A 72,089-nucleotide genomic window follows, 5' to 3' on the forward strand; every position below is an offset into this window, starting at 1 on the left:
AATGCAGATGGGTTATCAAGGCTTCCCATGAGGGGGTGGGGGTTACAGAGCAATCCAAACTATCCAGTGGTATTTGTAGATGTACTTCCCATTTCAGAGCAATCCAAACTATCCAGGGTCATTTGTAGATGTACTTCCCATTTCAGAGCAATCCAAACTATCCAGTGGCATTTGTAGATGAACTTCCCATTTCAGAGCAATCCAAACTATCCAGTGTCATTTGTAGATGTACTTCCCATTTCAGAGCAATCCAAACTATCCAGTGTCATTTGTAGATGTACTTCCCATTTCAGAGCAATCCAAACTATCCAGTGGTATTTGTAGATGTACTTCCCATTTCAGAGCAATCCAAACTATCCAGTGGCATTTGTAGATGTACTTCCCATTTCAGAGCAATCCAAACTATCCAGTGTCATTTGTAGATGTACTTCCCATTTCAGAGCAATCCAAACTATCCAGTGTCATTTGTAGATGTACTTCCCATTTCAGAGCAATCCAAACTATCCAGTGGCATTTGTAGATGTACTTCCCATTTCAGAGCAATCCAAACTATCCAGTGTCATTTGAAGCTCTGGCAAGGAGACACTTTTAGTGGCCCAGGTTAGACTCAGACAGAGAAGACATGGTAAGGAGATGGCCCAGGTTAGACTCAGACAGAGAAGACATGGTAAGGAGATGGCCCAGGTTAGACTCAGACATAGAAGACATGGTAAGGAGATGGCCCAGGTTAGACTCAGACATAGAAGACATGGTAAGGAGATGGCCAAGGATAGACTCAGACATAGAAGACATGGTAAGGAGATGGCCCAGGTTAGACTCAGACATAGAAGACATGGTAAGGAGATGGCCCAGGTTAGACTCAGACATAGAAGACATGGTAAGGAGATGGCCCAGGTTAGACTCAGACATAGAAGACATGGTAAGGAGATGGCCCAGGTTAGACTCAGACATAGAAGACATGGTAAGGAGATGGCCCAGGTTAGACTCAGACATAGAAGACATGGTAAGGAGATGGCCCAGGTTAGACTCAGACATAGAAGACATGGTAAGGAGATGGCCCAGGTTAGACTCAGACATAGAAGACATGGTAAGGAGATGGCCCAGGTTAGACTCAGACATAGAAGACATGGTAAGGAGATGGCCCAGGTTAGACTCAGACATACAAGGTTATTACTGGTTAAACCCAGCTTTTCAGCTGACATGCAGTCTAAGATACAGGACAAGGGGTTGGGCAAGAGGCTTCGTTTTTTACAGTCGGAACAAACACTGCTTGTCCCAGATTACCGGGGAGGAGAGAGAGAGAGAAATGGAGACCCGGGGTTGTGAAAAGGCTACTTGGTCCTATAACCTACTTAGTGCAGACTGAGGGAAAAACTGTGTAAGAAGCATGTGGATCAAATGATGATGCAACCCAATGAAAGAGAAGAGCTGAATGTGTCAGAGTGGAACATCTCTGATTGGGACTTGGACACTACCACTGGGACGGGCACCAATACAGACACACAGATGGTTCCAGGCCGTGAGCCTGAGGGTCCAGAGCATCATGAGAGGCCAAAAAGGGTCAGAAGGCCTCCGGACCGATTGGATCTGGAAACAGGTTGGATATGAGTTGAGAAGTGAAAGACTGTTTTGGAAAACTCATGATGTTCATCGAGGATGTTTTCAGAGGAAGTGAGAATTTCCTGGGGAGGAGTGTGGTGTATTGAGAAATGTATTATGTGTTAACGAGTTTAGATTTAAAATGGTTGCAAATAGCCAATGGGATTTGTATGCAGGAGTTTATTTGAATTAACAAATGACATTGGGTTTTCCATTCTTGCATTGAAGTGATTGGATTACGAGATGCAAGGGCGGTAAAACGTTTAATGATGTATTGGTTGGGCTGAAGACGCTGTAGAGAGTGGTCCACTGGAATGTGTTAAGGAGAACATGAAATAAATCTGTTCAGTTTATTATAAGTACGCTTCGGAGTCTTCATTAAAAGAACCCAGCATCTTAGGATGCAACAATGATCCTTTATCATGTTTACAAAATAACAGATTGAAAGACAACAAATAGACTACTTTTAATTAATAAAAAATATGTTAGAGACATGGGACATGGCCTTGTGTTGCTGCACTGTCTAAATATGTTAGAGGCATGGGACATGGCCTTGTGTTGCTGCACTGTCTAACTACCTTAACAAACAGTGACACATTATATTATTATTCATATTATTATTGACATTTAACATGGAAAAAAGGTGACCCCTTGACTTTTTCCACATTTTGTTACGTTACGGCCTTATTATAAAATGGATTAAATAAAACAATGTCCTCATCAATCTACACACAATACCCCATAATGACAAAGCGAAAAACAGGTTTATAGAAATGTTTGCAAATGTATAAAAATTCAAAATGAAAAAAATGTATGTACATAAGTATTCAGACCCTTTGTTATGACACGAAATTGAGCCCAGGTGCATCCTGTTTCCATTGATCATCCCTGAGATGTTTCTACAACTTCATTGGAGTCCATCTTTGGTAAATTCAACTGATTGGACATGATTTGGAAAGGCACCTGTCTATATAAGGTCCCACAGTTGACACACCCCTCACTATAGTCATTGGTTGCACTAATTGCATTTGTCTACATAACCTGGTTCAATCATTCATGACATCAGTTGATATACAGAGTGTGAGACTCTCTATATATTTTTATATCTTCCAGTTTATTCTCCGTTAGTCAGCACCTCTACACTAAATAATGTTCTCTGGGGGTGCGCCAGCTCATGCTTTTTATTAGAGACTTTAGTCCCCAGAGGTCTTAACCTGGAAAAGGACTATAGTATGTCTTAGAGACTTTAGTCCCCAGAGGTCTTAACCTGGAAAAGGACTATAGTATGTTTTAGAGACTTTAGTCCCCAGAGGTCTTAACCTGGAAAAGGACTATAGTATGTTTTAGAGACTTTAGTCCCCAGAGGTCTTAACCTGGAAAAGGACTATAGTATGTTTTAGAGACTTTAGTCCCCAGAGGTCTTAACCTGGAAAAGGACTATAGTATGTTTTAGAGACTTTAGTCCCCAGAGGTCTTAACCTGGAAAAGGACTATAGTATGTTTTAGAGACTTTAGTCCCCAGAGGTCTTAACCTGGAAAAGGACTATAGTATGTTTTAGAGACTTTAGTCCCCAGAGGTTTTAACCTGGAAAAGGACTATAGTATGTTTTAGAGACTTTAGTCCCCAGAGGTCTTAACCTGGAAAAGGACTATAGTATGTTTTAGAGACTTTAGTCCCCAGAGGTCTTAACCTGGAAAAGGACTATAGTATGTTTTAGAGACTTTAGTCCCCAGAGGTCTTAACCTGGAAAAGGACTATAGTATGTTTTGGTTGACTTCCGGTCGGGCGATGTGAGAAGACGTGTTTGAGAGGTCCCCAATTAAACTTTAATTTTAACATTGTTGTTTTTTTACACGCCGCTGTTAGTTATGTGGATGTATCAGTTGGTTATATTATTTTAATCACTTTTCATGGTACCATGAGCAAGACCAACCTGAAGAGAACTGCTACGACTAACACATCGTCGAAGGCCGAACCAACCAACTACTCGAACACAGAAAGTGGCTGCAGCGGCAAAGCCCTGCTGCAGAGTCGGAGGCCTTGTCTATGACCAGCTTGTAGCTGAACTAGCTAAACAAAGAAGTAGCCTAAAAGAGGATATGGCTTCTCTCATCTGCACTTCACTGGCACCTCTCCAAACTTCCATTGACGCCTTTCGAGAAACAGTCAACACGTTTGGGCGGCGCCTTACTACACTAGAAGGTTTCTGCACTGACAACACCGAGCGGATTGCCGAGCTAGAGGCAGCTGTATCTCATATGAAAACGGCCAACACAGCTCTACTTTCCAAGGTAGATTCGTTGGAGAATTATACCAGGAGGGGAAAACATCCGGATCGTTGGCGTCATGGAGGGAATTGAGACTGGAGTCAACCCTGTGAAATGTGTCTCCGACATGCTGGTGGAAGTGATGGGTGTCTTTGATATGCCGCCGGCGCTCGACCGAGCGCACAGATCCCTCACCCCCAAACCCAACTTAGGGGAGCGGCCTAGGGGCGATCATAGCCCGCTTTCATCATTACCAAGACAGGGAAAGTGCAGTGCGCTGGGTGAGGGAGCATCAACCAAAAATCCATGGCCAAGATTACGATTCCACCTGGACCTGAGTGCCAATCTCAGTGAAGAAAATAGCTGAATTCAAGGACATCAAAACCTGTCTCTATAAGAAGGGGATAACTTTTCAGCTCCTACACCCTACCCGTCTTCGTGTCTTTATGAGGGAGAGAGCCTAATTTTTGACCCACTGGCCGAGGCTAAAGCATTCTATGTCCGGCGCATAGAGTAAAGGAAGCGGCCCAGCTGGCTAGCCATGGCGGGAGGAATATGTGGCTGGCTACTTTGCTAGCTGGCAACGGACTGACTTTCATGACATCCACTTGGATATTACTTTTCACATGAAAGCAGTGTTTGTTTGTTTTTCTCATTCCGGGAGCACCCGATTACATCTTTATTTTATTTAGTTTTATGTGACAGATTAGTGGCAACGTTAGCTAATACATCGCAATCAAATTTGCTGGCTAGCGGGAGCTGGCACACTTGACTGTTAACTATCTGGCTGGCTAGCTAACACCACTTTTTTAAAATGTATTTTCACACGGCAACAAGATGAATGCTTAACTCCACGAGCACCCAGGGATATCTTTATTACGTCTATACTTGGCTGAGAAGTGTTCAGAAAACAGTAACATTGGGCTGACTTGCTAACATGGTTTGCTACGCTGAAGGACTGACTTGGCTATTTGAATGTGGCAGTGAATTTAGCTCTTCTCCAGCATTTCTAGCGTCTAGCTGGCTGAGATATAGCTTGACATATGGACAACTACCTACATACAGAATCAACTGAATGTATCCATGGAAGTAATATTGGCGGGCTGACTAGCTTAGCTGCTACTAGTAACACAAGTTAAATATCCAACGTGAGTTTGTTTTTGTCTGAACTAACTTAAGCTGCCATTAGCTAGTCATTTAACGTTACCTCTCTAAAGACTATTTACTAATGCTACAATCTTAGGGTTTGACTCAGGTTACTTTCTTGTTTGCGTAATGTGACTGTAATGCCTTTGTTTGATTGAGTGGGTGTTTGGATATATTTAGCTTTCGCCTCTACAGAGGTTCATGGACGTTGGAATATTTTGGTGTTTTGTGGGGTGCGTTCCCTGCCGTGGTCTTTGTGGTCGCGCTGCGCCTGAGTATCCTATTTTACTCCTTGTGGTTGTGGACACAGTTGCGCAGTGCGGCTGCAGGAGCGTGGCGTGGAACGTGCCCCTAACACAACCCATGGGCGAAGTCTTGACTAACAGAAACATTTTATTTGGCTATTTGCGTTTGTTAACGCTAATGGAGGATATAACTGATCGACTATTGAGTGACACTGTTAATATTTGAGTTTAAACAATTTAAAACTGGTGTTGTAAATAATGATGTTAATAATTGGGAGCCCTCGTGTGTAGGGTAAGTTAAGTGACAGATGGGTTTATTGTTACTGGGTTTATTTTGTTGTGTTATTTTGAGGGGTTTATGCAGGGGGGTGGGGGGTGTTTGCCTTCATTAACCAGTTGATTGTTACATATTCTACTTCAACAGTGTTCTGTCTAACTTTTCGGTACATGCTTTTTCTTTTGTCACAGGATATGATTGGTGGACTTATACAGGGTTTTCATCTCTATTCCAGCTATAATTCAGATATTGGTTTGGGAGTTGGGGGGTCAGCTATTAGGTTTACAAGCTGTCGTCAAGGCAATGAATGGCCCGGTTAAACGGGCTAGAGTATTCGCTGATCTTAAGAATTTAAAAACTGATATAGCATTCTTACAAAAAACACATCTGTGTACAGCAGATCATGGTAGGCTCCGTAAAGCTTGGGTAGGACAAATATTCCATTGAAAATTAAATGCTGAGGCAAGGGGAACAGCAATACTTATTCATAAGAAAGTACAATTTACCGCTGCTGATATAATATCAGATCCACAGAGGCGTTTTGTTATGGTATCTGGTTCTGTCTTTCACACCTCTGTTTTGCTTGTAAATGTGTTTGCTCCCAATTGGGATTATGTTGAGTTTATTGACAAATGTATGTCTTTGCTGCCCAATCTCAACTCACACTATTTAATCTTTGGAGGCGACTTGAATTGTGTGATCCACCCAGTCTTGGACCGCTCAAACCCTAGATCATTATCTCCCTCAAAAATGTCCAGCAGCACTTTGTCTGCATTTATGAGCCAGGTGGGATGTGTAGATCCATGGAGATTCCTTTTTCCCAGTAACAAAGAATGTTCTTTCTTTTCATGTGCACCACTCCTATTCTAGAATAGACTACTTTTTTCGTAGTTAAAGCCCTTCTCCCCTCTGTTAAGAAAGTACACTACTCTGCCATTGTTATTAGTGACTTCGCTCCTCTGTCGCTCCACCTCTCATTCTCATTGAACTATACAGATCGCCCACCATGGAGACTTAACTCATCTTTACTTTCAAACAAGTCATTCTGCACCATTCTATCGAATGCAATTGATGTCTTTATTGAGACAAATGAAACAGAATCGATCTCTCCATCTACACTTTGGGAAACACTTAAAGTTGTTCTTAGAGGGGAAATAATTTCCTATTCCTCTCTTCTCAATAAACAACAGAAAATTAAACAACAGCTGATCGACGCAATTCTGGAATTAGACCAACAATGCTCCGCCTCTCCATCACCAGAACTCTCCAAAGAAAGGCTGAGTCTTCAATCTCAGTACAATTTACTATCCACGGATCAGGCTGAGCAGCAGCTACTCTGCGCACACAGTTTTGTTCACGAACATGGAGAAAAGGCTGGTCGACTTCTAGCTCATCAACTCAAGTGCAAATCTGCCTCGCAACTGATCCCTCAAATTCACAACACCTCGGGTGTCTTAACAGTTAGTCCCACTGAAATCAATAATACTTTCAAAAAATTTTATTCAGATCTTTACACGTCAGAATCACCTGAAGACAATTCAATTATGAATGATTTTCTTGACAACTTGGAAACTCCTACCATTAGTACAGAGAGAGGAAATTGATCAACCTTTGCAGTTAGGGGAGATTATTAATTCAATTACTGCAATGCAAAGTGGGAAATCCCCTGGCCCAGATGGCTACCCAATTGAATTCTACAATATGTTTTCTGCCAAACTGGCCCCACTCCTGCTTGAAATTTTTGAAAATGCCCTCGACCAGGGTGTTTTACCCCAAACCCACACAGAGGCGTCGATCACACTTTTTTTTTAAACCCGGCCAAGATGCGTCTGAGTGTGGCTCATACAGACCAATCTCACTTTTAAATGCAGATGTTAAAATATTAGTGAAATTGCTTGCCTCTCCAATAGAGTCCACTATGACAGACATCATATCGATCAGACGGTTTATTAAGGCTCTCCACTCCTTTTCTAACGTTAGACGTCTGCTTAATGTCAGGCTGAAGTAGTTACCTCTTTAGATGCGGAGAAGGCATTTGACAGGGTAGAATGGGAATATTTATTCTCTGTGCTGGGAACATGTGGCTTTGGTGCAAACTTAATTTCCTGGGTCCGACTGTTGTATGTTTTACATGTACGTCATTTAGCAGACGCTCTTATCCAGAGCCACTTACAAATTGGTGCATTCACCTTATAGCCAGTGGGACAACCACTTTACAATATGTTTTTTTTTTTTTTTTTTTTATTTGGGGTGGGGTAAAGGGGGGTAGAAGGATTACTTTATCCTATCCCAGGTATTCCTTAAAGAGGTGGGGTTTCAAATGTCTCCGGAAGGTGGTGAGTGACTCCGCTGTCCTGGCGTCGTGAGGGAGCTTGTTCCACCATTGGGATGCCAGAGCAGCGAACAGTTTTGACTGGGCTGAGCGGGAACTGTGCTTCCGCAGAGGTAGGGGGGCCAGCAGGCCAGAGGTGGATGAACGCAATGCCCTCGTTTGGGTGTAGGGACTGATCAGAGCCTGAAGGTACGGAGGTGCCGTTTCCCTCACAGCTCCGTAGGCAAGCACCATGGTCTTGTAGCAGATGCGAGCTTCAACTGGAAGGATGGATATGAGGTTGAAAAGTGGAGAAATTGCCTTTTAACACTAGAATCAGACCCCAAATAAAATGTCCTGCTCCCTGACTTTTCCTCTGTTTGTATTTTACACTGCTCATTTGTCAGAATTTTTTAATCACAAACAGAAAAGTATTCTATGCCTTGTTACCCGTTGTTTTCACACCTATTCCCAACTTAATCTGCCAAGACAATGTGCCACTAATGAGTCTCTCTTTCCTCACTGAATAAATGACAAATGAATGAATGGGCGATAGTTGTGCACCTTACTTCACAACTGATTTTAAATTAGGCCTAACTGAATGATAAGGAGGGTGCAGATGTTGAATTCATTCAGAACAATAGTGTAATGATGAGTTTGTGTTATGCCTGTTTATCAGCAGCAAATCATTTGACCACACGCCTTGTGGGTTGATACATTTCTCTTTTATGTTTAACTTTGTAAAAATAAACTGTTACAGGTCTGTTTTATTTACTATAACTCTATTACTAATGAAATGTATTGTGGGAAATGAAAACATGCTACATGTTGCAGTAGGCCTTTAGAATAATGCAAAACATATCCTTGAATCTATCCAAGTTGATGAGCGGGAAACAAACTGATGCCAGTCAGCCTCACAGCCGGCCCATCAAAACTACACCTGAACTATACCTCAACTCATTTCACACATGATAAGAGTTAGCCTATAGACCAGATTACATTGACAATAATCTGATGAGTGACAATATTATCAGTTGTCAAATTGTACATGAAGAGATGGACGCATCTTGTAATTGACAGATGCAGGGAAAGGAGCATCTCTTTATCAAATCCTCCTTCAGAGTCACATGCAGGTAAAACATTGTGTTTCTATATAGTGCTGTATCTGAAAGAGCATATTCTGCAGTTTCTATGACACTTACCTTTATCAAATAACTCTCCAAATTCAAGAGGTGAAGCTCTATTTCCAAATATCACTTTTTTCACCAACATCCCTGCTGTTCATTCATTTAGCACATGACCACTCTAGTGCCAGCATTGCTCTGGTTACTAAGCAACAACGAGTAACATAATATTCTGTCGTCAATGGATGAATGGCCAATAGAAACCAGATAGAAACTGATAATGATGCATGTGACTTCTGTTTTGGTTAGCAGCGGATGTTGAAACCAACTTACTCAGTGTCTTTCCATATCTGGGGAAAGATTAAACCAGACCAGCCGAGTGAGCGACTGTCTGAGACTGTGGTTTTTAGACACGTGGAGCCAAAAAAAAAAGACACAATGTCAAATCAGCAGGTCCTGCTCTCCCTCTTCCCCAAGCACCACAGCTCCCACTGGGGAAAAAGACACAATGTCAAGACAGCAGGTCCTGCTCTCCCTCTTCCCCAAGCACCACAGCTCCCACTGGGGAAAAATACACAATGTCAAGACAGCAGGTCCTGCTCTCCCTCTTCCCCAAGAACCACAGCTCCCACTGGGGAAAAATACACAATGCCAAGACAGCAGGTCCTGTTCTCCCTCTTCCCCAAGAACCACAGCTCCCACTGGGGAAAAATACACAATGTCAAGTCGGCAGGTGCACACCGAACAAGGCCCATGAAAACTGTGTACAGGGCAACCGATTTGATTTGTTTGTGGATCCAAAGCATAAAGAGAAGACGTGATTGATTCATGTGTAAAGGCGCGGTACAGTGTCTGATACAATCAACACATTATTGTTTTTACATCTTGTCATGAATCTATTTCCACAAAAATGTATTTATGCAATTCATCCTTTACAATTGTTCATGCACTGGTGCTTTTGTTTAGGAATACAGCAAATAATTTCACCTGAACACCTGGCTGGGTATATTATTATTATAATACTTTTTTCATTTGTACTTTGTCAAAATAAACTGTAAATCGGCTTTATTAACTCTATTACTAATTGAATCTACAAATAAAGTTGATTAAATGGTTTACACTGTAATGTTTTTATTGTAAGGGAAACAGAAATAGGCTATAGGCCTTTTTTGTAGAATGAACTATTGTTGTTATTTTTTTATTGATATATTTCCACAAATATTTCTTCATGAAATTAATCCTTTACAATATATGATGCACTATTTATCAAGCGTTTATTTAACAAACCATGTTTGCACACCTTGCACCTTGCTGGTTGATATGCATCTGATGCATATGCTAAAGTGGACGCCTGGTAACTTTCTCTAGCGGGTTCTTATATGCTGAAAGAACAGGTGGTTCTAGTGTTAAGGACTGGTAGATGGGTGTTGCTCATGCATTCACTCATGCTGACCGGCTCCAGTACTTGGTTGTTGACTAAAGCCTCCAAGTCAGCCTTGACTTTTGGTCTGATAGCATAATGTACAGGTCCTGCTTTCAGAAACGTTGGTTTGCTGTCTGGCTTAATGCTAAGCTTCCCTGTAATGTTGTTCATACTACCCAGCTGTCCATTAAAGACTTCTCCATGTTTCTTTAAGATGGCAGGTAGGTCTGTGTCTCCATGTGTCATTGTATGCACTGATGGCCAGTCCAGTGTGATTTTCTCCATCTATGAACATCCCAGTAGTGATGCATAGTCTCCTTTCACAACATAGAGTGGCAGCTTTTCAGTTTGTCTGTTTACCTGAACTGTGACATCAGTGATGCCTCTCACAGCGACAGATTCACCTGTGTAAGTCTTTAACACGAGGTGCGCTGGTTGAAGTGGAAGGTGTTTCAGTGTATTTATTCTGACACAAGAGATACAGCTGCCCCTGTGTCAATCTCCATATGCACCAGCTGCCCCTGTGTTAATCTCCATACTAACCAGCTGCCCCTGTGTTAATCTCCATACTAACCAGCTGTCCCTGTATTAATCTCCATATGCACCAGCTGCCCCTGTGTTAACCTCCATACTAACCAGCTGTCCCTGTGTTAACCTCCATACTAACCAGCTGTCCCTGTGTTAACCTCCATACTAACCAGCTGTCCCTGTGTCAATCTCCATACTAACCAGCTGTCCCTGTGTTAATCTCCATACTAACCAGCTGTCCCTGTTTTAACCTCCATACTAACCAGCTGTCCCTGTGTTAATCTCCATACTAACCAGCTGTCCCTGTGTTAATCTCCATACTAACCAGCTGTCCCTGTGTTAACCTCCATACTAACCAGCTGCCCCTGTGTTAACCTCCATACTAACCAGCTGTCCCTGTGTTAATCTCCATACTAACCAGCTGTCCCTGTGTTAACCTCCATACTAACCAGCTGTCCCTGTGTTAACCTCCATACTAACCAGCTGTCCCTGTGTTAACCTCCATACTAACCAGCTGTCCCTGTGTCAATCTCCATACTAACCAGCTGTCCCTGTGTTAATCTCCATACTAACCAGCTGTCCCTGTGTTAACCTCCATACTAACCAGCTGTCCCTGTGTTAATCTCCATACTAACCAGCTGTCCCTGTGTTAATCTCCATACTAACCAGCTGTCCCTGTGTTAACCTCCATACTACCAGCTGTCCCTGTGTTAACCTCCATACTAACCAGCTGTCCCTGTGTTAACCTCCATACTAACCAGCTGTCCCTGTGTTAATCTCCATACTAACCAGCTGTCCCTGTGTTAATCTCCATACTAACCAGCTGTCCCTGTGTTAACCTCCATACTAACCAGCTGTCCCTGTGTTAATCTCCATACTAACCAGCTATCCCTGTGTTAATCTCCATACTAACCAGTTTCCCTGTGTTAATCTCCATACTGACCAGCTGCCCCTGTGTTAATCTCCATACACACCAGCTGCCCCTGTGTTAACCTCCATACTAACCAGCTGTCCCTGTGTTAACCTCCATACTAACCAGCTGTCCCTGTGTCAATCTCCATACTAACCAGCTGTCCCTGTGTTAATCTCCATACTAACCAGCTGTCCCTGTGTTAATCTCCATACTAACCAGCTGTCCCTGTGTTAACCTCCATACTAACCAGCTGGCCCTGTGTTAATCTCCATACTAACCAGCTGTCCCTGTGTTAATCTCCATACTAACCAGCTGTCCCTCTAGCAAGGGGGAGACATAGTAGCCGTGCGGCCCGCCAGGAAAAAGTCAGGATTTTCAGTGTGACTTCCTGGTCCGATGAGTCACTCACCTCAGTGTTCTTTTACTCAACAGTGTGAACATGTCTATTTGTCTTTCGTTGGAATGCCTGTTTCTTGTTTCCCGTTTTTGTGATTTCTCTGTTCTCTTTTTGTTTCTGGAGACTTGTCCGATGTTGCCCTTTTTACCACAGACTGGACAATCCATGTCCTTACACCAGCATGTAGAAACCTGATGTCCCTTTTTACCACAGGCTGGACAATCCATGTCCTTCCACCAGCATGTCGACACCTGATGTCCCACCTTGCCACAGTGGAAATCTGTGACTTGATTTCCCGGTCTCTGATTTTCAGTTGAAACTCTGTGATCAACATTTTATTTATTTGAAAGGAACACAGACAAGAACAAATAGCAGCAGGAATGGTTATACAGCTAGAGACACAATACTGTTGAAATATATATCAGAACAAATAGCAGCAGGAATGGTTATACAGCTAGAAACACAATACTGTTAAAATATATATCAGAACAAATAGCAGCAGGAATGGTTATACAGCTAGAAACACAATACTGTTAAAATATATATCAGAACAAATAGCAGCAGGAATGGTTATACAGCTAGAAACACAATACTGTTAAAATATATATCAGAACAAATAGCAGCAGGAATGGTTATACAGCTAGAAACACAATACTGTTAAAATATATATCAGAACAAATAGCAGCAGGAATGGTTATACAGCTAGAGACACAATACTGTTAAAATATATATCAGAACAAATAGCAGCAGGAATGGTTATACAGCTAGAGACACAATACTGTTAAAATATATATCAGAACAAATAGCAGCAGGAATGGTTATACAGCTAGAGACAGAATACTGTTAAAATATACATCAGTATATTATGGAAACTAGTTACTGCAGATAAATACAATTATAATAAACCACATATACAATCACCCACCTCAGCTGCATCAACCCACCTTCCAACCCCTCCTGGGACCACCCCAACCCACCCTCCAACCCCTCCTGGGACCACCCCAACCCACCCTCCAACCCCTCCTGGGACCACCCCAACCCACCCTCCAACCCCTCCTAGGACCACCCCCAACCCACCCTCCAACCCCTCCTGGGACCACCCCAACCCACCCTCCAACCCTCCTGGGACCACCCCAACCCACCCTCCAACCCCTCCTGGGACCACCCCAACACACCCTCCAACCCCTCCTGGGACCACCCCAACCCACCTTCCAACCCCTCCTGGGACCACCCCAACCCACCCTCCAACCCCTCCTGGGACCACCCCAACCCACCCTCCAACCCTCCTGGGACCACCCCCAACCCACCCTCCAACCCTTCCTGGGACCACCCCAACCCACCCTCCAACCCCTCCTGGGACCACCCCAACCCACCCTCCAACCCCTCCTGGGACCACCCCAACCCACCCTCCAACCCTCCTGGGACCACCCCAACCCACCCTCCAACCCTCCTGGGACCACCCCAACCCACCCTCCAACCCCTCCTGGGACCACCCCAACCCACCCTCCAACCCCTCCTGGGACCACCCCAACCCACCCTCCAACCCCTCCTGGGACCACGCCAACCCACCCTCCAACCCCTCCTGGGACCACCCCAACCCACCTTCCAACCCCTCCTGGGACCACCCCAACCCCTCCTGGGACCACCCCCAACCCACCCTCCAACCCCTCCTGGGACCACCCCAACCCACCCTCCAACCCCTCCTGGGACCACCCCAACACACCCTCCAACCCCTCCTGGGACCACCCCAACCCACCCTCCAACCCCTCCTGGGACCACCCCAACACACCCTCCAACCCCTCCTGGGACCACCCCAACCCACCCTCCAACCCCTCCTGGGACCACCCCCAACCCACGCTCCAACCCCTCCTGGGACCACCCCAACCCACCCTCCAACCCCTCCTGGGACCACCCCAACACACCCTCCAACCCCTCCTGGGACCACCCCAACCCACCCTCCAACCCCTCCTGGGACCACCCCAACACACCCTCCAACCCCTCCTGGGACCACCCCAACACACCCTCCAACCCCTCCTGGGACCACCCCAACCCACCCTCCAACCCCTCCTGGGACCACCCCTACCCACCCTCCAACCCCTCCTGGGACCACCCCAACCCACCCTCCAACCCCTCCTGGGACCACCCCAACCCACCCTCCAACCCCTCCTGGGACCACCCCAACCCACCCTCCAAACCCTCCTGGGACCACCCCAACACACCCTCCAACCCCTCCTGGGACCACCCCAACCCACCCTCCAACCCCTCCTGGGACCACCCCAACACACCCTCCAACCCCTCCTGGGACCACCTCAAAACACCCTCCAACCCCTCCTGGGACCACCCCAACCCACCCTCCAACCCCTCCTGGGACCACCCCTACCCACCCTCCAACCCCTCCTGGGACCACCCCAACCCACCCTCCAACCCCTCCTGGGACCACCCCAACCCACCCTCCAACCCCTCCTGGGACCACCCCAACCCACCCTCCAACCCCTCCTGGGACCACCCCAACCCACCCTCCAACCCCTCCTGGGACCACCCCAACCCACCCTCCAACCCCTCCTGGGACCAAAGGGATTAAAGGAGCCCAAGGCACCTTGATTACATAGATCACACAGAGGAGCAGTTGTGATTTCTATTAAATGATGTTTTCTAGGTGGAAGGTATACCATGATGATTAGGATTGTTAGATGAACCCACTAAGTTCCTGATGAACTCAACTGGTGAGCCTCTTTAGCAGCTAGTTCCATGGACACACTGATTTCAATGTCCTTTGCCAAATTCAGATGACTTTCAGTCAACAGTCTCTTTTGTGTAGCTTCACTCCGTAGCCCACATACTAGTCTGTCTCTAATGATGTCATTTAGAACAGCATTAAACTCAGTGTTCTGGAAGTTTCTTTAATGCAGCAGCAAACATTGTTACTGATTCTCCCTCTTCCTGATGTCTCCTGTGGAACCTGAACCTTTCAGCATTAACTAGTGGTTCTGGTGAAAAATGTCCTTTAAGTATCTCCACAATATCCCCATACGTCTTATTACCTGTTCTGTCTGGCTGTAGCAGGCTGCCTAGTAAATTAAATGTCTTTGGCCCCATTACACTAAAACATGGAGGCACAATGTTGTCCTCATCCATGTCATTTACAAGAACAAAATATTCAAACCGTTCTGTATATGAGCTCCACTACTCAATACTTTCACAAAATTGTCCAATGTTTCCAACAATTCCAATATTTTTTCGTTTCTCAATAAGCTCCTGATTGTCACTCACTTCAATATTGTCCTCAACCACAGCAATATTTTCCTCAGTCATGTGATCTTTATTCACTTCACTCACTGACGTTTCCTCCTAAGTTTGCTCATTTAGCAATTTTTTATTCCAAAGTTCATCTTCACAGTTGAATAAATGTCCTTTCCTTTAATCACTGTATGTTCCTCCCTTTTAATCATTTTGTTTTCCCGCTCCGACGTCCGTCTCCAGTCCTTTTCTGCCGTCCATGACGATGTTAACTCTCTCTTAGCTAGTGTCACAAATGAGACTCCCGCTGTTCCTCCTGCTCACCACCAGAGGGAACCCTCTCCTGAGTATTAAACCCCTGAACTTCATTTCCCACATACCTGGCTCTGATTACCGTTGCACCTGACTCCCATCAGTAGACTATTTAGGTGCTCTCTAACTCTCTCTCTTTGCGAAGTCTTGTTAGCCCTGGTGATCATTTCTGAGCGTTTTCGCCTGTGTCTGTCTACCCGTGGATTTACTCTGGACTGTTTTTCCCTCCTTGATTCTTTGCTGTCTGCCTTGGACTATATTCTTTACTGGACTGATTGTTGTAAGCTTGCTGCCTGCCCTGACCTTATGCCTGTACCTGGATTACGAGTTGCCTTATCCCTACTGTTGTGTCTGCTGGCGATTGACCCTGTTTGTACGACCAAGATTGTAATAAAACTGCAAATGGATCCTCACTCTCCTGGAGCGTCATTACAGAAGACTTCGCCAACACACGATCCAGCAGCTCTGGTTCAGATGTCCACGGAGATCTCCACTCAAGCTAACCAACTCGCCATTCATCAACAGCAGCTAACCCATTTAACTACAGTAACAGAGGAACTCGTCAGGACGCTACAGAGGTTGCCGGTGTCGCTAACGAACCCAGCCCCTCCTCAACCGAACGCGAGTGTGGGCGCTTCTCCACCACCGTCACTCACAGTTAACCCACGTCTGGCTCTCCCTGATAAATTCGACGGCAACCCAACTAAAAGTAAGGGATTTCTACTGCAATGTTCATTATTCATTGATCAACAACCAGCGATGTATGTCACCGATGCCAGCAAGATTTCCTTGGTATGCTCACTCCTCACTGACAAGGCGTTAGAGTGGGTGACGGCGGTTTGGAGAGAGGATGGCACTGCTTTCCCATCGTTTGGTACCTTTCTTCAACGCTTCCGGGAAATATTTGAACACCCGGAGGGAGGTATGAGAGCTGATGACCGACTACTTGCGTTGAGCCAGGGCAGGAATACCGCAGCAGAATATGCTTTGACATTTCGCACTCTAGCAGCTCAAACCGACTGGGTGGAGAGCACACTTAAACTGCTCTTTCGCAAGGGACTCAGCTTGGAGTTGCAATCCGAACTGGCCTGCCGAGATGAAGGGAGATCGCTGAATCAATTCATCGAACTAACCATTCAGATTGACAATCTGATTCGTTCACGTCGTCCACTCAGAACGGTACCCACCAGCACACAATACCCGGTCACTCTGTCTCAAACTGAACCCATGCAGCTCGGATATACTCACCTGACTCCGGAAGAACGAGAACGCCGCATACGTCAACATCTCTGCCTCTATTGTGGTCAACCGGGCCATCTGAGGGCGTTTTGCCCCACAAGACCACCTCCTCGTAATCCCTCTTCGGTGAGTCCTTGTGTTCAAGCACATCACTCCAGTTCTTGCATCAAAGTACCTATAGTATTATCTCTAGAGGGCAATCATATATCCACATCAGCTCTATTAGACTCAGGAGCAGCCGGGAACTTTATGTCTCACGAGTTTGCCCAACAACAACAACTCCCATTAATCTCCTGTAACTCTCAATTGGCAGTGGAGGCGCTAGATGGACGGCCTCTCGGCGGAGGGAGGGTCCTGCACACCACCGTGGACCTTCAACTACAGACCGGTACCCTTCACACTGAGGTAATTCGTTTCTACGTCATCTCATCACCTCATAACCCGGTTATTCTTGGACTCCCCTGGCTACGTCAACATAATCCCCTCATCTCATGGAGGGAGGGTCGTATCATCGAATGGGACCCGTCATGTCACTCCAACTGCCTAACTGGCAGCCCTTCACTCTCCATTCAGACCGTCACGCTAAAGGACGAGCCGGTCCTTTTCCCCACTCTTCCCATTGAATACTCTGACCTCATCGAAGCTTTTAGCAAGACCAAGGCGATGGAACTCCCTCCCCACCGATCAAGCGACTGTTCCATCGAACTATTACCAGGCACAACACCACCTAAGGGCCGAATCTTCCCTCTATCACAACCCGAATCAGAAGCCATGAACAACTACATCGAGGAGGAACTTTCGAAGGGGTTCATTAGAACGTCGACATCACCTGCAGCCTCTGGCTTCTTCTTTGTTAAAAAAAAAGACGGTGGCCTACGCCCTTGTATCGACTACCGGGGTCTCAACGACATCACCGTCAAGTTTCGATATCCTTTACCGCTGGTACCAGCTGCCCTAGAACAACTCCGCAAAGCCAAGTACTTCTCCAAACTGGACCTCCGCAGCGCCTACAATCTCATTCGCATCCGGGACGGTGATGAATGGAAGACAGCCTTCTCTACCAGCACTGGGCACTATGAGTATTTGGTTATGCCTTTCGGGCTGTCCAATAGTCCGTCCGTATTTCAGTCGTTTATCAATGACGTCTTTCGGGACATGCTTAATCGTTGGGTAATTGTTTACATCGATGACATTCTCGTCTATTCCAACACCTATGAGGAACACGTGCAACACGTGAGAACAGTATTACAACGACTCATTGATCACCATTTATACGCCAAAGCAGAGAAGTGCGAATTTCACCAGACTTCCACGTCTTTCTTGGGCTACATCATCAACCAGGAAGGAGTCGCCATGGACGAGAAGAAGGTCAAGGCCGTTCTAGACTGGCCACTGCCAGTAACCTTAAAGGAGTTACAACGCTTCTTGGGATTTGCTAACTTCTACCGACGCTTCATCAGGAATTTCAGCTCGGTAGCCTCTCCCTTAACCTCTATGACTAAGAGAAATGCACCACACCTCACCTGGTCAACTACAGCACAGGAGGCTTTCGCGAGAACTCAAGTCACGTTTCACATCTGCCCCCATCCTCCACCACCCTAATCCTGAAATCCCGTTTACAGTTGAGGTGGACGCTTCTAATACGGGCATTGGAGCCATTCTCTCACAGCGGCACGGATCCCCACTCAAGCTCTATCCGTGCGCCTATTACTCCCGCAAACTTAGTCCAGCCGAACAGAACTACGACGTCGGTAACCGAGAACTGTTGGCCATGAAAGCAGCTATGGAGGAGTGGCGTCATTGGCTGGAGGGAGCTAAACACCCGTTTGTGATTCTAACTGACCACAAGAATCTGGAATACTTGCGATCTGCCAAGAGACTGAATCCCAGACAAGCGAGGTGGGCTCTCTTCTTTACACGATTTGACTTCACCGTTACCTATCGTCCCGGTTCAAAGAACACCAAAGCAGACGCATTGTCACGCCAACACGACGGTGTAGTTCCCACTGAATCCAAGGAAACCCTGCTTCCTGAGTCATTAATCGTGGCCCCCTATTCAGTGGGACATCATGACAGAGCTCACCCAGGCCAATTCACAAAAGACCCCTCCTCCCGAATGCCCCCCTAACAAAACTTTTGTACCTCAAGATCTCTGTCAGAAAGTGCTACAGCAAGTTCACTCCGTACTCAGCTCCGGTCATCCTGGAATCGCTGCCACTGTTCACCTGCTTCAGAACAGCTTTTGGTGGCCAACCTTGCGGGCAGACACAATAAAATTCATTAACGAATGCACCACCTGTAACACAAGCAAACATCTCAGACAACTACCATCGGGCCTACTGCAACCACTGCCAGTTCCCCACCGACCATGGTCCCATCTTGCCATAGACTTTATTACCGATCTTCCCAAGTCCAATGGGAACACCACAATACTCACTGTCATAGATCGCTTCTCCAAGGCCTGCCGGTTGATTCCACTTCCCAAACTGCCTACTGCATTGGAAACAGCCGAACTCATGTGCAACCTTGTGTTTCGCTTCTATGGCCTGCCTGAGGACATCGTGTCGGACCGGGGGCCCCAATTCACATCCAGAGTATGGTCAGCATTCTTCCAACAACTCAACATCAACATTAGCCTCACGTCAGGATATCACCCACAATCTAATGGTCAGATAGAACGCCTCAATCAGGAAGTCACCCGGTTTCTCAGATCCTACTGTCATCAGAACCAAGCAGACTGGAGTCGATTCCTCATGTGGGCGGAGTATGCACAGAACTCACTCCAGAAACCCTCCACCGGTCTAACTCCATTCCAATGTGTAATGGGCTTCCAACCTCCCCTATTTCCATGGTCAGGGGAACCCACCGAGGTACCCTCTGTCAACGACTGGCTCCAGAGAAGCGAGGACATCTGGAGTCAGGCTCACACCCACCTGCTACGTGCTGTCAGGAGACAGAAGTTGCAGGCCAATCGTCACCGTCGCCCCAATCCCGAATATACTCCAGGTCAATGGGTCTGGCTATCCACTCGAGACCTACGCCTCAGACTTCCTTGCAAGAAACTCAGTCCCAGGTATGTAGGTCCCTTCCAAATTGTTAAACAGATTACACCAGTTTCCTTCCGTTTGGCATTACCCTCTAATTATCGTATCTCTCCCACTTTTCATGTATCACTTCTCAAACCCGCTGGTGGTCCGAGAGCGGAGGAGGAGGAGCAGACCAGTGATCAGGGCCCCCACCCATCTTGGTGGACGGCGAGGAGGCATATCAGGTTCGAGATCTACTCGATTCCAGACGCCGGGGCAGGCTCCTCCAATATCTGGTGGATTGGGAGGGGTACGGACCGGAGGAGCGATCCTGGGTTAATACAGAGGACATACTCGACCCCGCACTCATGACTGAGTTCCATAGGACGCACCCGGAGAAACCGGCCCCCGACCTCGAGGAAGACCCGGCGTCGTTCGCCTTTTCGCGTCAGGAGCCGCTCGCAGGGGGGCTCTGTCACAAATGAGACTCCCGCTGTTCCTCCTGCTCACCACCAGAGGGAACCCTCTCCTGAGTATTAAACCCCTGAACTTCATTTCCCACATACCTGGCTCTGATTACCGTTGCACCTGACTCCCATCAGTAGACTATTTAGGTGCTCTCTAACTCTCTCTCTTTGCGAAGTCTTGTTAGCCCTGGTGATCATTTCTGAGCGTTTTCGCCTGTGTCTGTCTACCCGTGGATTTACTCTGGACTGTTTTTCCCTCCTTGATTCTTTGCTGTCTGCCTTGGACTATATTCTTTACTGGACTGATTGTTGTAAGCTTGCTGCCTGCCCTGACCTTATGCCTGTACCTGGATTACGAGTTGCCTTATCCCTACTGTTGTGTCTGCTGGCGATTGACCCTGTTTGTACGACCAAGATTGTAATAAAACTGCAAATGGATCCTCACTCTCCTGGAGCGTCATTACAGCTAGCTAGACTATGCACTTGCCTCTGCTAGCAATACACTGTGCTAACATTAGCCTTTTCTGGACCACAGAAAATAACAGTTTTAAACAGTTGTAAAACCCCACTTCTTCCAGACAGAATAGTTCCTGTAGATTCAGACTTACTCATCACCAATCTGTTGTTATGTCTTGTGGGTTTCATAACCACGTCTGTATAACAATTCAATAATGATGAGACGGGAGACAGTAATCAGTTCAACCATTTATCTGGAACGTGATCATCTCAACACATACAAACCCCCATGATGCTCTGCAGCACAACCCCAATATACAACAAATACATAGATAAGTAAATGGACACGAAACAAAACTCATAGAGGAATTTAAATGTTCAGTTGTAGAAAGTAGGGCCATGGGATAGGGTCAGAAAGGTCAGTATGTTTGATAACTGGTTACAGAGGTGACATTACAAGCATAAGGTCCATTATAACACAGTGAAGTAGAGGTGGGAGCTAAAAGCAGACATGGACAGTGAGACGGTGTGAGGAGGTCAGGGGTGAAACACTAGATCAGGACAGGTAGAAATGGCAGGGCTGGAAATAGACACAGAGACACATTCTGATCATGGCTCAGACCTGACCTGAGACACCCAAACAGAAGATGCCATAGCAAAGTCCTGTCCAGTAGGCTATATGGGATTTCCTTTCATCAAAATACAACACATGGAAATGTGTCCAGTGTGTGTGTGTGTCCAGCATGTGTGTGTGTGTGTGTGTGTCCAGCATGTGTGTGTGTATGTCCAGTGTGTGTGTGTGTGTGTGTCCAGTGTGTGTGTGTGTGTGTGTGTGTTCAGTGTGTGTGTGTGTGTGTGTATGTGTGTTCAGTGTGTGTGTGTGTGTGTGTTCAGTGTGTGTGTGTGTCCAGTGTGTGTGTGCAGTGGGTGTGTCTAGTGTGTCTGTGTGTGTGTGTGTGTGTGTGTGTGTTCAGTGTGTTTGTGTTTGTGTCCAGTGTGTGTGTGTGTGTGTGTGGGTGTTTAGTGTGTGTCTGTGTGTGTTCAGTGTGTGTGTGTGTGTCTAGTGTGTGTGTGTGTGTTTGTGTGTGTCCCCAGTGTGTTTGTGTGTGTGTGTCCAGTATATGTGTGTGTGTGTGTGTGTGTGTGTGTGTGTGTGTTTGTCCTGCGTGTGTGTGTCCAGTGTGTGTGTGTCCAGTGTGTGTGTGTGTGTCCAGTGTGTGTGTGTGTGTCCAGTGTGAGTCTGTCCAGTGTGTGTGTGTCCAGTGTGTGTGTGTGTCCGGTATATGTGTGTGTTTGTGTGTGTGTGTCCAGTGTGTGAATGTGTGTGTGTCTAGTGTGTGTGTGTGTGTGTGTCCAGTGTGAGTGTGTCCAGTGTGTGTGTGTGTCCAGTGTGTGTGTGTCCAGTGTGTGTTTGTCCAGTGTGTGTGTGTGTCCGGTATATGTGTGTGTTTGTGTGTGTGTGTCCAGTGTGTGTGTGTGTGTGTGTGTGTCCAGTGTGTGTGTGTACAGTGTGTGTGTCCAGTGTGTGTCCAGTGTGTGTGTGTGTGTGTGTGTGTGTGTTTGTGTGTGTCCATTGTGTGTGTGTGTCCAGTGTGTGTGTCCAGCGTGTGTGTGTGTGTGTGTGTGTGTTTGTGTGTGTCCAGTGTGTGTGTCCAGTGTGTGTGTGTTCAGTGTGTGTGTGTGTGTACAGTGTGTGTGTGTGTCTAGTGTGTGTGTGTGTCCAGTGTGTGTTTGTTCAGTGTATGTGTGTGTCCAGTGTGTGTGTGTCCAGTGTGTGTTTGTCCGGTGTGTGTGTGTGTGTGTGTGTGTACAGTGTGTTTGTGTGTGTGTCCAGTGTATGTGTGTGTGTGGGTGTTTACTGTGTGTGTGTTCAGTGTGTGTCTAGTGTGTGTGTGTGTGTGTGTGTGTGTCCAGTGTATGTGTGTGTGTGTGTGTCCGGTGTGTGTGTGTGTTTGTCCTACATGTGTGTGTCCAGTGTGTGTATGTGTGTTTGTGTGTGTCCAGTGTGCGTGTCCAGTGTGTGTGTGTCCAGTGTGTGTGTGTGTCCAGTGTGTGTGTGTCCAGTGTGTGTTTGTCCGGTGTGTGTGTGTGTGTGTGTGTGTACAGTGTGTTTGTGTGTGTGTCCAGTGTGTGTGTGTGTGTGTGTGGGTGTTTACTGTGTGTGTGTTCAGTGTGTGTCTAGTGTGTGTGTGTGTGTGTGTGTGTGTGTGTGTCCAGTGTATGTGTGTGTGTGTGTGTGTGTCCGGTGTGTGTGTGTGTTTGTCCTACATGTGTGTGTCCAGTGTGTGTATGTGTGTTTGTGTGTGTCCAGTGTGCGTGTCCAGTGTGTGTGTGTTCAGTGTGTGTGTCCAGTGTGTGTGTGTGTCCAGTGTGTGTGTGTCCAGTGTGTGTGTGTGTGGCCAGTGTGTGTGTGTACAGTGTGTGTGTGTGTGTATAGTGTATGTGTGTGTGTTTGTGTCCAGTGTGTGTATTTGTCCAGTGTGTGTGTGTGTGTCTGTGTGTGTGTGATTGTGTGTGTGTGTGTGTGTGATTGTGTGTGTCCAGTGTGTGTGTGTTTGTGTGTGTCCACTGTGTGTGTGTGTCCAGTGTGTTTGTGTCCAGTGTGTGTGTGTGTGTTCAGTGTGTGTCCAGTGTGTGTGTGTGTGTTTGTGTTCAGTGTGTGTGTGTGTTCAGTGTTTGTGTGTGTACAGTGTGTGTGTGTGTCCAGTGTGTGTTTGTCCAGTGTTTGTGTGTGTGTGTGTGTGTGTGTGTGTGTCCAGTGTGTGTATTTATCCAGTGTGTGTGTGTGTGTGTGTGTTCAGTGTGTGTGTGTGTTCAGTGTTTGTGTGTGTACAGTGTGTGTGTGTGTCCAGTGTGTGTTTGTCCAGTGTTTGTGTGTGTGTGTGTGTGTGTGTGTGTGTGTGTGTCCAGTGTGTGTATTTATCCAGTGTGTGTGTGTGTGTGTGTTTGTGTGTGTCCACTGTGTGTGTGTGTCCAGTGTGTTTGTGTCGAGTGTGTGTGTTCAGTGTGTGTGTGTGTGTGTTCAGTGTGTGTGTGTGTGTGTATGTGTTTGCATATGTCCAGTGTGTGTGTCCAGTGTGTGTGTTTGTTCAGTGTGTGTGCGTGTGTCTAGTGTGTGTGAGTGTGTCCAGTGTGTGTGTGTCCAGTGTGTGTTTGTCCAGTGTGTGTGTGTGTGTCCAGAGTGTGTGTGTGGGTGTGTGTGTGTGTGTGTCCAGTGTGTGTCCAGTGTGTGTGTGTGTGTGTGTGTGTCAGTGTTACCATGGTTATTATTTACAGGGACACTGAGGAGTCAACATAAACCCTAAACCCTGGATAGAGGGGCTCAGTGAATGTGGAGTGGAATGTGTTCAGGTGGGTCAGTGTGTCAGAGGAGACTCTGTAGAAGGACAGAGTGCCGGCTGGCCAGTCCAGATACACTCCTACTCTGTGGGGGCTGGAGGAGGGGACGTCTATGGTAGTGGACTTATTATTGTGACAGGCAGAGTAACTGTTGTCAGAGCAGATCAGACTCCAGGACTTGTCATTACATCCAATCTCACAGTCCTTACCCCTTCCTCTCCTGCTGATTCCTTTATATGCCACTCCTATATCAGCCCCTCTCCCACTCCACTCTACCTCCCAGTAACAGCGCCCAGTCAGACCCTCTCTACACAGCACCTGTTCCCAGACCTCAAATCTCTCTGGGTGATCAGGATACGGCTGCTCCTCTCTCCTACATGTCACCTTTCTGTTCTCCTCAGACAGAGAGAGGAATCTGTTTACTGTGTTTAGGTCCAGTGTGAGATCACAGACATCTGATGGATGAAACCAGACACAATATTAGAAATCATCATCATTCACATTAGAATGTTAACTCACTTTTCACTAATTCATTTAATGTAGATGTTTCTAGGTATCAAAAGGAGAAGTTAAGGTAACTTGAGATTTGTTGAATGATCATATGTTATACTGTATGGTAATATAAAACACACTTATTCCCATTAATTACACACACACACACACACACACACACACACACACACACACACACACACACGCATCCTGAACAAACACAAACACACACACACACACTGGACACACATACACATCCTGAACACACACACACACACACTGAACACACACACACACACACACACACACACACACTGGACACACACACACATCCTGAACACACACAGGAACATGTCACACAGACACACACATTGTCAAAGCAACTCTTTGTAAACTTTGGTGTCCCTGATTTGTGCTTCTGTAGAACTACAGCTGATATTTAATATGACCAAGTAAGTAATGATGGTGGTCTTTGACTGACTTCACTTGAATTAAGACTTATTCTTAGTCATATTCTTCACAGCAGTCAACACTCACATTTTCTAAGTCCAGGTTTCATTGTGTTCTCTCCACCATGTTCCACACTGTAGCAGTAAGCAGAAGAACAGACAGTCATTGAGGGATACACCTGAACTCACACACACACTGGACACACACACACACACAAACACACACACACACACAAACAGTCAGCATATAACTTTGTCTAAGTGTGTGTGTGTGTGTGTGTGTGTGTATCCAGTGTTTGTGTCCTGTGTGTGTCCTTTTTGTGTATGTGTCCTTTTTGTGTGTGTATTTGTCCAGTTTGAGAGTGTGTTGGGCCAGTGTGTGTGTGTCCAGTGTGTGTGTGGTCGTGTGTCCAGAGTGCGTGTGTGTCCAGTGTGTGTGTGTGTCCATAGTGCGTCCTTTTTGTGTATGTGTCCAGTGTGTGTGTGTGTGTGTGTGTCCAGTGTGTGTGTGTGTGTGTGTGTATCCAGTGTGTGTGTGTCCAGTGTATGTGTGTGTGTGTGTCCAGTGTGTGTGTGTCCAGTGTGTTTGTGTCCAGTGTGAGTGTGTTTATGTGTGTGTGTGTCCAGTGTGTGTGTGTCCAGTATGTGTCTGTGTGTGTGTCTAGTGTGAGTGTTTGTGTTTCCTTTTTGTGTGTGTGTATGTCCAGTGTGTTTGTTTGTGTGTGTATGTGTGCGTGTGTGTGTGTCCAGCGTGTGTGTGTGTGTGTCTGTGTTTTTTTCCAGTTTGTGTGTGTGGGTGGGTGAGTGTGTGTGAGTGTGTGTGTGTGTCCAGTGTGTGTGTGTGTGTGTCCAGTGTGTGTGTGTGTGTGTCCAGTGTTTGTGTGTGTGTGTGTGTGTATGTGTGTGTGTGTCCAGTGTGTGTGTGTGTGTGTGTGTCCAGCGTGTGTCTAGTGTGTTTTTTCCAATGTGTGTGTGTGTGTGTGTGTGGATCCAGTGTGTGTGTGTGTCTCCAGTGTGAGTGTGTGTGTGTGTGTGATCCAGTGTGTGTATGTGTGTGTTTTTGTCCAGAGTGTGTGTTTCCAGTGTTTGTGTTTCCAGTGTGTGTGTGTGTGTCCAGTGTGTGTGTGTGTGTGTGTGTGTGTGTGTTCAGTGTGTGTGTGTGTCTCCAGTGTGAGTGTGTGTGTGATCCAGTGTGTGTTTGTGTGTGTGTGTTTTTGTCCTGAGTGTGTATTTCCAGTGTGTGTCTTTCCAGTGTGTGTGTGTGTATGTGTCCTTTGTGAGTTTATGTGTGTTTGTGTGTGTGTGTTTGTCCAGTGTGTGTGTTTCCAGTGTGTGTGTTTCCAGTGTGTGTGTGTGTGTGTGTGTGTGTCCAGTGTGTGTGTGTTTTCAGTGTGTGTGTGTCCAGTGTGTGTGTGTGTCCAGTGTGTGTATGTCCAGTGTGTGTGTTTGTGTGTGTGTATGTGTGTCCAGTGTGAGTGTGTGTATGTGTCCTTTGTGAGTTTGTGTGTGTTTGTGTGTGTGTGTTTTTCCAGTGTGTGTGTTTCCAGTGTGTGTGTTTGTGTGTGTGTATGTGTCCAGTGTGTGTGTGTGTGTGTCCAGTGTGTGTGTGTCCAGTGTGAGTGTGTTTCCAGTGTGTGTGTGTGTGTGTTTGAGTGCGTTGGTCCAGTGTGTGTGTGTGTGTGTCCAGTGTGTGTGTGTGTGTCCAGTGTGTGTGTGTGCGTGTGTCCAGTGTGTGTGTGTGTCAAGGATGTGTGTGTGTGTGTGTCCAGTGTGTTTTTTTTCTCCAGTTTTCCAGTGTGTGTGTTTCCGGTGTGTGTGTGTGTCCAGTGTCAATGTGTGTGTGTGTGTCCGTGTGAGTGTGTGTGTCCAGTTTGTGTCCAGTTTGTGTCCTGTGTGTGTGTGTCCAGTGTGTGTGTTCAGTGTGTGTGTGAGTGTGTGTGTCCAGTTTGTGTCCAGTTTGTGTCCTGTGTGTGTGTGTCCAGTGTGTGTGTCCAGTGTGTGTGTGTTTCCAGTATGTGTGTGTGTGTCCAGTGTGTGTGTGTGTGTGTGTGTGTCCAGTGTGAGTGTGTGTGTGTCCGTGTGAGTTTGTGTGTGTGTGTTTCGAGTTGTGTGTGTGTGTGTGTGTGTGTGCCCAGTGTGTCTGTCCAGTGTGTATGTGTTTCCTTTGTTGTGTGTGTGTGGGGCCACTGTGTGTGTGTGTTTGTGTGTGTCCAGTATGTGTGTGTGTGTGTGTGTGACCAGTCTGTGTGTGTCCAGTGTGTTTGTGTGTGTGTTCATTGTGTGCGCTTGCATGTGTGTCCAGTGTGTCCAGTGTATGTGTTTGTGTGATACTGTACACATACACACATTGGACACACACACACACACACACAAACTGGACACACACACACTGGACACAGACACATTCAAACACACACACACACTGGACACACACACACACACAAACTGGACACACACACACTGGACACAGACACACACAAACACACACACACACACACACACTGGACATACACACACACACACTGGACAAACACACACACACACACTGGACACACACAGACACAGGACACACACACACACTGGACACACACACACACACTGGACACACACACAAACACTGGACACACACACACACTGGACACACACACATTCTTTATATAACTTAGTCCAAGTGGTGGTCAGAATGTTTGTCTTAACTAGCCTGATAACTCCAACATGTCTGATATGAACATTGACATAAACCCTCTACATACTTGAGTTTCTCCAGTCTGCAGTGTGGATCCTCCAGTCCAGCAGAGAGCAGTCTGACTCCTGAGTCTCCTGGGTGATTGTAGCTCAGGTCCAGCTCTCTCAGGTGTGAGGGGTTTGACTTCAGAGCTGAGACCAGAGAAGCACAGCCTTCCTCTGTGACTAGACAGCCTGACAGCCTGCAAAGAGTCAAATCATATTAAAACCAGTGTCCTGAAACCTGCCATATATATTCATAAATTAATGTATCATTATTAGAAATTATCATAATATTGCTTGTAGAGAGAAACATGTATAGTACAAATATTTGAGTAGACTGACCAGAGCAGTTTAAAAAGCAGTATCAGTGTCACGCTCTGGCTCCGGGACTCTGTATGTTGAGCCAGGGTGTGTTCGTTTCTTTGTGTTCTGTGTCTTGGTTGGGTTGTTCTAGGTTGTTGTATTTCTTTGTTTGAGTGACTCCCAATCAGAGGTAACGAGTGTCAGCTGTTGGCTCGTTGTCTCTGATTGGGAGCCATATTTAAACTGTCTGTTTTCACCTTGTGTTTGTGGGTTTTTGTTTCCGTATTGGTCATTGTTACTGAGGACGTCACGAGTCGTGTTTTGTTTTGTGTTTCGTGCTTTGTTAAATAAAGCAATCATGTTCGCTCAACACGCTGCGCATTGGTCTACTTCTCGTCAAGACGATCGTGACAGAAAAACCCACCATACTAGGACCAAGCAGCGTGTCCAGGAATCGGCAGCCTGGACGTGGGAACAGATTTTGGACGGGCAGGGGTCCTGGACCTGGGAAGAGATCCTGGCCGGGATGGATCGCCGGCCATGGAGTGAGATGGTTGAGAGGCGACGGAGAGAGGAGCAACGGCATAAGCAGTGTCAGCGTCAGAGGGACGAGAGGCAACCCCAGAACATTTTTAGGGGGGGGGGGCACACGGCTTGGGCGACTGGGCAGCAGGAGGCTGTCACAGGGCGAAATGGGAGACGTGGAGAGAAGGCCACCGGGTTACGGGAGCCATTGGCGAGAGGAGGGAAGGAAGTTGTTGAGGCACGGCGAGAGGTACTGAGGTGTATTGCCAGTCCGGTCCGTTCCTGATCTCCGTTTAAGGCCAGTGGTGTGTGTTCCCAGTACGGTCCGGCCTGTTCCTGCTCCACGCACCAAGCCTACGGTGTGCGTCGCCAGCCCAGCCCGGCCTGTTCCTGCTCCACGCACCAAGCCTACGGTGTGCGTCGCCAGCCCAGCCCGGCCGGTTCCTGCTCCACGCACCAAGCCTACGGTGTGCGTCGCCAGCCCAGCCCGGCCTGTCCCTGCTCCACGCACCAAGCCTACGGTGTGCGTCGCCAGCCCAGCCCGGCCGGTTCCTGCTCCACGCACCAAGCCTACGGTGTGCGTCGCCAGCCTGGTCCAGCCCGTTCCTGCTACTCGCACCAAACCAGGGATGCGAGTCGTCAGCCTGGTCCAGCCCGTTCCTGCTACTCGCACCAAGCCAGGGGTGCGAGTGCGTCAGCCTGGTCCAGCCCGTTCCTGCTACTCGCACCAAGCCAGGGGTGCGAGCGGGCCAGCCTGGTCCAGCCCATTCCTGCTACTCGCACCAAGCCAGGGATGCGAGTCGTCAGTCCAATGAGGCCTGTTTCGGCTCACGCACCAAGCCAGGGGTTCGAAGTCGTCCAGTCCGGTGAGGCCCGTTCCGGCTCCACGCACCAAGCCAGGGGTGCGTATCGTCAGCCCGGTCCGGTCCGTTGCTGCTCCACGCACCAAGCCAGGGGTTCGCATCGTCAGCCAGGTCCGGTCAGTTCCTGCCTCACGCGCCAAGCCAGGGGTGCGCGTCGTCAGTCCGGTGCCTGATCAGGTACCGGGCAGCTGCTCCACAACGGAGCTTGAGCAATCCGCTCCGTCGATGTCCGGTCCAGATCCAGCCAGCGGGTCAGACCGGACCGGGGCGCTTTGGGGGAATTGTGGAAGGGTGGTGGTCAAGCCCGAGCCGGAGCCGCCTCCGAGGAGGAATGCCCACCCAGCCCTCCCTGTTTGGGTTTTGTTAAGGCGCGGTCGCAGTCCGCGCCTTTAGGGGGGGGTACTGTCACGCTCTGGCTCCGGGACTCTGTATGTTGAGCCAGGGTGTGTTCGTTTCTTTGTGTTCTGTGTCTTGGTTGGGTTGTTCTAGGTTGTTGTATTTCTTTGTTTGAGTGACTCCCAATCAGAGGTAACGAGTGTCAGCTGTTGGCTCGTTGTCTCTGATTGGGAGCCATATTTAAACTGTCTGTTTTCACCTTGTGTTTGTGGGTTTTTGTTTCCGTATTGGTCATTGTTACTGAGGACGTCACGAGTCGTGTTTTGTTTTGTGTTTCGTGCTTTGTTAAATAAAGCAATCATGTTCGCTCAACACGCTGCGCATTGGTCTACTTCTCGTCAAGACGATCGTGACAATCAGTCAAAAGACAGACAGTGAGGTATCAGATTTAGATTGTATTGAGTATACAGTCCACACCATATCTATTTTGACAGTGAAGATAACATTTTAAATGTGGCTCTATACTCCAGCATTTTGGATTTGAGATTAAATGTTTCATATGAGGTGACAGTATATAATCTCACCTTTTATTTGAGGGTATTTTAATACATATCTGTTTCACCGTTTAGAAATGAAAGCACTTTATGTATCTAGTCCCCCCATTTGATGAAGTCAAAAGTATTCTGACCAATTCACTTATAGTGTATTAAAGTAGTCAAAAGTTGAGTATTTGGTCCCAAACTCGTTGGTTGCATTTGCAGTTTGTTTTGGTTGTGTTTTGGGTTATGTTTTGTCCAATAGTAACTGAATGGTGGATGATGACTGGAGTAATTTTCTGTCTAAGTGAGTAGATAACATGTTTCTAAACACTACTAAATGAATCCTGATGATGACATGATTAAGAAAAATCATGAATGAATCATGAATAATAATGAGTGTGAAAGTTACAGAGACTACAACAAAACATGCTAACCTCTCACCATTACCAATAACAGAGGGGGTATGATCCTTGTTCCTCTGTAACTTTCTCATTCATCATCATTCACGATTCATTCATGATTATTCATAATCATGGTAGCATCCACATGAATGTAGAAGTGTTCAGAAACATCTTCTATTCTTACTGACAATACAAGTGAAGTGACTCCAAAATGACAGGACATTATTCACCATTCAGTTTCTATTGGGAAAAACATCATCCAAAACACAACTAAAACAAACTGCAAATGCATTCAACAAGTTTGTAGAATCACAATCTTGATGTAATCACTGCAGGTAAGGAATATGGGACCAAATACTAAATGCATGACTACTTTAATACAATATAAGTGAATATGTCCAAATTATTACAACTTTTCAAATGGGAGAACAAGACACATTACGTGCTTTCATTTCTAAACGGTAAAATATATATATATATATGAATACCTTTAAATAAAAGGAGACATTCTGTACTGTTGCCTAATATGAAACATTCTATCTCAAACCAAAATGCTGGAGCATAGCACCAAATGTAAAACTGTAAGCTTCACTGTCCAAACACATATGGTGTGGACTATGTGTGCCTGGTAAACACATGTGGATCTGGTGAACAGTTATCACTTGTTGACCAACTACAGGAATACTGACCTCAGAGTCTCCAGTTTACAGTGGGGATTCCCCAGTCCAGCAGAGAGCAGCTTCACTCCTGAATCCTTCAGGTCATTGTTACTCAGATCCAGCTCTCTCAGGTGTGAGGGGTTTGACTTCAGAGCTGAGACCAGAGAAGCACATCCTTCCTCTGTGACTAGACAGCCTGACAGCCTGCAAAGAGTCAAATCATATTAAAACCACACTGCTATTCTTTGGTGGTGAAAATAGAGTGGCAATATATTTTTTCAACATTTTCAGATATATCAGTGTCCTGAAACCTGCTCTATCTATTAATAAATTAATGAATGTTTCATTATTAGAAATGATCATATATTGATTGTAGAAAGAAACATGTATAGTACGAATATTTGAGTAGACTGACCAGAGCAGTTTACAAAGCAGTATCAGTCAAAAGACAGACAGTGAGGTATCAGATTTAGATTGTATTGAGTATACAGTGCACACCATATCTATTTTGACAGTGAAGCTAACATTTTAAATGTGGCTCTATACTCCAGCATTTTGGAATTGAGATCAAATGTTTCATATGAGGTGACAGTATATAATGCCTTTTATTTGAGGGTATTTTAATACATATCTGTTTCACCATTTAGAAAAATAAAAGCCCTTTATGTATCTAGTCCCCCTTTTTCAAGAAGTCATAAGTATTCTGACCAACTAACTTATAGTGTAGTAAAGTAGTCAAAAGTTTAGTATTTGGTCCCTTATTCTTTGAATGCAATGACCACATCAAGCCTGTGACTGCCATGATTGAGAAAGATCATGAATGAATCATGAATAATAATGAATGAGAAAGTTACAGAGTGTAGCCTCTGTAACTTTCTCATTCATTATTATTCATGATTCATTCATGATCTTTCTCAAAACATGCTAACCTCTCACCATTAACATCAAATAAAAGGTGACATTCTGTACTTTTGCCTCATATGAAACATTCTACCTTAAATCCAAAATGCTGGAGCATAGCACCAAATGTAAAACTGTAAGCTTCACTGTCCAAACACATATGGTGTGGACTATGTGTGCCTGGTAAACACATGTGGATCTGGTGAACAGTTATCACTTGTTGACCAACTACAGGAATACTGACCTCAGAGTCTCCAGTTTACAGTGGGGATTCCCCAGTCCAGCAGAGAGCAGCTTCACTCCTGAATCCTCCAGGTCATTGTTACTCAGATCCAGCTCTCTCAGGTGTGAGGGGTTTGACTTCAGAGCTGAGACCAGAGAAGCACAGCCTTCCTCTGTGACTAGACAGCGTGACAGCCTGCAAGAGTCAAATCATATTAAAACCACACTGCTATTCTTTGGTGGTGAAAATATATTTTTTCAACATTTTCAGATACATCAGAGTCCTGAAACCTGCCATATCTATTCATATATGTATATATACACTATCAGTCAAAAGTTTGAACACACCTACTCATTCAAATTAGTAAAAAAATACATTGTAGAATAATAGTGAAGACATTAAAACTATGAAATAACACATATGGAATCATGTAGTAACCAAAGAAGTGTTAAACAAATTAAAATATATGTTATATTTGAGATTCTTCAAATAGCCACCCTTAACCTTGATGACAGCTTTGCACACTCTTGGCATTCTCTCAACCAGCTTCATGAGGTAGTCACCTGGAATGCATTTCAATTAACAGGTGGGCCTTCTTAAAATTTAATTTGTTTAATTTATTTCCTTCTTAATGTGTTTGAGCCAATCAGTTGTGTTGTGACAAGGTAGGGGGTATACAGAAGATAGCCCTATTTGGTAAAAGACCAAGTCCATATTATGGCAAGAACAGCTCAAATAAGCAAAGAGAAACGACAGTCCATCATTACTTTAAGACATGAAGGTCAGTCAATAAGGAACATTTTAAGAACTTTAAGAACAAGTGCAGTCACAAAAAACATCAAGCGCTATGATGAAACTGGCTCTCATGAGGACCACCACAGGAATGGAAGACCCAGAGTTACCTCTGCTGCAGAGGATAAGTTCATTAGAGTTACCAGCCTCAGAAATTACAGCCCAAATAAATGCTTCACAGAGTTCAAGTCACAGACACATCTCAACATCAACTGTTCAGAGGGGACTGTGTGAATCAGGCCTTCATGGTCGAATTGCTGTAAAGAAACCACTACTAAAGGACACCAATAATAAAAAGAGACCTGCTTGAGCCAAGAAACATGAGCAATGGACAATACACCGGTGAACATTTGTCCTTTGGTCTAGAGTCCAAATTTGAGATTGTTGGTTCCAACCGGCGTGTCTTTGTGAGAAGCGGTGTGGGTGAACGGATGATCTCCGCATGTGTAGTTCCCACCGTAAAGCATGGAGGAGGAGGTGTTATGGTGTGGGGGTGCTTTGCTGGTGACACTGTCTGTGATTTATTTAGAATTTAACCACACTTAACCAGCATGGCTACCACAGCATTCTGCAGCGTCACGCCATCCCATCTGGTTTAAGCTTAGTGGGACTATCATTTGTTTTTTAACAGGACAATGACTCAACACACCTCTATTTGACCAAGAAGGAGAGGGATTGAGTGCTGCATCAGATGACCTGGCCTCAACAATCACCCAACCTCAACCCAATTGAGATGGTTTGGGATGAGTTGGATCGCAGAGTGAAGGAAAAGCAGCCAACAAGTGCTCAGCATATGTGGGAACTCCTTCAAGACTGTTGGAAAAGCATTCCAGGTGAAGCTGGTTGAGAAAATGCCAAGAGTGTGCAAAGCTGTCATCAAGGCAAATGGTGGCTATTTGAAGATTTTCAAATATAACATATTTTGATTTGTTTAACACTTTTTTGGTTACTACATGATTCCATATGTGTTATTTCATAGTTTTGATGTCTTCACTATTATTCTACAATGTAAAAAATTGTAAAAATAAAGAAAAACCCTTGAATGAGTAGGTGTGTCCAAACTATTGACTGGTACTGTATATAAATGAATGAATGTATCATTATTAACAGTAGATTACATGTTTCTAAACACTACTCAATTAATCCTTGTGTGTGTGTGTGTGTGTGTGTCCAGTGTGTGTTTGTGTGTGTGTCCAGTGTGTGTGTGTGTGTTGTCCAATGAGTGTGTGTCCAGGTTGTGTGTCTAGTGTGTGTGTGTGTCCAGTGTGTGTGTGTATAGTATGTGTGTCCTGGGTGTGTGTGTGTGTCCAGTGTGTGTCCAGTGTATGTGTGTTCATTGAGTGATATGAGATGACAGTATATAATGTCACCTTTTATTTGAGGGTATTTTAATACATATCTGTTTCACCATTTAGAAATGAAAGCACTTTATGTATCTAGTCCCCCTATTTGAAGAAGTCATAAGTATTCTGACCAATTCACTTATAGTGTATTAAAGTAGTCAAAAGTTGAGTATTTGGTCCCAAACTCGTTGGTTGCATTTGCAGTTTGTTTTGGTTGTGTTTTGGATTATGTTTTGTCCAATAGTAACTGAAAGGTGGATGATGACTGGAGTAATTTTCTGTCTAAGTGAGTAGATAACATGTTTCTAAACACTATTAAATAAATCCTAATGATCCCATAATTAAGAAAAAAAATTATGAATCATGAATAATAATGAGTGAGAAAGTTACAGAGGCTACAACAAAACATGCTAACCTCTCACCATTAACATCAAATAAAAGGTGACATTCTGTACTGTTGCCTAATATGAAACGTTTTATCTCAAATCCAAAATGCTGGAGCATAGCACCAAATGTAAAACTGTAAGCTTCACTGTCCAAACACATATGGTGTGGACTATGTGTGCCTGGTAAACACATGTGGATCTGGTGAACAGTTATCACTTGTTGACCAACTACAGGAATACTGACCTCAGAGTCTCCAGTTTACAGTGGGGATTCCCCAGTCCAGCAGAGAGCAGCTTCACTCCTGAATCCTTCAGGTCATTGTTACTCAGATCCAGCTCTCTCAGGTGTGAGGGGTTTGACTTCAGAGCTGAGACCAGAGAAGCACAGCCTTTCTCTGTGAGTCCACAGAATGACAGCCTGACAAAGAGATCATCATGATTTCACAAACACACTGTTAATTTAACACCAGTAGTGTAGAAGGACAATGGCAGATGCATTTGGTTTATTCTCTTAAACAACATATAGATTCATCTTCTGTCTCCTAGAATTGTATGGTCATATTGTTATACTAATGTGAACATCAATGCAGTGATTCAATATGTTTTTCAATATAGTATTATATACATACTATAATATATATTTTTCTCTAAACTGATGATTAGTACTTAAATATACTTTTATTTACTCACAGAGCAGCTCTGGAGGCTTTGACCACTGGCAGCAGCCTCAGAAGACCTTCCTCTGATCTGGAGTATTTCTTCAGGTCAAACACATCCAGCTCCTTTTCTGAAGTCAGCAACACAAAGACCAGAGCTGACCACTGTGCAGGTGACAGTTCTTTTGTTGAGAGACTTCCTGAGAGCAGGTAGCTTTGGATCTCCTCCACTAGAGAATGGTCATTCAGTTCATTTAGACAGTGGAACAGATTGATGCACCTCTCTGGAGAGGGATTCTCCCTGATCTTCTCCTTGATGTACTTGACTGTTTCTTCATGGCTCTGTGAGCTGCTTCTTGTCTTTGTCAGTAGACCTCGTAAGTGCTTCTGATTGGACTCCAGTGAGAGGCCCAGAAGGAAGCGGAGGAAAAGGTCCATGTTTCCTGTCTCACTTTGTAAGGCTTTATCCACAGCACTCTTGTAGAAAGTAACTTCAGGCTTGTCTCTGAAAAGCGCAAAAAAGTTGCTGGACGTTGATTGAGGTTTGGCCATTAGATTCTCATTGTTGTTGATGAATGAGAGGAACACATATACAGCAGCCAGAAACTCCTGAATGCTCAGATGCACGAAGCAGTACACCTTGTCCTGGTACAGCCCACATTCCTCTTTAAAGAGCTGTGTGCACAATCCTGAGTACACTGTGGCTTCATTGACATCAATGCCAGCCTCTTTCAGGTCTTCTTCATAGAAAATCAGATTGCCCTTCACAAGCTGTTGAAAAGCCAGTTTTCCCAGTGACAGAATGCTCTCTTTATTCCAGTGTGGACATGTCTCTTCTTTCCCAAGATACTTTTCATTCTTCTGTTTGGTATGAAACACCACAAGGTGTGAGTACATCTCAGTCAGAGTCTTGGGCATCTCTTCTCTCTTATGTTTCAACATGTGTTCAAGGACTATTGCAGAAATCCAACAGAAGACTGGAATGTGGCACATGATGTGGAGGCTCCTTGATGTCTTTATGTGTGAGATGATTCTGCTGGCCAGGTCCTCATCACTGAATCTCTTCCTGAAGTACTCCTCCTTCTGTGGGTCATTGAACCCTCGTACCTCTGTCACCTGGTCAACACACCCTGAAGGGATCTGATTGGCTGCTGCAGGTCGGGTAGTTATCCAGAGGAGAGCAGAGGGAAGCAGATTTCCCTTGATGAGATTTGTCAGCAGAACATCCACTGAGGTTAACTCTGTGACGTCCCAACAGATCTTGTTCTTCTGGAAGTCTAGGGGCAGTCGGCACTCATCCAGACCATCAAAGATGAACAGAACTTTGTACTTGTCGTAGTTGGAGATTCTTGATTCTTTGGTTTCCATTGAGAAGTGACTGAGAAGTTCAATGAAAGTGTGTTTGTCCTTTTTCATCAAATTCAGCTCCCGAAAAGGGAATGAAAATACAAATTGGACATCCTGATTTGCTTTTCCTTCAGCCCAGTCCAGAATAAACTTCTGCACAGAGACTGTTTTTCCAATGCCAGCGACTCCCTTTGTCAGCACAGTTCTGATAAGTTTGTCTTGTCCAGTTAAGGGTTTGAAGATGTCGTTACATTTGACTGCAGTCTCTGGTCTTGCTTGTTTCCTGGTTGTTGTCTCAATCTGTCTCAGCTCATGTTCATTATTGACCTCTCCTTTTCCACCCTCTGTGATGTAGAGCTCTGTGTAGATCTTATTGAGAAGTGTTGGGTTTCCTTGTTTAGCGATCCCCTCAAATACACATTGAAACTTCTTCTTTAGATTAGATTTGAGTTCACGTTGGCAAATCACAGCAAGCTCATCTGAATGAAGAAATAACACAGAGGATATTAATATTACGTCTGTTTTAATGCCTACAGTATTGTAAGGATGTTTTCTAAAGTTTAAATTGCAATCATTTATTCTCTTAACTGTTTTCATTACAGACTGGTGTGACTGATTTATATCATTATTGATGGTATTATTAATTCTCTCTCTCTCTCTCTCTCTCTCTCTCTCTCTCTCTCTCTCTCTCTCTCTCTCTCTCTCTCTCTCTCTCTCTCTCTCTCTCTCTCTCAATGAATCACCACAACACATCCTTGCTTAAGGCTGCTACAATATCATTGAGTTACACAGCTACTTTAGCTGTACTTTAGCTACAGCTTTTAAATGTTCTAAAACAGCATTCAACATGAGGCAGACAGCTCTTACTTTTCTCCAGTGTGTCAGCAAGCTCCTTCTGGTTCATTTTCCTCAGGACGTGCAGTGTGATCTTCAGAGCCCCCTCTCTGGCACTGCTCTCCTGCTTCTCATCTTCAGCATCCACCACTTCCTTATCCTTCTTCTGACTCTCAAAGCCTTCTGGGAGTTCTGGACTAAGAATCCTCTTGAACATCTTCAGCTCGTTCTTCACAAATGTCATAATATTCTCTTCAAGCAACTGAAATAAATCAAGTAAATAAGTTAAGCAAGAGACTAAATGCTTTCTCATTAACACATGAATGAATGATTGACAGATCAACTTTACTTTACTTGAGGTAAACAAAAAAAAATGTACATAACAGGACCACATACACTGAATATGGAGGCCAGGTCTGTTTGATGACTCTGGGAAGACTGACCACTGAGAATCTCTGACTCTGATCTCTCCTGTTGGTTTCTGTGGACAAAACACACACACACACACACACATACACACACACACACACATACACACATACACACACATACACACATACACACATACACACATACACACATACACACATACACACACACACAGGGAGGGAATGTTGTGTTAGTTTAATATTGTTTCAGGACTATGAAAATGGAAAAAAGTATTAGCCTATGGATTATGAAAACAACAAAAAGAAATGGGAAAATGGGAGAGGAGAAATGACTAGAGACAGTGTTGTTTAACTCACTGACCATGACCCATGAGTTCTTCTTACCTTTGTTCACTAGAAAAGTCTCCCTCTCTAAACACTATAGGAGGTTCCATAGACCGGTCACTCTTCATGGACACACAGCTGGGTACAGGGGAGGCTGGTCTCTCCTGCTTGATTGGACTTCAACACAACAGAGACAAACATTACGTCTCTCATCTACTCTGAGCTCAGATGGGGAAACAAGAGTTTCATTCCAAAACGCTATATATCCATTTTCAGAAATGTTCGTAAATTAGCTTTTATTGTTTGAAGAAATTATGAAAGAGATTGGTGTGTTTTTTCACTATCTAATCATGGTATGGGGTTGTTCAATGACAGACATGTATTTGTTTAAAAGCTATCACTTGATGGTTTCATTTCAGAGAGACAAATAATCAAATGTTTTTTTTTGCAAAATCCAATAAATTCAGAACAAAGTTGACTACAAATACAAAGTTGCCAATGTCTTTGCAATTGATTCAAACAAGGGACGTATAAAAATGTGCTTCAAATGAAAACCGAGATGACTGCATTACAATATAAACAGTACGCTATAGTCCTATTTCAATCATATTGTAATATATTCAATGTTCAATATATTTAGTTTTATTTTACTACTTGTAGACTACTGTCTGCAATTTGTCTCAATATATATTAGATTCAAGATGGCGAAGTAGTGCAGTTCTGTTTTTGTCGTGTGTCTGTAAATAGCCTGTAAATACCCTGTTTTTTTTGTATTTTTCGTACATATTTCCCTATCAGACTTTTCATCCTTCTACAAAATATACTTTCCTGCAACCCGCCTCACTCAATGTGGAACGGATTCTATTATTGACTTACCTTTTATCTAGAATCTCCAGTTGAAACTAGCTAGCCAGCTAACTAGCTACTTGCTATTAGCCACAGTTAGCGGTATTTCACGCAGAACATTGGATTTTTTTTCTTCTGCGGGATTAATTTAATCACTGGATATTAATCACCGGATATTCGGCCAGTCTGCACAGCGCGTTATCGACCCAGAACACATCAGTTTTCCGCCGGAATCACTGAATCACTGGACCTTTAACTCCAGATTCATCGCTACCAGCTAGCTGTAACAAAACGGACGCTGTGGTCTGGCTAATCATCCTGAGCTAGGCCCATCTCCCGGCTATCTACCTCTCTGTCAACCGGACGGGACCACCTAGTGTTGACATGGAGCCCCGCCGATCCTACACGACTGGTCTGCCGACGAAATCGTCTGATGTGGTTACGACGTCGACCACGAAGATTCCATCTGCTAGCCCCGGCCCGCTAGCACACGCTAGCCGTGGCCTCTTACTCGCTAGTGCTTTAGCAGCCTCCGAACTATCCTATTGCTGTTCACCGGACCATCTGATAACTCAGCTATACAGCTGATGTCTGCTGGACTGTTCCTTTTTACGGTACTACATCCTGTTTATGTTTAGCCTCAGCCCAAACATGGTTAGCTTATTGTTGTTTCGGTTATTTCTAATTGTACTATTTCACTGTAGATCCCCCAGCCCAGCTAAATCTGCCTTAGATAGCTCCTTTGTCCCACCCCCCATACACGCGGAGACCGACTCAATTGGTGCCTCTAGTGATACTATCTCTTTCATTGTTACCCAACGCTTAGGTTTACCTCCACTTTACTCATATCCTTCCATATCCTTGTCTGTACATAATGCCCTGAATCTTTTCTACAACACCCGGAAATCTGCCCCCTTTATTCTATGTACCCAACGCACTAGAAGACCAGTTCTTAAAGCCTTTAGCCGTATCCTTATTCTAGTCCTCCTCTGTTCCTCTGGTGATGTAGAGGCTAACCCAGGCCCTGTAGCCCCCAGTATCACTCCTACTCCCCAGGCGCTATCATTTGCTGACTTCTGTAATCGCAAAAGTCTTGGTTTCTTGCACGTAAATATCAGAAGTCTACTTCCTAAGTTGGAGTTATTCACTGCGTTAGCACACTCCGCCAACCCTGATGTTCTAGCAGTGTCTGAATCCTGGCTCAGGAAGGCCACCAAAAATTCTGAAATTTCCATCCCCAACTATAACATTTTCCGTCTAGATAGAACTGCCAAAGGGGGTGGAGTTGCAATCTACTGTAGAGATAGCCTGCAGAGCTCTATCATAAAATCCAGGTCTGTGCCCAAACAGTTTGAGCTTCTACTTCTAAAAATCCACCTTTCCAGAAATAAGTCTCTCACTGTTGCCGCTTGCTACAGACCCCCCTCAGCCCCCAGCTGTGCCCTGGACACCATATGTGAATTGATTGCCCCCCATTTATCCTCAGAGTTCGTACTGCTTGGTGACCTAAATTGGGATATGCTTAATACCCCGGCCATCCTACAATCCAAACTAGATGCCCTCAACCTCACGCAAATTATCAACGAACCTACCAGGTACAACCCTAAATCCGTAAACATGGGTACCCTCATAGATATCATCCTGACTAACATACCCTCTAAATACACCTCAGCTGTCTTCAACCAGGATCTCAGCGATCACTGCCTTATTGCCTGCGTCCGTAACGGGTCCGCGGTCAAACGACCACCCCTCATCACTGTCAAACGCTCCCTAAAACACTTTAGTGAGAAAGCCTTCCTAATTGACCTGGCCCAGGTATCCTGGATGGATATAGATCTCATTCCGTCAGTAGAGGATGCCTGGTTGTTCCTTAAAAGTAATTTCCTCTCAATCTTAAATAAACATGCCCCATTCAAAAAATACAGAACTAAGAACCGATATAGCCCCTGGTTCTCCTCAGACTTGACTGCCCTTGACCAGCACAAAAACATCCTGTGGCGTACTGTATTAGCATCAAATAGCCCCCGCGATATGCAACTTTTCAGGGAAGTTAGGAACCAATATACACAAGCAGTCAGGAAAGCAAAGGCTAACTTTTTCAAACAGAAATTTGCATCCTGTAGCACTAACTCCAAAAAGTTTTGGGACACTGTAAAGTCCATGGAGAATAAGAGCACTTCCTCCCAGTTGCCCACTGCCCTAAGGCTAGGAAACACTATCACCACCGATAAATCTACAATAATCGAGAATTTCAACAAGCATTTTGCTACAGCTGGCCATGCTTTCCATCTGGCTACCACTACCCCGGCCACCAACTCTGCACCCTCCGCTGCAACTTGCCCATGCCCCCCCCCCACTTCTCCTTCACACAAATTCAGACAGCTGACGTTTTGAAAGAGCTGCAAAATCTGGACCCCTACAAATCAGCTGGGCTAGAAAATCTGGACCCTTTCTTTCTAAAACTAGCCGCCGAAATTGTCGCAACCCCTATTACTAGTCTGTTTAACCTCTCTTTCATAACGTCTGAGATCCCCAGAGATTGGAAAACTGCCGCGGTCATCCCCCTCTTCAAAGGGGGTGAAACTCTAGATCCAAACTGCTACAGACCTATATCCATCCTGCCCTGCCTTTCGAAAGTATTTGAAAGCCAAGTTAACAAACAGATCACCGACCATTTCGAATACTACCGTACCTTCTCCGCTATGCAATCCGGTTTCCGAGCTGGTCATGGGTGCACTTCAGCCACGCTCAAGGTCCTAAACGATATTATAACCGCGATTGATAATAGACAGTACTGTGCAGCCGTCTTCATCGACCTGGCCAAGGCTTTCGACTCTGTCAACCACCGCATTCTTATTGGCAGACTAAATAGCCTTGGTTTCTCAAATGACTGCCTCGCCTGGTTCACCAACTACTTCTCAGATAGAGTTCAGTGTGTCAAATCGGAGGGCCTGTTGTCTGGACCTATGGCAGTCTCTATGGGGGGTGCCACAGGGTTCAATTCTTGGGCCGACACTTTTCTCTGTGTATATCAATGATGTCGCTCTTGCTGCTGGTGACTCTCAGATCCACCTCTACGCAGACGACACCATTTTGTATACATCTGGCCCTTCATTGGACACTGTGTTAACAAACCTCCAAACGAGCTTCAATGCCATACAACACTCCTTCAGTAGCCTCCAACTGCTCTTAAACACTAGTAAAACTAAATGCATGCTTTTCAATCGAACGCTGCTGGCACCCGCCCACCCGACTAGAATCACCACTCTGACGGGTCTGACCTAGAGTATGTGGACAACTACAAATACCTAGGTGTCTGGTTAGACTGTAAACTCTCCTTCCAGACTCACATAAAGAATCTCCAATCCAAAGTTAAATCTAGAATCGGCTTCCTATTTCGCAACAAAGCCTCCTTCACTCATGCTGCCAAACATGCCCTCGTAAAACTGACTATCCTACCGATCCTTGACTTCGGCGATGTCATTTACAAAATAGCCTCCAACACTCTACTCATCAAATTGGATGTAGTCTATCACAGTGCCATCCATTTTGTCTCCAAAGCCCCATACACTACCCACCACTGTGACCTGTACGCTCTTGTTGGCTGGTCCTCACTACATGTTCGTCGTCAAACCCACTAGCTCCAGGCCATCAATAAATCACTGCTAGGCAAATCCCTGCCTTATCTTAGCTCATTGGTCACCATAGCAGCACCCACCCGTAGTCTGCGCTCCAGCAGGTATATCTCACTGGTCATTCCCAATGCCAACACCTCCTTTGGCCGCCATTCCTTCCAGTTCTCTGCTGCCAATGACTGGAACGAATTGCACAAATCTCTGAAGCTGGAGACTCTTATCTCCCTCACTAACTTTAAGCATCAGTTGTCAGAGCACCTTACCGATCACTGCACCTGTACACAGCCCATCTGAAATTAGCCCACCCAACTACCTCATCCCTATATTGTTATTTATTTTGCTCATTTGCACCCCAGTATCTCTATTTGCACATAATCTCTTGCACATCTAGCATTCCAGTGTTAATACTATTGTAATTATTCTGCACTATAGCCTATTTATTGCCTTACCTCCATAACTTGCTACATTTGCACACACTGTATATATATTTTCTGTTGTATTTTGGACTTTGTTTTTTTTTCCCCATATGTAACTCTGTGTTGTTTTTATCGCACTGCTTTGCTTTATCTTGGCCAGGTCGCAGTTGTAAATGAGAACTTGTTCTCAACTGGCTTACCTGGTTAAATAAAGGTGAAATAAAAAAAATAAATAAAATGATGTGTAGCCTAACATGTGCCCAATGATGTGCCGAATCTGTGATTTAGTACATTTTTATTGTGTAAGCATTAGAATAAACTACCTCAATTTTTGCAGCCGTAGGTAGTAATATCTTTCTAGAAGCTGATCCGTGGTCAGTATTGTGAAATAATTATAATGTTAAGGAAAGATTTGAATGGAGAAAACTGATCCGAGAGCAGCGCTCCCTTTCTTTCGATCCTATCAGTATCGATACATGCTCCACCGGACGTGATACCTTGTCATGCTGCTGATCAAGTTTCTACTGGTCTGCCTGCGGATCTGGAACTCTGACCTGTTCACCGGACGTGCGACCTTGTCCCGAACCTGCTGTTTCGACCCTCTCTCTCTCTCTCTACCACACCTGCTGTCTCGACCTCTGAATGCTCGGCTATGAAAAGCCAACTGACATTTACTCCTGAGGTGCTAACGTGTTGCACCCTCTATAACCACAGTGATTATTATTTGACCCTGCTGGTCATCTATGAACATTTGAACATCTTGAAGAACGATCTGAACTTAATGGCCATATCCTCTTATATTCTCCCCCCAGCAATGAGAGATAAAAATGACTTCCTTAGTTGTTAATTTTGAAAATGTTCTGTCTTAAGTAGTTTAACAAACTGACACATTTTCATGTTAGTCATAAACAACCTTATATGGAAGGAGTGCTTTTGATTTGACGGCCTGCACATGTGCAGTTCAGCACAAGACGACCATTAGACCCAATGATGTATTTCTGCGCATGAGCTTCAAATGAAATGAAATTGTATTTCTCACATGCGCCGAATACAACAGTGGTACACTTTACCGTGAAATGCTTACTTACGAGCCCTTTCCCAACAATGCAGAGTTAAAAAGTCACAAAAATTATCTAAATAAAAAAGGAAATAGTAACATAATAAAATAACAATAAGGTAGTTGAGGTAATTTAGGTAATATGTACGTAGGGGTAAAATGACTAGGCAATCAGGATAGAGATTACATCTCCTCATCCAGGGAGTGCACACACACACACACACACACACACACACACACACACACACACACACACACACACACACACACACACACACACACACACTGACAGACACACACACACACACACACACACACAGGGAATGTTGTGTTTGTTTAATATTGTTTCAGGACTATGAAAATGGAAAAAAGGTTTAGCCTATGGATTATGAAAACAACAAAAATAAATGGGAAAATGGGAGAGGAGAAATGACTAGAGACAGTGTTGTTTAACTCACTGACCATGACCCATGAGTTCTTCTTACCTTTGTTCAGTAGAAAAGTCTCCCTCTCTAAACACTATAGGTAGATCCATAGACCAGTCACTCTTCATGGACACACAGCTGGGTACAGGGGAGGCTGGTCTCTCCTGCTTGATTGGGCTTCAACACAACAGAGACAAACATTACATCTCTCATCTACTCTGAGCTCAGATGGGGAAACATAAGAAGAGTTTCATTCTAAAACGTTATAAATCCATTTTCAGAAATGTACAGGGGAGGCAACAACAATCACCCCATTATACCCATTTGGTTTGTAACTCAGTGAACCTGCGCAGCATTCGCTCAATTTGATGTCTACGAACGAAGACTTCGATGCATATCAAATTATCAATTTACACAGCAGCCTTTTAGAAACAACAAGTCCTCAAAGAAAAGGTTATTTTCTTAATTAAAAAATGTATTCTGGCTGTTTAAATCGCCCACATCTTGAAAAAGAGGACAGGGACATGCGTTTTGTTTAGATTGTACACTTTTTTCTTAAAACAAATATGGTTAACCATGACCAGAAAATGTTTAATGTTTGATGGCTATCCGCCAGCCATCGCCTCTAAAACTGTGTCTCACCTCACTATTGGTGACCACAACATGTTCTCAGGTGAACAGTGTGCGCGCTCACCAAGTAGCCATAACCTTGTTAATAATAAGTTACCTGAGGTAAACCTACAGAGTTAACGCTCACCAAGTAGCTGTAACCTTGGTAATAATAAGTTACCTGAGGTAAACCTACAGGGTTAACGCTCACCAAGTAGCTGTAACCTTGGTAATAATAATTTACCTGAGGTAAACCTACAGGGTTAACGCTCACCAAGTAGCTGTAACCTTGGTAATAATAAGTTACCTGAGGTAAACCTACAGGGTTAACGCTCACCAAGTAGCTGTAACCTTGGTAATAATACGTTACCTGAGGTAAACCTACAGGGTTAACGCTCACCAAGTAGCTGTAACCTTGGTAATAATAAGTTACCTGAGGTAAACCTACAGGGTTAACGCTCACCAAGTAGCCGTAACCTTGGTAATAATAAGTTACCTGAGGTAAACCTACAGGGTTAACGCTCACCAAGTAGCTGTAACCTTGGTAATAATAAGTTACCTGAGGTAAACCTACAGGGTTAACGCTCACCAAGTAGCTGTAACCTTGGTAATAATAATTTACCTGAGGTAAACCTACAGGGTTAACGCTCACCAAGTAGCTGTAACCCTGGTAATAATAAGTTACCTGAGGTAAACATACAGGGTTAACGCTCACCAAGTAGCTGTAACCTTGTTAATAATAAGTTACCTGAGGTAAACCTACAGGGTTAACGCTCACCAAGTAGCCGTAACCTTGGTAATAATAAATTACCTGAGGTAAACCTACAGGGTTAACGCTCACCAAGTAACCGTAACCTTGTTAATAATAAGTTACCTGAGGTAAACCTACAGGGTTAACGCTCACCAAGTAGCCGCAACCTTGTTAATAATAAGTTACCTGAGGTAAACCAACAGGGTTAACGCTCACCAAGTAGCTGTAACCTTGTTAATAATAAGTTACCTGAGGTAAACCAACAGGGTTAACGCTCACCAAGTAGCCGTAACCTTGGTAATAATCAGTTACCTGAGGTAAACCTACAGGGTTAACGCAGGCAGGTCTCATTGATAACAATAGTGAAGCTGGCATTGTGACGCAGAACAATGGGCTGGGAATAGAATGTTCTGAAGGCGAGTCGGTGTCACGGAGCTCAATAGAACTAATAGGAGCTGGTAGGGTGAAAAATGCCCTAAAATAAGGCCAGTTTTTTCGCGATTACTTCATAACCAGGGACAGAAGGTAATATTATGAAACTGGGCTCCATGGCGGATGCAATGAACTAATTTTATCAGAAATAAACGTTGTAAAAAATGTCACTTGAGGCGCCCCGAAAATAATATTCAAAAGTTCAGTCCTTGGACACAGAGGGGTTAAACACTAAAGTTACCGTCCATCTAGTGAAGAGAGGAGAACCGGACAGAGGGATGGTAGGTAGCCAGCATCCGTCAACGAGAGAGGGAGAAGCCCTCCACGGTATTTAACAGGTGGAAGAAACAACCCGGGAGCTCCATCGGTCCACAAGAAATGCAGGCAGCCGGTGATGATGTAGTGGTAGCTAGCTTAGCTAGCTGTACCGACTAGCTTGGCTAACTAGCAGGTCGTTCCTCTGTCCCTCGAGGATGATGACGAATCCGGTGAACCACACAATTAAACAAGAAGAGCGAGTGAAAAGGATCTGGCTACGAGTGAAAAGGATCTGGCTACACTCATACTGTCACTGACCATTACGCAAAAAAGCTAATTGAACAATAAACTTCGGCGTCTCAACACTGTAACGAACTCCGTCGTTGTTCCCCAACATCACCTCAGACCACTCAGCGCGTAACTGGACAATATGCTTGGCGCCAAACCGTACGTGGACGCGGACAGTTCTGTACGGGGACGCGGACAGTTCCAGAACGCGGACATGAGCAGAGCAACACAATACATTTACATTTACATTTTAATCACTTAGCAGACGCTCTTATCCAGAGTGACTTACAGTTAGTGAGTGCATACATAACCCAGTCTTTACACTGGCTTACATTAGTCATATTCATTTATTTATTTTTATATGTAAAACAAACATTCAAAGTTTTTTTATAACAATATTTTGAGATCTTGGCCCATATCCACAAAGTGTCTCAGAGTAGAACATTGGTCGTATAAGTGCTGAGAATAAAGACATTTTACACTTATGGGTATAAATTAAAGCTATGCATGAAGCCTCTAGTCCCACCTAGTCGGCAGATATTTAGGACACCTCATGAGCTGTCCTAACCAGTTAAGAGTTAACAGCAGGTGTCTTGATAATACTATAGAATAATGCAGCGAGTCAGTGGTTCCTGCGCCACATGTAATTGCTTTGGAGTAGTTAAAAATAATATTTTTATATTTCTATATGATCAATCCATAAATAATATAGACCTACATGCAACCATATGTCTTGTGCTTTTGGCAATGATTTCTGTATAATAATTATGTATAAGTGATACCATTAATGTCTGCATAGCATGTTGTCTTCATTTTGGCATATTAACTCATGCTTATTTCTGAAGAGTAACTCAGGTTTTCGCCCAGCGGCTAAGGAGTTGGAGCTGTAGCAGGAGTTGGACCTATGGCAGAAAGGTGGCTGGTTCGAATCCCGGGCCGGGTGCTGGAAAAAACGGGTGGGCTTGATCTGACCACTGGAAGGCTGCTGGGTTCACATCCTCAAAACAATCACTTTTCGTTGATCAGAACTCTAGAGATTCTTCTTCACTGAACCCAAAAATATATCTAACTTTTAGTGGTTCCATATGTAAAGGAAGTGATAGAAGCCTTTCTGGTTCTATAAGGTACCTTCTTTTCTAAGTGTATAATAAACACGCTTTTCTTTTGATTATTTAATTACCTACATCATGTTATTTCAAGTTATCCCTTTGGAGCGCAACATCACGTTGTTAAAAAATAATCATAAATTGGCCATGGCTATAAATTGGGCAATTGAAGGCATCTAGGGCGAAATATGTGTTCGATGAAAATGAACATTGTATGCAAAGTTGTAGGCAACATTATTGACAAGGGACCCTGATGCCTACGATGTCAAAGCTATTTAGAGTTGTTAAACGGGTGTGAAGAGTGTGTTGGTATAATGGTAATATTGTCAAAATTCTGCTTGTAACAACCATCAGAATTGGTTAAAGAAATATGCATTCCATTATATTAGGCAATAATGAAGAGTAGGCAAAGTGGTCGTGTCGTATTAAAATTCTATCAAATGTCTTCCATTGCAACGAGTCCAGTCAGGGTGCTGCAGAACCCCTGCAGTACCTCCACCGACCCCCGGATTGAGAACTCCTGATTTAGCAGATGCTCTTATCCAGAGCGATTTACAGTAAGTACATTCATCTTAAGATAGCTATTTATTTTGTAAATAAAATTAATACATTCTTCATAAAATTGTCATCTCACCTCTTAGCTTTGGTGTCATGTTCCCCAAAGAGACGCATTTTAGAGGCAGGGCCCCCTCCTCTCTCTCTCCCCCAGAGACTCATTTTAGAGGCAGGGCCCCCCTCCTCTCTCTCCCCAGAGAGACTCATTTTAGAGGCAGGGACCCCCTCCTCTCTCTCCCCAGAGAGACTCATTTTAGACCACTGACCCCTAGACAGAGATGCAGCATGTTGGTTGTGGTTAACACAGTAAAAACTCTTTCTAGAATGTCAATTGTTCTCTTTTACTCATGATCTCTTAGAAATAAAACATTTACTAACAGACATATCCAAACAGTCGGGTGATTTAATTTAATCACATGAACATTGTTACGTTCCTCAACAAGAAATAAAACATTGTCTCTCAAACAGAAGAAGGAACTAACAAAGAGTCACTAACAACAACCAAAACGAAACAGGTGGTTTTAGGAGGGGTTCTGAAAGACACTCATGGGGGTGTCCACTGGTGATGGGAATCAGAGGCTTTCTGAACCCTTTGGGGCTTTGACCAAATTGTGCCGAAAATGCCATTGATAGATTTGAGTGCTAATAAACAACATTTAGTTAGAATGTGGGGTTCGCTTTTTGCCTCCAGGTTCACTATGTTTTGAAAAACGATGCATATGTGACTTTCAACATGGCACCGTCATAGGATGCCACCTTTCCAACAAGTCAGTTCGTCAAATTCCTGCCCTGCTAGAGCTGCATGTTTGTTGATTTATGTAATGGCATATATTTTAATGCTTTATGTAATGTATTTTATCTATTGAAATATAATTTTGATTTAGTTTAAAATTTAGTTTCATGGTCATTTATTATGTTTTCCAGAATCTCCAACCAAACTCTGAGATCAGTCTCTCCAGTACCAAGTCATCTGTCCATGAAGAGTGACTTCTCTATGGATCATCCTTTCCATTTTAGTGATAAATCAGGGACCTTTGACCCTAGGTAAGTTACTGGTCAGAATTGATGATATTACTATTGAAGAGGAGAATCTTCTAGATCTGAAACCAGATGTATTTTGTGTATCTGAGCATATCATTTGTTGTTTATGTTACATATTTTAATACACTGAGTGTACAACATTTTCCACAACATTTCCAACGGAGACCATCAGGTTGGTAAGTCATCATACTGTAGCTCAAACCTACTGTGATGACGACCTAACTTTATAATAGTTCGTAGCCTACCTAGCAGAATCTGCCCGTCTTTCTTTCTAAATCAACACATTTATCCATCTTCTTATGCAGGGGTGTAAAGTACATAAGTAAAAATACTTTAAAGTATCTGTACTTGACTATTTATATTTTTAACAACTTTTACTTTTACTTCACTACATTCATAAAGAAAATGATGTACTTTTTACTCCATACATTTTCCCTGACACCCAAAAGTACTTGTTACATTCAGAAAATGGTCAATTTCGCACTCATCAAGAGAACATCGCTGGTCATCCCTACTGCCTCTGATCTGGCAGACTCACTAAACACAAATGCTTTTTTTAAATGATAAAAATTATGTCTGAGTGTTGGAGTGTGACCCTGGCTATCAGTAAATGAAAATAACAAAAAAATTGTGCCGTCTAGTTTGCTTCATATAATAATTTTAATTTTAATTATTCCTACTTTACTTTTACTTTTGATACTTAAGTATATTTTAGCAATTACATTTACTTTGATACTTAAGTATATTTAAAATCAAATACTTTTAGACTTTTACTCAAGTAGTATTTTACTGGGTGACTTTCACTTTTACTTGAGTCATTTTCTATTAAGGTATCTTTACTTTTTCCACCACTGTTCTAATGTTCCATATGCGCCACAGTTTGAACAGACATTTTGTAACTGCGTAGGCTACAAAGTCACTTTCAATTTCAAATAAGGAAATGAAGTTATAACGGTGACTGGGTGAATTAGTTTTCCATTGGCCGGCTCCCCGGTTGAGTTTTAGAGAATTCCATTGGTCATTAAATTAAATGTCCACCAGGTTTAGCTGTGCTTTTTTCCCTCCAAAATGTGAATTACTGTAGGCCTTTAATAATTGTAAACAGGCCTACAAATCCAAAAGGTTTTAATTTGAGAATGTTCATTCGTATGCCTCAAATATTAAACTGTCTTCAAATATCTGATGATTAGTTGAATCAGGTGTGTAAATGCTGGGCAAGAACAAAAAGATTGAGAAACCCTGAGATAAACATAAAACCCTATCATTTAAAAGCTCATCCACCATCTTTACCAGACGTTTGACTGATAACATGTGATAACACTTTGAAAACTGCTGTCTGTCAGCAACTCAGCTCAAGTAGCAGTTCTACTAACTAGTAATATCTCAATCCAGGTATTCATTCTCTTACTCTGTCCATTAGAATAGATTATTATTCAGAAATACTCACTTTATTTTTTTGTTCTCTCCATATAGCGTTTTCTGCTCAGTCGTCTTAAAATGGATCCTGTAAAAAAGAACAACTTTACTTTCTGTTTCAGCTCAACCGTCTCCCCATCCTGTTAATAAAGTGTTTTATTGGTATCTTCCACTAGATGGCAGTAAACACCTGCTGTAACAGTAAATTCTCTCCAGTACCAAGTCATCTGTCCATGAAGAGTGACATTCTATGGATCATCCTATACATTTTAGTGATAAATCAGGGACCTTTGACCCCAGGTAAGTTACTGGTCAGAATTGATGATATTACTATTGAAGAGGAGAATCTTCTAGATCTGAAACCAGATGTATTTTGTGTATCTGAGCATATCATTTGTTGTTTATGTTACATATTTTAATACACTGAGTGTACAACATTTCCCACAACATTTCCAACGGAGACCATCAGGTTGGTAAGTCATCATACTGTAGCTCAAACCTACTGTGATGACGACCTAACTTTATAATAGTTCGTAGCCTACCTAGCAGAATCTGCCCGTCTTTCTTTCTAAATCAACACATTTATCCATCTTCTTATGCAGTGGTGTAAAGTACATAAGTAAAAATACTTTAAAGTATCTGTACTTTACTATTTATATTTTTAACAACTTTTACTTTTACTTCACTACATTCATAAAGAAAATGATGTACTTTTTACTCCATACATTTTCCCTGACACCCAAAAGTACTCGTTACATTTTGAATGCTTAGCAGGACAGAAAATGGTCCAATTCACACCCTTATCAAGAGAACATCCCTACTGCCTCTGATCTGGCAGACTCACTAAACACAAATGCTTTTTTAAAATGATGTCTGAGTGTTGGAATGTGACCCTGGCTATCCGTAAATGAAAATAACAAGAAAATGGTGCCGTCTGGTTTGCTTCATATAAGTCATTTTAATTTGAATTATACCTACTTTACTTTTACTTTTGATACTTAAGTATATTTTAGCAATTACACATTTACTTTTGATACTTAAGTATATTTAAAAATCAAATACTTTTAGACTTTTACTCAAGTAGTATTTTACTGGGTGCCTTTCACTTTTACATTAGTCATTTTCTATTAAGGTATCTTTACTTTTTCCACCACTGTTCTAATGTTCCTTATGCGCCACAGTTTGAACAGACATTTTGTAACTGCGTAGGCTACAAAGTCACTTTCAATTCCAAATAAGGAAATAAAGTTATAACGGTGACTGGGTGAATTAGTTTTCCATTGGCCGGCTCCCCGGGTGAGCAGAGTTGGCACGTTTTAGACCATTCCATTGGTCCTTAAATTAAATGTCCACCAGTTTTAGCTGTGCTTTTTTTCCTCCAAAATGTGATTTACTGTAGGCCTTTAATAATTGTAAACAGGCCTACAAATCCAAAAGGTTTTAATTTGAGAATGTTCATTTGTAAGCCTCAAATATTAAACTGTCTTCAAATATCTGATGATTAGTTGAATCAGGTGTGTAAATGCTGGGCAAGAACAAAAGGATTGAGAAACCCTGAGATAAACATAAAACCCTATCATTTAAAAGCTCCTCCACCATCTTTACCAGACGTTTGACTGATAACATGTGATAATACTTTGAAAACTGCTGTCTGTCAGCAACTCAGCTCAAGTAGCAGTTCTACTAACTAGTAATATCTCATTCCAGGTATTCCTTCTCTTACTCTGTCCTTTAGAATAGATTATTATTCAGAAATACTTAGAAATACTCACTTAATTTTTTTGTTCTCTCCATATCGTGTTTTCTGCTCAGTCTTCTTAAAATGGATACTGTTTTATTGGTATCTTCCACTAGATGGCAGTAACCACCTGCTGTAACTAGACTACGACTATGTGTTCGGTTTCATACATGCAGTTTCCCAGAGGAGGAGTGCTGATCTAGGATCAGGTCCCCCCTGTCCATTTAATCTGTTTCATTATGATCTAAAAGGAAAAACTGATCCCAGATCAGTACTCCTACTCTCTATGAATACTGTCACAGGTGACTCCTCAAGATGAGGCTCATGATTTATAAGTTATATTCTTTAAGAATCAATTAATATCGTTAACTGAACTGCTTTGCCATGAACAGATCTGTGATGTCTTAACTTAAAGGTGCTATATAGACTCTATGGGCATTTAAATGGGGTTGAACATTCATCCCATCAGATTGTGTAAAGGATTTTATGAGTTCTGAATAATACTAACTTGGAAGCATCTCTCTGACCTCACCCTGCTGAAACACACCCACATAGCTACAGTTATATGCTTTTCTGTTTTTACCCACTTTTACAGCCAATGTGTGCACTGGCATCCATATGAATCAGTGGAAAATACAGACTAGTTAGCCATCTCCCAATAGATGGACCCCACGAGAACTTTCAGCAATGCAGCATCTTCAGTAGCGAGTATTCAGACACTCTCTTCTTATGAACCAGTTGCTATTAAATGAAGGTTTTTGGACAGAAAACCTGCGGCTCTGGTAGGATTCTAGGCTAATCTGGGCTGGCACCTCTGTTCCAAGATAGTCAGGAACAGTCGGAGGTGGAGGGGGCTGTGGAGCCATTATCCTGGCGGTGCTTGTGGAAGGGTGGGTAGGCTCTGCACACGGAGCTAACTGGGAGCTCGGCAGCATCATCACTGTTGGGCTTGCCGGGGGCTCGCTGGTTTGATGATGCTGCTGCTGCTCATCACTCTCCTTTGGCTTTGTTTGGCTACTTTTGTCCATTGTCTGAAGAAGCCTATTGTGGTGAAACGTCAGGAGTACGTTTTTTGTTGTTGAAACTTTTAAATGAGCCACATGGATGCTAACTGGGGACTCAGCTAAAACTAGACAAATACACCTTTTTATTTTGGTATTTTGGGGACCAAATAAATGTATACCAACAGTGGACAATTCCCAGCAAAAGCATGGAGCTACAACTCTCTAGTGGAGAATAGAGGGAGTATTCCCTGGAGAATCCAGAGTGGCTCACTGAAGAAAAACATATTGGAGAATAACAACAATCTCCAATCTGAAGCTTTAAAGAAAAAAAGGGGAATTCCTCTGAAAAATCAGGAACACCATTCTTCCTCCTGCCCCACCTATTGTCCCTGTATGAATATTAGTTGGCATCTAATTGAAGAACATACTGCTTTATAGATCCAGCCTGACAAACAATTGTTTGGGCCTTACTTTGAGCACTTTGCACTGTGCCTCCATTGAGTCTCCATGTGTCAAGCAGTACAGAGAAAATGCCCTCTAGATGACAGCAGAGGCCTGCTCTTGGATCTACCCTGTCTAACCACCAGTTTAGTGACCTTGTTCCATCAATATGTCCATACTACTTCACAACCGATTTGAGGTGTTGACCAGCAATGTCCCATTGGGCTCAACCAAGCCGAGAGTGAGGTTCTAGAAAGATGACTGACTTTTATACCAACTCCTAAACAGGTGGACTGCAGGGGAGCTCCGGAGGAATCTACACTTCTATCATTGAAGATTGAAGTTATTAGATAATTTTGATTATGAAACAGATTTTCCCTCACATACTATTTACAAACCCCTCACATTGGGAACCCTCAGTTGGATTCAGTGCCAGAAACTATACAGATTCAGAAATACACAATGGAAAGAGGAATACATTGTCTTCCCGGAGGGTGGATATTGAAATTCAGTCTGTTTGCTTTGTAAATAAATATATATTTAGTCCCTAAAGGGTGAAAACCCAATAGTTCTCATTCACGATTGACAGTGATGGCCTATTTTGAAATTAGGCATGCTTAACTTAGTGTTTAAGGGTATTAAAAATCAAAAAATTTCTTTAGACAATATGTGGGCATATGCAGATGTTGCAATTGGAGGATGCATTTTATGCATATTCTATAACAGGGCTCTCCAATCCTGTTCCTGGAGAGCAACCATCCTGTAGGTTTTCATTCCAACTCAAAACTAGCGCACCTGATTAAAATAATGAGTTGGTTTCTAAGATTAATCAGGTTAGTTACAATTGAGGTTGGAGTGAAACCCTACAGGTGTAGCGCGCTAGAAACAGGGTTGAGAGCCCTGTAATGTTAGGCTGGCTATTCAATAGGCTACATCTGTCCGTACAGACTTTGATATGACAAAATTATGACTTTGTTGACATTTATTTTGGCGCTCCCTCACCTAAATAAATAGCACTGCACCACTGGATAAATAAATGATTCTGTATCTCAAGCGGACTCTGTCTATTGAATGTCTGACGGCGACCTAACTTTATAACATTATAATAGTTTGTATATAGCCCAGAAGTACCAGTCTGCCCATCTTTCCTTCAAATCAACACATTTATCCGACTTCTAATGTTGCCTAGAAATTTGCACCACAGTTTCAACATCCATTGTGTAAGTGCGTAGGCTACAAACTTACTTTTAATTTCATATGAGGAAACTGGTGCGGCCGCCTGTTTTCTTGCAGATGAAGTAGCCTCTCATAGGGAACTCATTCAACCAGCCTAAACAACAGTAAATCAAATATGTCAAATGGTCAAATAAGAATGGTCTAAAGAGAACGGACAAACGATAATCATGTCTTCCTGATATAGCCATGTACATTAAAGACAGGTAAATTGCTACAAATGTAGGATCTTAATTTGAGCCAGTTTGCTACAGCTGGAAAATAATCCTGAAGCGACGGGAAATGTGAATTATTATGTGGATTATAATTAATGGAATTCTGTTGTGGAAAAGTGTACATTTACAGATATTGTCTTTATCTAAACCACGCAGTTTAAATTAGTTGCAATTAGCAACCGGGTGATTAAATTAAGATCCTACATCTTTACAGATATTGTCTTTATCTAAACCACACAGTTTGAGTTATTAGCAATGACGTTGCAACTGTCAGCTGCTGTAAACCTATGTGATTGGATGTTATAGACCCCCATCTGAACAGTTTCTTTCCCCATGCTGTAGCCCTCACCAACTGGCCATCTGGTCCATAGAGACTAAAGGACTATACACTCTATGCTGCACACCACATCAAGCCATCTCTGAACTGTACACTACCATCTGGTCCATAGAGACTAAAGGACTATACACTCTATGGGAAAGTATTGGGAAGGTAGAAAGATAACAGCGAATATGAGACATTTGGGAAGGTAGAAAGATAACATTGAATTTCCCCCAAGTATCGCAAACAGGAAGTTAAATTAGTCACAAGGTTGTGCTAACTAAAGTAGTGTTGAAAAAGCCTTTCCACCCCACTCTTCCCCATCAGTCACAAGAACAGAACCGGTGGTTTAATGTAGAAACATGTAGATACAACAGAAACAAGATGTGATACTATCTACTTCTCTTTTACCAGAACAGAGACATTTCCCAGAGGAGGCTGGTGGGAAGGGCTATAGGAGGACGGGTTCATTTTTATGGCTGAAATGGAATAAATAAATTACGTGTTTGATACAGTTCCATTAATTCCATTCCAGTCTTTACAATGAGCCTGTCCTCCTATAGCTCCTCCACCAGCCTCCTCTGGTTATGTGACAGTATGCAGGTGTCCATGTTGCTATGGAGGCAAACTATATTTATAAACTATATTTATATATAAAACTACCTTTAAAGGTCCAATGTAGCCGTAAAAATAAAAGAAGATCATATGTGAAAATTGTGCATTTCTAAGTTTTGTAGAAAAAAATATATAAAGTTAAAAAGTTATCCTCGAAGACCTAATTTAAAAGTTTAAACATTTTAAAACCAGTGATTTTCAAACCCAATCAGATTTGCAGTGGTGTGGGGAGCAATATAATCCCCTCCATTGGACTGGAAACTAGAAACTCACTGCAGGTGGAAATCACTGGGTTTACTCCATTGGACTGGAAACTAGAAACTCACTGCAGGTGGAAATCACTGGGTTTACTCCATTGGGCTGGAAACTAGAAACTCACTGCAGGTGGAAATCACTGGGTTTACTCCATTGGACTGGAAACTAGAAACTCACTGCAGGTGGAAATCACTGGGTTTACTCCATTGGACTGGAAACTAGAAACTCACTGCAGGTGGAAATCACTGGGTTTACTCCATTGGGCTGAAACTAGAAACTCACTGCAGGTGGAAATCACTGGGTTTACTCCATTGGGCTGGAAACTAGAAACTCACTGCAGGTGGAAATCACTGGGTTTACTCCATTGGGCTGGAAACTAGAAACTCACTGCAGGTGGAAATCACCGGGTTTACTCCATTGGGCTGGAAACTAGAAACTCACTGCAGGTGGAAATCACTGGGTTTACTCCATTGGGCTGGAAACTAGAAACTCACTGCAAGAGGTGGAAATCACTGGGTTTACTTTTATGTCACATTTGTAAAGACTTTTCTTCTTGTCTTTTTAACTACAGATCATAGAAACGTGCTGTTTTCACAAATATAGACACTGTTGTGGTGCTGAGAGGATGAATATGAGGTTGAAAAGTGGAGGAATTGCCTTTTAACACTAGAATCAGACCCCAAATAAACCTATGTCCTGCTCCCTGACTTTTCCTAAATGTTTGTATTTTACACTGCTCATTTGTCTGAATTTTTACATTTTTCTTATAGTCCTTCTTCAAGACATTTCTCGTACATTATTTTTGATACACATATAATTTACTCTAAACCAGTTTTAGCTGTGTTTTTTCCTCTAAAATATGATTTACTGTAGACCTTTAATAATTGTAAACAGGCCTACAAATCCAAAAAGGTTTTAATTTGAGAATGTTCATTTTGTATGCCTCAAATATTAAACTGTCTTCAAATATCTGATGATTAGTTGAATCAGGTGTGTAAATGCTGGGCAAGAACAAAAGGATTGAGAAACCCTGAGATAAACATTAAACCCTATCATTTAAAAGCTCCTCCACCATCTTTACCAGACGTTTGACTGATAAATACGTGATAATATCTTTGAAAACTGCTGTCTGTCAGCAACTCAGCTCAAGTAGCAGTTCTACTAACTAGTAATATCTCATTCCAGGTATTCCTTCTCTTACTCTGTCCTTTAGAATAGATTATTATTCAGAAATACTTAGAAATACTCACTTTATTTTTTTGTTCTCTCCATATCGTGTTTTCTGCTCAGTCTTCTTAAAATGGATACTGTACAAAAGAACAACTTTACTTTCTGTTTCAGCTCAACCGTCTCCCCACCCTGATAATAAAGTGTTTTATTGGTATCTTCCACTAGATGGCAGTAAACACCTGCTGTAACTAGACTACGACTATGTGTTCGGTTTCATACATGCAGTTTCCCAGAGGAGGAGTGCTGATCTAGGATCAGGGTCCCCCTGTCCATTTAATCCTGTTTCATTATGATCTATGAAGGCAAAACTGATCCCAGATCAGTACTCCTACCTCTTTATGAATACTGTCACAGGTGACTCCTCAAGATGAGGCTCATGATTTATAAGTTATATTCTTTTAAGAATCCAATTAATATCCATTAATTGAACTGCTTTGCCATGAACAGATCTGTGATGTCTTAACTTAAAGGTACTATATAGACTTTATGGTCATTTAAATGGGGTTGAACATTCATCCCATCAGATTGTGTAACGGTATTTATGAGTTCAGAAAAATACTGACTTGGAAGCATCTCTCTGACCTCACCCTGCTGAAACACACTCAAGTAAAGACCACATAGCTACAGTTATATGCTTGTCTTGGTTTTACCCACTTTTACAGCCAATGAATGGACTGGTATCAATATGAATCAGTGGAATATACAGACTAGTTAACCATGATGAGGACTGTTATTTTATTGAATCAATTGTAGAATGCTGTGACGTAACAAAATGTGGAAAAGGTCAAGGGGTCAGAATCCTTTCTGAATGCCCTGTATCCTCCTCTTTCTACCTGGTTTCATTTTCCTCTGTCAACCACCAGCCTCTCATCTCCAAGACAAATGAATGAGGTGAGAAAAGGAAGAGGTGGATGTACTGAGGCGGCAGGTATTTAAGGGGGTCAGCCGCAGCACTAGCCGGGACTCGGACAATCACTAATTCTTACTCTGAATGTATCCTGCAGCGCGAAGGATACCATATTTGAGTGATCTAATGTAGTGCCACATAACTACCTTCATTAGCAGCCAAGCATCGATCAACATGTCACCAGAATAAGACCTCGATATTTATTGGAAAGGGAGCATCAATCTCATCACCTTGCACGTTCACCATAATTTATTTAACCTGTAACCCAGGCCCGGCGGTGGTGGGATTAACTTCGGCAAGGGGGCATCAGAAATTACTAAGGGGGGCACAGCTATTTTCGCTTGGGCTGATAACACAGGATGGATAATAATCGTTAGTACAATTACACACAATGTATTTGCAGCCACGCACGGCTGTCTTGCTGCAAGAATACAGGCTACTGCACCGCTTCACAAACGTGGACAATTCATAACCGCCTCCAGAAATTGCCAAGTTACGACCCAACGCTACACAGCTACACATGCAAAATACCCATCAATCCAATGCAAAACAGTTGCTAATTACCGTAATAACACTTCCTCATGCCAATACAATGCAAAACAGTTGTTAATTACCGTAATAACACTTCCTCATGCCAATACAATGCAAAACTGATGCTAATTACCGTAATAACACTTCCTCATGCCAATACAATAACACTTCCCCATGCCAATACAATGCAAAACTGTTGCTAATTACCGTAATAACAATTCCTCATGCCAATACAATGCAAAACTGTTGCTAATTACCGTAATAACAATTCCTCATGCCAATACAATGCAAAACTGTTGCTAATTACCGTAATAACAATTCCTCATGCCAATACAATGCAAAACAGTTGCTAATTACCGTAATAACACTTCCTCGTACTGCCAAGTACAATGCAAAACAGTTGCTAATTACCGTAATAACACTTCCTCATGCCAATACAATGCAAAACAGTTCTGCTAATTACCGTAATAACCCTTCCTCATGCCAATACAATGCATTTCCAATGGCGGAAAGCAAACAATAATGTACAACGCACTACCAGGACTTAAATTTGCATAATGGCAGCTGAACGCAGCTACCAAGCTGTCTTCCCACAAGAGGTTAGTCGATCGCTGCGATGATAACAGAGACATTAATATTCCATAGCATCGAGTTGTTTATGGCAACATTATAGCTATATCGTTACTCAACCATTGGTCAAGGTCTGCCCACCCTCATCAATGTAATGCAAAGCACATCTTCTACATTATAAAACAACATTAAAAACAAATCAGATTATATTATAAACCAAACATTTCCAATCCAATCACAGGAAATCAACAGTAGACTTGGCAGCAACGCTAATAAAGAAAATCACGTCTACGCCTATTTCGACCCGCGTTTACGCATTTCCAAAAGCTAGCCAACAACTAAATACTACAAGCCCAGCCAGGCTGCCTGTTCATCCCAGATTCAAAAGAGTTGCAGCCGCCTTGATGCTGTGTTGAACCTCCTCAGCAGTCTCTCCATTCCCCACGGAATTTGCTTGTAAGATCCCCTCTCAAATGTCAGTTGAATCAGCTGCTCTTTCCTCCTGGCTAACATGCTCCGTCTGTGCTCACTGAATGCTTGCTTATCTCTCTCCATAACTCATCAAACTGCATCTGGCTTACAGCAGTCACTCTCTGCCTTTGAACCACGTGCTACAAAATGTCAGTTTTCTCCCACAGTACAGGCGGGTTGGGTATTTCCCCCAGACAAACCTGCGCTGGCTCCTCATCACCGAGGTCGTCAGGGCACTAACGGAGGCGTCGGTGCTTGTAATAACTGGCGGTACTGGCTGTTAGGTTCGGGTCTTGGCGGCTGCAGGTCGGGTTTGTTACCTCCTATGGCACCAGGCTGCAGGCCGGGGTTGGTTACCTCTATGTCACCAGGCTGCAGGCCGGGTTGGTTACCTCCTATGTCACCAGGCTGCAGGCCGTGTTGGTTACCTCCCTATGTCCCTCACCAGGCTGCAGGCCGGGTTGGTTACCTCCCAGTGGCACCAGGCTGCAGGCCGGGTTGGTTACCTCCTATGTCACCAGGCTGCAGGCCGGGTTGGTTACCTCCTATGTCACCAGGCTGCAGGCCGGGTTGGTTACCTCCTATGGCACCAGGCTGCAAAGGCCGGGTTGGTTACCTCCTATGTCACCAGGCTGCAGGCCGGGTTGGTTACCTCCTATGGCACCAGGCTGCAGGCCGGGTTGGTTACCTCCTATGTCACCAGGCTGCAGGCCGGGTTGGTTACCTCCCCTATGGCACCAGGCTGCAGGCCCGGGTTGGTTACCTCCTATATGGCACCAGGCTGCAGGCCGGGTGTGGTTACCTTCCCTATCTGGCACCCGTGCGGCTGCAAGACAGCTTGCAGCTGCCTTCTGCTTGTATTTATCTGCATAACTAGTTTCATAATATACTGATATATATTTTAACAGTATTGTGTCTCTAGCTGTATAACCATTCCTGCTGCTATTTGTTCTGATATATATTTTAACATTATTGTGTCTCTAGCTGTATAACCATTCCTGCTGCTATTTGTTCTTGTCTGTGTTCCTTTCAAATAAATAAAAAGTTTCAACAGAGTTAAAACTGAAAATCAGAGACCTGGAAATCAAGTCATATGCTGGTGTAAGGACATGATGTCCAGCCTGTGGTAAAAAGGGACATTAGGCTTCTACATGCTGGTGGAAGGACATGGATTGTCCAGCCTGTGGAAAAAAGGCCCACATCGAACAACTCTCCAGAAACAAAAAGAGAACAGAGAACAGGAAACAGACATTCCAACGAAAGACAAATGGACATGTTCACACTGTTGAGTAAGAGAACACTGAGGTGAGTGACTCATCAGACCAGGAAGTCACACTGAAAATCCTGACTTTTTCCTGGCGCGGCATTAGTTACTATGTCTCCCCCTTGCTAGAGGGACAGCCGGGGTGGGTATGGAGATTGACAAGGGCAGCTGTATCTCTTGTGTCAGAAAAAGACAATGAAACACCTTCCACTTCAACCAGCACCTCGTGCTAGAAGACTCACACAGGTGAATCTGTCGCTGTGAGAGGCATCACTGATGTCACAGTTCAGGTAAACAGACAAACTGAAAAGCTGCCACTCTATGTGTGAGGAAGGAGACTAGGCATCACTACTGGGATGTTCATAGTTGGAGAAAATCACACTGGACTGGCCATCAGTGCATACAATGACACATGGAGACACAGACCTACCTGCCATCTTAAAGAAACATGGAGAAGTCTTCAATGGACAGCTGGGTAGTATGAAACGACATTACATGGGAAGCTTAGCATTAAGCCAGACAGCAAACCAACGTTTCTGAAAGCAGGACCTGTACCTTATGCTATCAGACCAAAAGTCAAGGCTGACTTGGAGGCTTTAGTCAAGAACAAAGTACTGGAGCCGGTCAGCATGAGTGAATGCATGAGCAACACCCATCTACCAGTCCTTAACACTAGAACCGTTTGTTTCTCAGCATATCTCAGAACCCGCTAGAGAAAGTTACCAGGCGTCCACTTTAGCATAGGCATCAGATGCATATCAACCAGCAAGGTTGCAAGGTGTTGCAAACATGGTTTGTTAAATAAACGCTTGATAAATAGTGCATCATATATTGTAAAGGATTAATTGCATGATGAAATATTTGTGATAAATTATATGTAATTGAAAAAATAACAACAACTAGTGTAATTCTATAAAATCGCCTATAGCCTATTTCGCTAACACCATAATAAAACATCACAGTGTAAACCATTTAATCAACTGTATTTGTAGATTAAATTAGTAATATAGTTAATAAAGTCGATTTACAGTTTATTTTGACAAAGTCCAAATGAAAAAAGTATAGATAATAATAATATAACTAGCCAGGTGTTCAGGTGAAATGATTTGCCTGTTCCTCATAAACAACAGTGCATTAACAATTTGTAAAGGAGGAATTGCATAAATAAATATTTGTGGGAAATATATTATATGACAAGATATAAAAACAATAATGTGTTGATTGTATCAGACACTGTACCGCGCCTTTACACATGAAACCAATCACGTTCTTTAGTGCTTCAGGTCACACAAACAAATCCTCAAATCGGTTCTGCACACAAGTCATGGGTGTTGGGTGTGCACATGTCGACTTTTTGACATGTGTATTTTTTTCCCCAGTGGGAGCTGTGGTATGGGGGGAAGAGTGGAGAACAGGACCTGCTGTCTTGACATTGTGTCTTTTTCCCCCAGTGGGAGCTGTGGTGCTTGAGGAAGAGGGAGAACAGGACCTGCTGTCTTGGCATTCTGTATTTTTCCTCAGTGGGAGCTGTGGTGCTTGGGGAAGAGGGAGAGAGGACCTGCTGCCTTGAAGCGGCCGCTTGCGTGACTGTAGCTTCTTTCTCTGTGTTCATGTGGTTCTCACTAAGCTAATGCAGATCCATGATGAAATGTCTCCCTGCTGACTGTCTTGTCAAGGCATTGCTTGTGGCAACAGTGGATAAGTATGTGGAGCACATTGTAGGAACACCAACAGCCAAGAGGAGAGTACCCCCTTTACAGAGTACAGTCAACAGGCCAGAGGAGGAGTATCCCCTTTTACAGAGTACAGTAATAGGCCAGCGGAGAGTACCCCTTTTACAGAGTACAGTCACGACAGGCCAGAGGAGAGTACCCCCTTTACAGAGTACAGTAACAGGCCAGAGGAGAGTACCCCCTAAGAGTACAGTAACAGGCCAGAGGAGAGTACCCCCTTTTACAGAGTACAGTACAGAGGGAGAGACCCCCTTACAGAGTACAGTAACAGGCCAGAGGAGAGTACCCCTTTACAGAGTACAGTCAACAGGCAGAGGAGAGAATACCCCCACAGAGTACAGTCAACAGGCCAGAGGGGAGAGTACCCCTTTTACAGAGTACAGTCAACAGGCCAGAGGAGAGTACCCCTTTACAGAGTACAGTCAACAGGCCAGAGGAGAGTACCCCTTTACAGAGTACAGTATTGCAGGAGGAGAAGTATATAAGTAAGGTAACAGGCCAGAGGAGTAGTACCCCTTTACAGAGTACAGTCAACAGGCCAGAGGAGAGCAATTTCCCTTACAGAGTACAGTTGAATTGGTGAGTGATCCACACCAACCTTTTACATAAAATAAAATAGAATAGAAAAATATTATATAGAATGATAATATAATAGTAATAATAAGGAATGTAATATAATAAAAAGGGGATCCTATTTGGTGTTTGGCAGATGGGAAGGTATCGTATATGGTAGAGATACTGTATATACCTTTGTGTGATTGTAGTGTACTGTTCGGTTTAAGCGGTGGCAATAGTGGGGTGCATGGTGTTGAGGAAGTGAGTGTTGCTTTAACACTCCATCACACCGTGAGTGTTGCTTTTTCACTCTCCATCACACCGTGAGTGTTGCTTTACCACACTCCATCACACCGGAGTGTTGCTTTTCCACTCTCCATCACACCAGAGGTTTTTTACCACTCTCCATCACACCGTGAGTTTTGCTTTTATTTTCACTTCCATCACACCGTGAGTGTTGCTTACCACTCTCATCACACCGTGAGTGGCTTTTACTCTCCATCACACCGTGAGTGTTGCTTACAGACACACCCGTGAGTGTGCTTTTTAATACACTCATCACACCGTGAGTGTTGCTTTTCACTCTGCATCAAATCGTGAGTGCTGCTTTACACTCTCCATCACACCGTGAGTGTTGATTTTACACTCTTCATCACACGTGAGTGTTTTTACCACTCTCCATCACACCGGTGAGTGTTGCTTTACCACTTCCATCACACCGGAGTGTTGTTTACACTCTCATCACACTCGTGAGTGTGATTTTCCACTTCCATTACACCGTGAGTGGTTGTTTATACTCGCCACACCGTGAGTGTTGCTTTATACTCTCCATCACACCGTGAATGCTGCTTTTACACACTCCATCACACCGTGAGCAAGTTAAGCTTTACCACTCTCCATCACACCGTGAGTGTTGCTTTTTACACTCCTCCATCACACCGTGAGTGTTGATTACCACTCTCCATCACACCGTGCGGGTTAACTCTCCATCACACCGTGAGTGTTGCTTTTACCAGCAGCTTCGCCTTTGTGTGTTCACTGTTCTGAGCAATGGTTTTTTCAATCAACTTGTCTGACAGGGAAATTGATGTGAAGAAGTGCTGTTATGGTCAGTTTTGCTCTTTGCCCATGTAAGGCACCACATGTCTCAAAAAAACCACAGTCAAACAGTCACTCACCTGTTGGCCTGGTTTATCTTCTTTCCCCGTGATATGGAAAGACATTGAGCAAGTGTGGAGCATATGCGTAAAAAAAAATGCATGCACCATTATCAGTTTCTATTCGTTTTATTGGCCATTCATCAATTGGACTACAGAATAGCATATTTTAACTGGATGATGTTATAGTTTTGCATAGTTGCTATAGAGCAATGCTGGGGCTGGAGTGGTGAGTGATAAATACATTGACAGCACAGATATTGTTGAGAAAAGTTAACTTTGGAAATAGAGCTGCACCTCTGAATGTTGAGAGTTATTTGATAAAGGTGAAGTGTATAGAAACTGCAGAATATGTTTCAGATACAGCACTATATAGAAACTGCTAATGTTTTACCTGCATGGGACTCTGAAGGAGGATTTGATAAAGAGATGCTCCCTTTTTCACGAATGATTTAGTTCAGCTCAGCCGTTCCCATCCTGATAATAAAGTGTTTTATTGGTGGTGGCCTTCCACTAGATGGCAGTGAACACCTGCTGTAACTAGACTACGACTATGCGGTTTCATACATGCAGTTGAGAGGAGGAGTGTTGATTAGGATCGGCCCTGTCATTAATCGTTTCATTATGATCTAAAAGGCAAAACTGATCCCAGATCAGTAATCCTACTCTTTATGAATACTGTCACAGGTGACTCTCAAGATGAGGCTCATGATTTATAAGTTATATTTTTTAAGAATCAATTAGTATCATTAATTGAACTGCTTTGCTATTACTGGACACCCTGGCTCTGGGGACACTGTTGGTGTTGAGCCAGGGGTGTAGTTTATGTTTGTGATTTTAGGTTGGCCTGAAGTGATCCCAATCAGAGGTAACGAGTGTCAGTGGGTGGTGTCTCTGGTTGGGAGCCATATTTAAACTGTGTCTTTCGTGGTTGTGGGTTTTTGTTGTATTTGGTTTGTGTAAAAGTAGAATACGTATGCTGCTGTTTTGACTGTGGTGATATTGATAAGTAAATATGTTTACCCTCAACGCTGCGCGCCTTGGTCCTCCTCCGTAGACGATGTGACAGAAAACAACCTCGACTGGATTAACAGCGGAGAGGAGAGAGGATGGACTTGGGAGGAGATGAGTGCTGTAGTCTGGCAAGAGGGATGGAGGCTATTGGAGTGGTAGAGTGAATCCCAACATTTTTTTAGGGGCTAACGCCGTGGGAACTGGAGTAGCAGGAGGTGCCAGGTTAGGGAGTAATGTACAGGGGGAAGGAGGATGAGAGGACGGGGAGAGTACTCAAGGGGGAATCGGTCCGCGTTTTGATCCTACGTAGGGCCAGTGGGGTCCAGTGGTCGGCCTGTTCTGCCACTGGCACCAAGTCAGTGGTGCGCTGGCCAGCCCGCTGCACGCCCGTCCTGCTCCCGCACCAAGTCAGTGGGTGCGCTCACACGTTGGTCGGCCCGTCTGCTCCCGCGCACTAAGTCAGTGGTGCGCCCGGCCAGCCCGGCTGGCCTGCTTCCTGCTGCCCCGCACCAAGTCAGGGTGCGTCTCACAGCCCGGTCCGCCCGCTTCCTGCTCCCCCGCACCAAGTCACGTGCGCTTTCGTCAGCCCGGCTCGGCCTGGGCTCCTGCTCCCCGCGCCAAGTCAGGGTGCGCTAACAGCCCGGCTCGGGCTCAGCCTCTGCTCCCGCCACCAAGCCAGTGGTGGTAAGGGTTGGCCAGTCCGCACGGCCTGGTTCCACCGGTGCTGGTCCGCACTGCCAGATGCTTCACGCCGAGCTAGAGCAATCCGCTCCTCCAGTGTGTGTGTCCAGCTGACAGCGGGCGACGGACCAGGTACTTTGGGGGTTGGAGAGGGAGTGGGGATGTGGTCGGAGCTGATCCGCCGCGTGCTGGAGTGCCCACCAGGTCCTCCTGTAGAGCAGAAGTTGCCGGGTGGAGTCCGCGCCGCAGGGGGTATTGTGTGGCTCTGGGGACACTAAAGAGTGTTGAGCCAGGTTATTATGTTGTAATTCTAGGTTGGTTTGAGTGATCCTCTCAATCAGAGGTACCCAGTGTAGCTGGTGCTGGGTGTTTGAATGGGAGCCATTTAAACCTTTCCCTGTGGTGTGGGGTTTTTGCTCCGTATTTGGTTTGTGTAAACTAGACATCACGCGTGTGTTGTTTTGATCGTGTGATATTCAGTAGTGTTACCTCAACGCTGCGCCGGTCTCCTCCGAGAGACGATCGTGACAGCCATGAACAGATCTGTGAGGTTTAACGAAAGGAACTATATAGACTTTATGGTTATTTAAATGGGGTTGAACATTATCATCAGATTGTGTAAAGGATTTTATGAGTCTGTGAAAATACTGACTTGGGAAGCATCTCTCTGACCTCACCCTGCTGAAACACACCCAAGCAAAGACCACATAGCTGCTACAGTTATATGCTTTTCTGGTTTTACTACTTACAGCCAATGTGTGCACTGGCATCATATGAATCACAGTGGAAAATACAGACTAGTTAGAAGCCATCTCCTAACAGATGGACCCTACACTGAACTTTCAGCAATGCAGCATCTTCAGTGTTTAGTGAACCTGACACTCCCTTCTTATGAACCAGTTAATATTAAATGAAGGTTTTTGACAGAAAACTCATGGCTACGGTAGGATTCTAGGCTAATATCAAGAGGTACATCTGTTCCAAGATAGTCAGAACAGTCAGGAGGTGGAGGGGCTGTGGAGCCATTATCTCCTTGGCGGTGCTTGTGGGAAGGGTGGGTAGGCTCTGCACACGGAGCTAACTCAGAGCCTCGCAGCATCATCACTGCTGGGCTTGCCGCGGCCTCGCTGGTTTAATGGATGCTGCTGCTGCTTATCACTGTCCTGGGCTTTGTTTGGCTACGTTTTGTACATTGTCTGAAGAAGCTCTATTGTGGTGAAACCAGAGCACGGTTTTTTGTTGAAACTTTTAAATGACACATGATGCCAACTGGGGACTCAGGTAAAAACTAGACAAATACACCTTTTATTTTGGTATTTTGGGGACAAGTAAATGCAGATACCAACAGTGGACAATTCCCAGCAAAAGCATGGAGCTCCAACTTTCTAGTGGAGAATAGAGGGAGTATTCTTGGAGAATCCAGAGTGGCTCACTGAAGAAAAACATATTGAGAATAACAACAATCTCAATCTGAAGCTACAAAGAAAAAAGGGGAATTCCTTTGAAAATCAGGAACACCATTCTTCCTCCTGCCTCACCTATTGTCCCTGTATAAATATTAGTTGGCATCTAATTGGAGAACATACTGCGTTTATGATCCCAGCCTGACAAACAATTGTTTTGGGCTCACTTTGAGCACTTTGCACTGTGCCTCCATTGAGTCTCCAAAGTCAAGCAGGCACAGAGAAACGCCCCCTAACCACCAGTTTAGTGACCTTGTTCATCAATATGTCCATAATGTACTTCACAACCGATTTGAGGTGTTGACCAGCAATGTCCCATTGGGCTCAACCATCGAGGAGTGAGGTTTAAAAGAGGACTGACTTTCATGCCACCAACTCAAAAACAGTGGACTGCGGGGAGTTATTAACTTCATCATAGAAGATTGAAGTTATTAGATCATTTTGATTATGAAACAGATTTTCCTAACATACTATTTCCAAATCCCTCACATTGGGAACCTCAGTTGGGTTTAAAATAGAAACTATACAGACTGTTATATAATGTAATTTTTTTTCACAATTCAGAATCCGGATTCTGTATATCAGCTTAACCTACACATTTTTCAAAATCAAGCTGTAGAAACATTGAACATCAGAATATAGTGATAAAAACCAGCAGATAAGGGGCCTCAGATGTTGTAATGGATAAAGTGAATATTTTGAAGCAATAGACAATAGGATAATTGTAAACACTATGTTCATTGTCCCACTCAACACAACCGAAAACACAAAGATTAATACTGTAGATAGTGAGTAAACTATATGAGGATCAGTACATTACAGATAAACATATGGTCTATCTTTTTGGGGCAGATTCTCCAAGGCCCAGGCAGTTTTACTTACGTAAAATAATTGAGACGTTGGCGGTTAGTGACCAATAGAAGATGTGTTGAGAATCTTATGTACGGTTGATTATATTGACTTTTATATCAAACCTCATCCAGAAACATCTCATAGGTATGTTAAGGAGAAGTAATGAATGCAGGTGTTTATTACTATTGTATTACTCTTTTATATTAACTTAGCTACTGACTTGTTCTATTGTTGTTGTCAAGAGGTTAATCTATAGTAGCATTTCATTGCACTGTTAACTCCATGTATAAGTGACAAATAAACCAACTTGGAACTTAGAAGGGAAGTGGGGAGGACAGCCAGAAAGGAGGAAAAGATGGCCAGCTGAAATGAACAGTGTGTGTCCTCAAATGTTATGTCATCTAAACATCTCACATTAGCTGGAAGAACTGACAAATGAAAATGAATCATAGAGGCTCTTATAACTTATTCCATTCCTACAGGTCATTGTTTATGTTCATGTCTTATATTATATACCCTGGGACCATGTAGCTGGTATTGGAAATCACCTTGTTTGATAACTCTTCTTTTTGCTGCTCAGTGGTACTTCAATTAGGCCTGACCATGCCCACATTCTTTCACACGGTAATGCTCCAGCATCCACTCAGAGCTTATGCATCTAATGCATTCCTCAAATACTGCAGAGTTGTTAAGCAAGTCCCATCTTCATCCACATGTATTTGCTTATTTGTAAGATGAAACATGAGAGGATCACTGTAGTGTGTCATAAATGCATCAAAAATGGTTCTGAGGTCTCAACAATGCTATTCTGTACGTAGCTGGGATGCAGTGTTTTCGCTGATGTTCTAAATAAAAATAAAATATATTTTTGGAGACCTTCAATTAGCTTTTTTTTTCTTCTTCTGAAAACAGATTTTTAAAAAACGTAAATAAAACCCAGACTTTACACTCCTTTCTGTTTCTCGAATGTGGAAACGAGAATGCGCATGGTAATTGAATATCAATGAGAAGGCCTATGTGTTCCAAATACTCATGGTCAATCAAATCCTACGGAGACCTGCCTGGGCCCGGTTTCCTAAAAGCATCTTAAGGTAGTTTATAGTAGAACTTTGTAGGAGATGTTAAATCTCGAGCTGTTTCCAAAAACCATGATAAAGTTAAAGTGACTTGAAAATCATTATTTACGACTGCCTAGACACTCGTGAGAACAGCGCAAGCTGCGCGTGTTAGATGCATTGTTTCACTACTGCGCCTCTTCATGCACAAAGACCCCCACTAAACATAAAATCAACATGTTTTATCTGTTCTCTGTGACGCCGATAACTTCACAACGAAGTTGGACTACAAATACAACGCTAGCAATGTTTGGCAATTGTTATAAACAAGCGAAGGATAAAAAAAAGACGGAAATGAAAAGGAGATGACTGCATTAAAAGATAAATGGCCTTTTGGAGCGGTATGTGGGGGGAGAGCACCAACAGCAGGAGCAGCACTTTCAGAGCAACGCTCAAACAGTTAATCAGTGAAGGGGATAGCTACTTGATGAGGATCAATATGAGGAGACAGAACTGCTATGCCGGGATGATGAGACAACTCTATCCGGTGGAATACGACGATACGAGGACTTCTTTTCAGAGAGCGTCTAACAGGCCCCAGTGGGCAGAGCTAGGCATGTTGGATGGGAACGTGTAATACATAAAAAGCCTCTCATTCTTTTACAGTGGGTCGCCATTGTTTGTGTAGTTAGTTACGCTAATATATTTGCAGTTGATTTGTTTTAGACTTAATAGTCAAATATGTTTGAGTAGTAAACAGAGAAACAATAAAGTGAGACAGTACAGATAGAACATACCAGAGGAGATCGTTATAGGGCAAACCTACATTATTGGGATCATCTGGGCTCGTTGGCAAAACAGACCATAAAACGCCTCTTACACGCGAAGCCCGCGTGGTTGTGGAAACTAGCCGATCATATGAGAAAAGTGAATGTATAATTTAATATGTTTTATGTAGAAGCAATATCAGCCAGGGAAACTAATTGTACTTACTTTATGATAGAACATTCAGACTTTTCTGCCTGACTGTATGCATATTTATGAATTGTTAGGATTTCTAGGTTGATACAACAAAACTACCTAATTCGCTCAAATAGAGATAGAATTAAAATGGTGTTTTTTTGAAAAGATGGGTGGCCAGAATAGAATCCGGTTT

At 43.7% G+C, this 72,089-nt stretch overlaps 1 long non-coding RNA gene across 1 annotated transcript; it reads right to left on the minus strand.

Annotated features, from left to right (window-relative positions):
* Positions 1 to 49,400: 49,400 nt before the first annotated feature.
* On the minus strand, positions 49,401 to 57,922 carry LOC123484512. Its single transcript, XR_006658559.1, has 3 exons — positions 57,892 to 57,922; positions 56,059 to 56,143; positions 49,401 to 49,441 (listed from the first exon to the last, which is right to left on the minus strand). It is a non-coding gene; the product is annotated as an uncharacterized LOC123484512 (long non-coding RNA).
* Positions 57,923 to 72,089: the final 14,167 nt, after the last annotated feature.

Source organism: Coregonus clupeaformis, unplaced genomic scaffold (genome assembly GCF_020615455.1).
Source record: "Coregonus clupeaformis isolate EN_2021a unplaced genomic scaffold, ASM2061545v1 scaf0346, whole genome shotgun sequence".
Lineage (NCBI taxonomy): Eukaryota > Metazoa > Chordata > Actinopteri > Salmoniformes > Salmonidae > Coregonus > Coregonus clupeaformis.